Source organism: Zingiber officinale, chromosome 1B (assembly GCF_018446385.1).
Source record: "Zingiber officinale cultivar Zhangliang chromosome 1B, Zo_v1.1, whole genome shotgun sequence".
Classification (NCBI taxonomy): Eukaryota; Viridiplantae; Streptophyta; class Magnoliopsida; order Zingiberales; family Zingiberaceae; genus Zingiber; species Zingiber officinale.
The window spans coordinates 40807124-40879212 of record NC_055986.1 but is presented as its reverse complement, the minus strand read 5'-3'; the positions used below and the strand labels follow the sequence as shown (position 1 = coordinate 40879212).

General features: G+C 35.6%; 2 protein-coding genes across 4 annotated transcripts; both read left to right on the top strand.

Annotated features, from left to right (window-relative positions):
- Positions 1–19245: 19245 nt before the first annotated feature.
- LOC122055522 (alpha-L-arabinofuranosidase 1-like) lies at positions 19246–41640 on the top strand. The gene is made up of 17 exons (XM_042616997.1): positions 19246–19424; positions 20911–20965; positions 21666–21877; positions 22128–22249; positions 22352–22505; positions 34979–35048; positions 36548–36693; positions 36773–36818; positions 36894–36946; positions 37536–37680; positions 38958–39076; positions 39162–39233; positions 39378–39481; positions 40094–40150; positions 40337–40532; positions 41068–41208; positions 41292–41640. The coding sequence occupies exons 1-17, from the start codon at positions 19257–19259 to the stop codon at positions 41418–41420; spliced, it is 1989 nt and encodes a 662-aa protein (XP_042472931.1). The 5' UTR covers positions 19246–19256; the 3' UTR covers positions 41421–41640.
- A 2476-nt stretch (positions 41641–44116) lies between these two features.
- LOC122055503 (protein ROOT PRIMORDIUM DEFECTIVE 1-like) lies at positions 44117–47996 on the top strand. 3 transcript variants are annotated; one of them, XM_042616980.1, is made up of 4 exons: positions 44117–44406; positions 44484–45949; positions 46918–47085; positions 47697–47996. In XM_042616980.1, the coding sequence occupies exon 2, from the start codon at positions 44526–44528 to the stop codon at positions 45834–45836; it is 1311 nt and encodes a 436-aa protein (XP_042472914.1). In that variant the 5' UTR covers positions 44117–44406; positions 44484–44525; the 3' UTR covers positions 45837–45949; positions 46918–47085; positions 47697–47996. The 3 variants fall into 3 exon arrangements, with proteins under 3 accessions (XP_042472914.1, XP_042472922.1, XP_042472905.1); XM_042616988.1 differs by having other exon boundaries at positions 44117–44411; positions 46918–47066; XM_042616971.1 differs by having other exon boundaries at positions 44117–44411.
- The last annotated feature ends 24093 nt before the right edge of the window (positions 47997–72089 follow it).

Here is a 72089-nt window from a genome sequence, read left to right as displayed (position 1 = left end):
TGTTTGTAGGATATCCTAAAGGAACGAAGGTGGTTTATTTTATAGTCCTAAAGACCAGAAGGTCATTGTTAGCACCAATGCCCGATTTTAGAAGAAGACTATATAATGGATCACAAGCCCGATAGTAAAGTCGTTTTAGAAGAACTTAGAGAGGACATGTCTACTTGATCAACGATACAAGATGAAGTACCACAAGAGATGCAACACGTGTCACATGATACACAACAGACGATGCCTCGTCGTAGTGGGAGGTTGTGAGGCGACTGAGAGATTCATGTTTTGGGAGAGTCTTGGACTTGATCCGGGTAAACATGAACCTGATCCGTCATATAATGAAGCACTCCAAGATATGATGCAACATCTTGGCAAAAGGCGATGAATTCAAATAGAGTCTATGTACTCGAATAAGGTCCGGGAGCTTGTAGAACCACCGATGGTGTAAAAGCCGTTGGATGCAAGTGGATCTATAAAAGGAAAAGAGGGATGACGGGAAGGTAGAAACCTTCAAAGCTAGGCTTGTTGCGAAAGGGTACACTCGGAAAGAGGAATCGATTATGAGGAAACCTTTTCACGGTAGCCATGCTTAAGTCTATCCGGATACTCTTATCCATTCTTGCTCATATGGATTATGAGATTTGGCAAATGGATGTCAAGACTTTCCTTAATGGAAGTCTTGAAGAGAACATCCATATAAAGCAACGGGAGGATTCATTGAAAAGGGCAAAGAGCATCTAGTGTGCAAGCTTAATCGGTCTATTTATGGACTAAAGCAAGCTTCAAGATCTTGGAACACCCGATTTAATGAAGTGATCCAGTCATATGGATTTATTCAATGTCCGGATGAGTCTTGTGTATACAAGAAGTGTAACGGAAACGTGGTAGTATTTCTTGTACTATACGTAGATGATATTTTGTTAATTGACAACAATGTCAAGGTATTATCGGACGTAAGGGAATGGTTGTCCAAACAATTTGATATGAAGGAATTAGGAGAATGTCACACATTCTTGGGATCAAAGTTATAAGGGATCGCAAGAAAAGAATGTTGTGTCTATCCCAAGGTTTATATATAGATACAATCCTTACTCGTTTTAGCATGCAAAACTCCAAAAAAGGTTTCTTACCTTTTAGGCATGGAGTAGCCTTATCTAAAGAGATGTCTCCGAAGACATCAAAGGAGATAGAGGACATGAAAGCAGTTCCTTATGCTTCGGCTGTAGGAAGCCTTATGTATGCAATGCTGTGTACGAGACCTGATATCTGTTTTTCTGTAGGCATGGTCAGCAGATATCGAGTAACCTGGACAAGGACATTGGACTGCGGTAAAGCATATATTAAAGTACACGAGAAGGACTAGGGATTATATGCTAGTTTACCAAGCAGATGATTTGCTCCCTGTGGGATTCAGATTTTCAATCAGATAGGGACAATAGTAAGTCTACATCAGGCTATGTGTTTACTTTAGGAGGTGGAGCCATTTCATGGAGGAGTGTTAAGCAGAAATGCGTTTCGGACTCAACCATGGAAGCTGAGTATGTAGCAGCCTCTGAGGCAGCTAAAGAAGCAGTATGGCTCAGGAACTTTCTAATGGACTTAGATGTGATTCTTGGTTTGCCCAAGATCATCACAATTTATTGTGATAATAGCGGTGCAGTTGCAAACTCGAAGGAACCACGAGCTCATAAGGCGAGTAAACATATAAAGCGCAAGTACCACCTGATACGAGATATCGTGAAGCGAGGAGAAGTTGTCATCGCCAAGATTGCATCAGCGGATAACCTGGCAGATCCTTTCACTAAGGCCCTTCCGGCGAAAGCTTTCGATCGGCATGTGGAGGGAATGGGAATCAGATGTATGATAGAAGATATGGCAGCTTAGTCATTAGTATAAGTGGGAGATTGTTGGAGTGTATACTGAAAGCCTAAGCTTTGTAAACATTCATTATGAATAAAGAATCACATTTGGTCTAATTATCTACATTTGTTTGTAGTTGTTCATTTAATTTATATTGTAGATAACATAGTATGTGGTGTCACATACAGAAGATGATGTTATCAGTACCTTATAAATTATAAACAGTAGCTCACGACCAGAATGGAAAGGAACAAACCATTAGAAGGTCGTAGTGTAATTAGGTATTAGTTTATCTTGACTATATAATTACACTAGTACACTCAGAGTGTATTGAGTAGGACCATTTGAGGTCGTTCCTTTTATACTGACTTTATAAAGGAACAAAGACCTCAGTTATTATGGAAGTGTGTGCTCTTAATCCTAATATAATAACAAGCACATATGTTTGATATTTATTTCTTTAATTTATCAATGGGTGAGATTTAGTTCGATGAATCAATAAACCCGATAAATTGGGAAATGGTATCACTCATAGTGTGTGTTGTTGATTATAGAAGGAAACTGTGTCCTAGTGAAACTAGGTTGATAATGTCCTCAAGAGGAGCTCATAAAGATTGTCATGTTAAACCCTGCAGGTGGACTTAGTCCGACATGATAATAAGGTTGAGTGGTACTACTCTTGGACTTAGATATTAATTAAATGAGTTGTCGATAACTCACTTAATTAGTGGACATTCGATATCTTAAACAGGAGACTAACACACTCATAATAAGAAGGAGCCCAAAATGTAATTTGGGATTGGTGCGGTAGTTCAATGATAGTTCTCTAGTGGAATGAATTATCATTGATAAAATTAAGTTGTGTGTTAAGGCGAACATGGGATGCTTAATTTTATCGGAAGACCAAAACCAATTCCTCCTCTCGGTCCCTATCGTAGCCTCTTATTTATAGAGTACTATACCCACATATACCCACCTTCTATACCCACCTAAAGGGGCCGGCCAAGCTAGCTTGGGAACCAAGCTAGGGCCGGCCTAAGCTTGGGTTTAAGGCCCTAACTTGAACCCAAGCTAGTAGGGCCGGCCATAATTAATTAAAAAGAAAATTTAATTTTAATGTTTATTATTATGTGGAAGATTTATTTAAAAGAGAATTAAAATTAAAATATCTCTCTTGTAAAAGATTTACAAAAGATTAAAGAAAGAGATTAGATCTCTTTCCTTATTTGTAGATTGGAGAGATGTTTTATTTTCTCTTTAAAATTATTCACATGTTAATAAAATTAAAATTATAGATATTTCCTTTTATTAACCATGAAGAGATTTTAAAGAGAAATTTTATTTTTTAAAATTTCCGGAAACAAATAAGGAAAGTTTTAATTGTTGATTGAAACTTGTCCAATTTGCTTCCTATTGATTTGGCCGGCCATCATTGTTTAATTGGGGAAATATTATTTTATTTTTCTCAATTAAATCATGTCAAGGAAATTAAGGAAAATTTATTGTAATTAAATTTCCTATTTTACCTAGGCCAAGGAATATAAAAGAAGGGGTGAGGGTGCCTTCACAAGACACAACATCTATTATTCCTCTCCCTCTTTTGTTCCTTGGTGTGGCCGGCCATCATCATCTCCTTCTCTTCCTCTTGTGGTGGCCGAACCTCTCCCTCTCCCTTGGAGTTCTTGTGGTGGCCGGATACTACTCGGAGAAGAAGAAGAAGAAGGAAAGAAAGCTAGCATCTCTTGGAGCTTGGTTAGTATTTTGGTTTTTCTCCTTGGTGAAGCTTTTCTTTTGTGGCCGAACCTTGCTTGGAGGAGAAGAAGGTGGTTGGTGGTTTCTCATCTTGGAAGATCGTTGCCCACACAACGTCCGAGGTTAGAAGAGGAATACGGTAGAAGATCAAGAGGTTTTTTTCTACAAGGTATAACTAGTAATTTCTATTTCTGCATCATGCTAGTTATTTATGGAAATAATACCAAATACAAGAGGCTTACGTTCTAGTATTTCGAATATGTTTTTTCGAAGTTGTGTTCTTTTGTTTCTTTCTTTTCCTTGTGATTTGATTGTTCTCTTTGGTTAACCTAAAGTTATTTTAGGAAATTAAATATTAGCTTTCTATTAAAGGTTTTGTCTAGTCGGTGGTGGTTGCTCCCATATCCAAGAAGGCCATGTGCCTCGCCACGTCAGTACTGGGAACCTTTTATGGAAATTAATATTTAATGGAATTAATAACTTAAGGAGACTTGGGTCGAACGTGTTAAGTTCCGCAGGAGATCCAAGTCAAAACCTAAAAGAACAAATAGATTAAGTTTTGGATCAAACGTGTTAAGTTCCGCAGGAGATCCAAAATTTAATTTAAAAGAACACATGGTAGCTAGGAAAAGGTTCAGATCTTTGTACAAAATTTTTGTACAGTGGAACCTATAGGCTTTCCGAGTAGCAACCAACAGGTTCACCCTTGTATTTGATATGTGTATGTGAATATGCAGGTTTGTAGGATACACATATGACTCAACTTGATGGCTTCGGGTGCGATGAATGATAGAGCATCCGAGAGACCGTGGACAAGGCGGCAAGGACAAGGCCGAGGGAAGCGACTTCGAGGCATACGCGAAGGATGACATTTGGGGCGAGTCGCGGTCTTGGATGCATTCGAGGGACAAGAGCCAAAGGAAATAGGTTTGAAGGCAAGAGGTCAAGGATGCAACGAAGAAGAGTCAAGTGAGTCGTAAGGGTAAGGGTCCGAGTGCTAAGAAACTGTACTCGAGGTACCAGTCGACTGATGAAAATAGTAGTCGATGTTAGGACCTTTGTGCCTGCTAGAGGGGGGGGGTGAATAGCGGTTCATCATGCTTGCGTTGGTTTGCTTCTTCTTGATGATGTGCAGCGGAAAATACAAGAACGAAACACAAACAACGCTAACTCTAGGGATTTACTTGGTATCCACCTCAAGTAGAGGTGACTAGTCCAAGGATCCACACACTCACACACCCTCCACTATGAAATCACTGCTTTGCGGTAACTACCGAAGGCGGAGAAGCATTACAAGCTCACAATACAACAAGAATATAAAGAGAAGCAAATACAAGGGAAATCTTACAAGATTTGTACAATAAACCCTAACCCTAGCTTCTTCTTCTTGTTGCAACTCGCCTCTTGACTTAGACGTGCCTCCAAGAACCTTCAAGACTGGTGGAGAGAGCTGTGGAGAAGTCGCAGAAGAATCGCAGGAAAGAACACAAAGTTCTGCGGAGAAAACGCTTCGCCCAGGCTTTAAACAGTGCTCCCAATCGATCCAATTCATCTCCAATCGATTGCCACGTCAGCACCGCTTCATGGTAGCCATCCATCGCTCATTTCCTGCGTAACAGTCGAATCCCAATCGATCGATCGATCAATTGGGAACATCTGAATCGATCGATGGATCGATTCAGAAGCGTTCTGTGTTCTCGCGATCGCGCGAGAACTCCCCTGCCCAATCGATCGACCAATCGATTGGGCAGCTCCAATCGATCGCTCGATCGATTGGGAAAGCTTCTGTGCTCGCGATTTCACATCCCAATCGATCGACCAATTGATTGGACCTTCCCACAATCGCAACACACACCAATTGATCGACTGATCGATTGAACCCTGGTTCAATCGATCGACCGATCGATTGACCAACCTGGACTTGACTCAAACTCAAGTCCAAAGCTTCCAACCCAACTCCCGGTCAACCGTGATCTGTTGGGTCTCCATGCCTAGTATTTGGCCACACCCGACTAACCTCGAACTATCCTTCTAGCCTCCTCAATCAGCCTTGCGTCCCTCGGATATCTCCCATCCTTCACGCCTTGCCTTCAGGAGTTTCCTTTGACCTCATCCTAGTTGTCGGATTATACAACCACACTCGATTAACCTCAAACTAGCCTTTCAACCTCCTCCATCAGCCTTGCGTCCCTCGGATATCTCTCCATCCTTCATGTCTTGCCTTCAAGAGCTTCCTTCAACCTCATCCTAGTTATCGAGTTCTCCTTGCCAAGTCACACTAGGACTTACCTTGCCAAGACCACATGCTTGAACTTAGAACCTGTGCCAAGATCATACTTGGACTTTCCAATTGTTTGGCTCCTCACCAGGACTTTCTCACTTGCCAAGATCATACTTGGACTTTTCACCCTTTGCCAAGATTACACTTGGACTTTCCAATTGTCTGGCTTCTCACCAGGACTTTCTCCTTTGCCAAGATCACACTTGGACTTTCCAATTTGCCTAACCTCCAGTTAGGACTTCCACCACTGCCTAAACTCCAGTTAGGACTTCCACCACTGCCTAACCTCCAGTTAGGACTTCCATACGTCTAACCTCCAGTTAGGACTTCCATACGCTTAACCTCCAGTTAGGACTTTACATGCGCCTAACCTCCAGTCAGGACTTCCATACGCCTAACCTCTAGTTAGGACTTTCCCAGTCAAGTCTCCTATCAATCTTGACCTACTTGACTTGTATTCTCATCAACTTGGTCAACCCTTTGACCATCTCCATAACCGAACGATTGCCCTAGAAATCTTCATATATTGTCAAACATCAAAACTCAAACTCCGACTCAAGCTTGACTCAACTCAAGCTTAGTCAAACTGGTCAACCTTGACCAAGGAAAATTGCCCTAACAGTAAACTGGTATAGTCGACTGGATAGACGACTGGTATAGTCGACTGGGAGTGAACAGTATACTTCTGTTCGCTCGGTCAGTGTAAAGCAGTCAACTGGTACTTTCACTAGTCGACTGATATCGAGTCATTGGGTTGTAACGGTCGAATCTCCATAGAGGACAGTTGACTGACACTTTCACCAACCAACTGGTAGGCAGAGTTTTTCAACCTGTGACCTATATAACCAAGGCTTGGAAGTTTGGTTAAGATTGAAGAAATTAGTGGTGGTTAACCCTAATTAGTAGTCAACTAGTGCCCTAGCAATCTAAGTGCTCTTGGTCGAGTTATGGCGAGGTTTCTCCATCGACAAGGAGGATTGCGCTAGCTGAAATTTCTAGGGAATCCACTGATGGATTGAGGAATTGTCCACCTTATAGATAGCCGTGGAGTAGGAGCAAGTTATCTCCAAACCACGTAAACAAGCTTGTTAGCAGTTTGCATTCCTTTCTTAGTCTTTAGCTTATTTGTTTTGTATTATTCTGCTGCGCAAACTAACAAGTGTAGGAAGCTATCAATTTAGGGACACTGACTATTCAAACCCCCCCTTCTAGTCGACCATACACAAGATCTCCAACAGTAATTAGATCTTATCTCCCTGAGATCAAGATCTAGTCAAGGTCTCAATTTAAGTTTTTGAAATTGACCTAAATTGGATCGACGCCTACTGTCCTTTTGAACGAGAACACATCCTCAATTAGTCACTTTTCTCCAGTGACTTACCTCTACTTACCAGGTGTAGAGTTACCTTTTAGAATCACACATCCGGACTTCAAAAATTGAACATCTTGACTTACCAGAATCGCACATCCGGTCTTCACCCATTAGGAATCAGGCATCAACTTGCCCGAATTACACATCCGGTCTTCTCCACTCAGGAGTCGCATATCCCGACTTGCCGAACTCACACATCCGGTCTTCACCCATCAGGAATCGCACATCCTGACCCTTGTTAGAATCTCACATATGGACTTTAGCCCGTCGGGAATCGAACATCCCGACTAGAGTTAGTCAACCCTGTACATTCGGTAACAAGGTTAGATAGCAACACTTCTAATTTTAACCTATTTATCATTCATCAAAACTCAAGTTTGACCATTGGTGCTGACTCCACTAACAATCTCCCCCTTTTGATGCAATAACAACCTGAGTTAAAGTTAGAAAAATAATGCAGAAGGAATAGCAATAAAAATTAAGCAAATTATGTTCGATTCTCTTGAGCATTTTAGGGTTAAGGTTTTCAAATTTTTAGTTTTATTTTTATTTTTTCTTACTTAATCCTTACCCTCCCCCTTTGGCATTCATCAAAAAATATGCAAGTATGTATTCCAAAGTATTGAAACACACAAGTGAGTATAAACTTTTCAAAATAAGCATAAAAACTTGCAGTTTATTGTAAGGAGGAGTTTAGTGTTTTAAAAAAATCCACTTGATTTTAAAAAAGTTTTCAAAATTTATAACAGGTTTTGAAAGGTAACTTTTACAAAATAATTTCAAAGTTCAAAGTTTAAAGTTTTAAAGTAGCTTCCAAGATATTTTAAACTAACTTTTTAAAATATTTGAAGAGCAGGTTGCAAAGTACTTTTCAAAATATTTTTCAAAATAAGCTTTTTCAACCATTTTAAAATAAGCTTTTGTTAAAAAAAATTCTAAGAATTCGAAAGATTTTCAAAAGATCCTTTAACCAAGAATTTTGAACGATTTTTAATGTATTTTAAACAAGAACTTAGAAATATTTTCAAAATACATTAAATAATAGTTTTTATTTTAGAAATATTTTTAAAATACTTTAAGTTATTTTGAGTAAAAGAAAATTTCTAAGTAAAAAAATATCAAAATAATTTTTAAACATAATTTTCAAATTCAAAAATGAAAGTTTTAAAATATATTTTGAAAATTATCCTTCAAATATCCTCCCCCTGAACCTGATATTATTTAAGAAAAATATTCATTTAGAAATTGCCCTTAAATGTCTAACTGTTAGTTACTAATTAACTATCAGAAGATAGAGTGTTCACTTAGTTAGTTAAGTAAAGTAAATATATTTAGATAGTGTTTGACTAAAATGGATTACTTAACATAATCACTATCATTTTGATATTTTTTACCCAGACATATGTTGATGCACTGATATAAGCATCTAAAGTTCAGACAATAGGTCTATGTATCTCACATTGTTCTAAGTTTGTACATACACAATCAAGGTAGACCTATTGCATTTGTGAGATGTTCAATTCCTAGATCTATAGGAACATACTTTCTATGGATTTGATCTAGACTAAGGCTAAAATTAATTTTGAAATTCTAGGAAAATGAGAATTTTTCAAAAAAAAATATAAGTAAAGAATTTTCCCTAGAATTTGTAAATCATTTGAAATATTATTTTGAAAATAACAGTCCTAGTCTAAAAAAATTCTTAGATTATCCAATAAAATAGCAAAAAGTAGATAACTATATATGTTAAGTCAACCAGATATACAATATATAACAATATACTAAAAATAATTAAGTTTGATCATTGTCAATAGGTGGAGGTGGGAGTTGCTTAGATGCTCACAAAGCCTGAAGAATCTAAGGAAACCCTGTGGTCATTTACTCCCAGAGAATTCTCCGGTAGTCATCTCTCCCCGAAGAGTGCTGAATTCGTCCGAGACTGACTGTCAGATCTATGTGAAAGACTCCTCAGTTGAGCAAGTTGATCCTTGATGGATAGTGAAGTTAAGGGTTGAGTCGAGGTCGAGGGTTGGGTCGGAGTCAACGGATATCTAAAGAGCTCCTTAGCTGTAAATGATGGCATCTCCTCTCCCTCGGCTAGAATAATAGGTGAAAAATCATCCTCAGCCTCACCTGGTACGTTTGGTTGTGGTCCCACTCTCCATGATAGTCCCTCCTAAGCGGTGATGTCTATATGTACTAATGCAATATGACACTGACTAATCTCATCATATGCACTAAGGGGAGTGGATGTACCTGGGTTATATCTACTTCTATGGTCGAGAACATGTAAGTCAAAACATGACAGTAGGGCATATGAACCTGTCGCCAAGTGATGAGACTGGTTGCTTGGATGACATTCTGAAGCATGTGTAATGCAATGTCGATGTCTAGACATTGGCATAGTGCATACAGGAAGGAGTAGGACAGACACATCATCGCAACATCGCGAGATGTGATCGGCAAAATGCAGGTGTTAGTATTAACCCTAGTACCAATTATGAGATGATTGATAGGGCATTATTGTATCATATTTTATTTTATTAATAAAAAAAGGCAAAGTTGATTATTATATTTATTTCAGTTCAGTACCGAATGAATAAGTATAATAATATCCTAGGGTAGTAAGTTCTAGTCTACAGCATATCAATTGGTTGAATTAATAGTAAGAGCATATAGATACATATAGACACTACTCTTAACTATTCCTAGTCAAGCATTAATATACAAGGACAATATTAATACATTGAGCTAGCATGTAGGTCAATTAATGACTTAATCTCACAAGTCATAGATATGAGATATTACATTGACATATGGTTATATATTAGATAATATATACTGAATGACCCGTCATGAGAATATTTCATGAATCGTTATATGAGTATTATAAACATTCTCATGTGACTATTGGTATGAATAGTCCTTAGACCTGAAGTCACTACGGTTCCTTATATAAGGAGTTATGTACTTTGGTATTGTCAAACGTCACCTATAACAAGGTGAACTATAAAGTCGATCATTGGTTATGCAATGAGTTATGTAGAGGACTATGAGTGATGTAGATGGGATATGAAATACCCCATGACTCACTATCCACAACTCTACATTTCTATCACACATAAGGAAATATTCCATTGCATATGAACATTAAAATTCGACATATATCTCCTCGAATGGAAAGTTTCATTAACCCGAATAAACATGAGTAACCAGTTAATCTCCTACTATTAACCATATATCCATCAAAAGAAAAGTTATCAACATGCTCTAGTTCCCCTGGACAGTGTGTCATGCATCATGCCTCCTCATTTACTTCGTCCACAAGTACTCTACCGTATCCTTGAAAGTGTCACCCTCACCTGCATTATGCGCGTTGTGAGTCCAAAGAAACTCAACAAGAACATTCCACTATAATGTGTATGACATTCATCATGAAGCAAGGGTGGTAGCAAGGTAGCATAGAACATAAACCCCTTTTACATATTAGAAAGTAGGTACAGTATAAAGAATAGCATGGAACTCATACTTATTTGCACATTTAGGAAAAATATTACAGCATAAAGTCGCCATGGACGAAATCTTAACTGCACATTGAGGAAGTATAACACAACATAAAGAATAACATGGACAAAGGTTTAAGTTACATCACAAGGAAGAGTAACACAGCAATATGAGTAATACGGAACAAAAGCTTTAATGACATCATAAGGAAGTGTAACACAACCTTAAGAGTAATATAGAACAAAAACTTAAATGGGAGTGTAGCACAGCATTAAAATAACATAGAACAGAAACTTAATTGCCTAATAAAGACAACACAACATAGATAGAAAAACCTTCACTTAATTTTAATAGGGGAGTTTATGTCATACATACGGTAACCACCATTTGAACACATTTCATTTATATAGTCATATGGCCAAGGGCCTCATTTGATGTATCGTCGGTCATATTTGGATCCCAGGACACCCAACACATACTGTCACCACAAGTGGACTATATTACCCTACAACAATAGCATATCATATTCCTATCATAGTTATTTAGGTAGCATTGTTCCACGCATTCTATAATCCTATCAATCATGAGAAAACTAGAATCCAATCACACCTACTTCTAGATAACTTGAAGGAACTAACATATCATCAAAAGAAGCTCAAACCGTCATCTCCGAATCTGTTGTGAAGAGACAATCGACACCATCATTAGAAAACAAGAATACCACAAGTCCAATTCACTACCTTGCTGTCTGTCCATGGGGAAACAAGTCCAAAGCCACACTAAGAGCAAAAATCATATCGGATTCACACCGCAAACTGCTAGCTCGGACCACAAAGTCCCAGCTAACCCAAAAACCCAAGAACACCATCGAAGCAAACCTTCATTCGAACACAAACTGTCTAGAAATTCAAATGCACCTTGAAGAACCAAGAAGCACCATGTAACACATTAAAATCTACCAAAACAATCTCAGAAATACATAGCCATATAAGGAAACGGGACAACATCATGTTAAATCTGAACCAAATCCACAGCTAAACAGAGAACTAGAACAACCTCAACAAGAAATCCACCCGTCCAAATTTGTCTAGCATTTTAGAAGCAACAAGGAGCAGCGAGAGCATTATCAAACAAGGCGTAAGCACCAACATCCTGTCCCAAAATTTTCGGCAACACAAGGAAAAAGAAACAAAATGCCATCGAATCTAGTCATGACTACCAAGAACTTGATTTCTAACTCAAATCATCAAGAAGAAACCGAATGAAACTCTTTTCGACCACAAACGGCCAAATTCATTGTAGAAAATCGATAGAAATCACACAATGGAGCAAGAACATCACAGGAAATTGAATCACAACCCATTTAACCCTCCTGACCCCATAGACCACAACGCGGCGCATCCTAGGTGCCTAACCTTTACTTCACAGCACCCATACCATTATAAGGGAAAGTACTTGCCTTCCCTTCCATGCTCCTCCATCGGGAGTCCTCGCCCAGCCGTGGTCGTGTCGTTGACGTGGTGGTTGAAGAACTCCACATCTGATCACGATGCCCCTGGGGACTGATCCATATGTAGGTGGCGCCTGGACGGATCTTAGAGTCGGTGGTGAGCTTGGTCGAAACCTATGGGGATGTGATCAAAGGGGAGACTACGATTTTAGAGTGAACAATGAAGAAAAACTAGGAACAGCCTTTACCTACCTATTTATATGTAGGTTATTTGATCCCAACCTAGGCTAATTAAATCAATCAACTCCCAATTTACTTGGATATTAAAGTAGACTTTCATCAGGTTAATAGCCCTTTCCACTTTTAAATTATCGTACTAGTTCGTTTTAACTCCCAAAAATTTCCAAAAGAAAAATTCGTAGAAAATCTTTTATAAGTTAATTTCTTAATTAGCGCTCATGAGACCTTACAAGATCTATCCCTTTCATACAAGATCTATCCCTTTCATTAGCGCTCGTAGAAAAATTCTATTGATTTTTGGTGAGGTGAACAAGGGTGTTCATTTTGTCTTCTTCTCTTCTTCTTTCCTCCATTGAAACCTCCTTTCTTGGTTGCTAGCACAACCTTAGGCGATTTTCTTCTCCACTTCTTGAGTTCATGAGATGGACGAGAAACTTGTTCATGTAGATACCGAAAGAGGCATGGACGCTTGATCGTGCTAAGATCCTAGCTGTCAGGAGTTTGTGTGCAGATGACAAAGTTATAACTCCCTCTCATCAAACTTAGTATATGTGATTTTTCTCCTTCGCATGAATTTTCTGAAGAAGATCTAGTTTGTTTTTCGCTATATTTTTTGCCTGTTTAGTATACTAGATTTTTACAGAAGGTGGTCAAGACTCGATACAGGACATAGTCCTGAACCCTAAGAGAGAGCGACCTAAAGTCAGTCACAGTAGGTAGTCTCTCCTCTCAAAAAAGTACATGTGAATAGGATCTAATGTAACGTAGGAGTAGGGTTCGCCAAATGGCAAATCCCTACTAGGGTAACATAAAAATGGATAGGCAGACCTCCTAAGTCCTAGGCTATCATACAATAGAGTAGGGGAGAAATTAAAGTCCTTCCCACCAACTCTAGAGGAGCATGTCAAGTCATCAACTTTAACTAGATTATTATAAAATTGTGCATACAAGTCTCAGTTTACTGAATGACTATAATAAACTAGTTTATCTAATTAGTAATAGTCAATGATCTCTATAATCGGGGCATAGTATTGAATAAAAAAAAGACATACTCAAAAACCTAGATTTAAGTACAATATATGTATGCTGTAGAAAATCTAGCCTAAGTTGCTCAACTGGAAATCTAACATCGGTAGATGGAGTATTGCTAGAACAAGGATTAACATTTTGCCATTTCTTAACATAATTTATATAAGCAAATATAAATAAAAAAACTTACGAATAGCAAAAATAATTGGATAGATTGAGTTAGAGTGTACCGAGGAGGCATCGTTGAAATTTGGGAGAAAGAGAGGGAGAAAAGGGGGGGTGAAATAGAGGGTTAGAATGTGCCTTCAATGAGAAGAAAACGCGAATAGAGCTTGCCTCTATTCGCTAACGGAAGGCGTCTTCCATGTGCTATGGAGGGCTCCTTTAACCGACTGAAGGCGCCTTTAGTCGATTGGGACGGGAATTTTCCCGCCCTTCCGAGGACACCTCCGAATGTTTAGGAGGCGCCTTCAAGCCCCCTTTTTTTGGTTAAATTTATTTAAGTTTAAATCTTTTAATTTGAGTTTTAATTTTAATTTTAAGTTAAGTTTAATTTTGATTATTAAGTTTTAAAGTTAAAATTTTATTTTAAGTTATGTTTGATTTTGATTGTTAAGTTTTGAATTTAATTTTGATTTTAATTGAATTTGATTTTAATTTAATTAATTTTAATTTGATTTTAATCCTTATTCATCTCATCTGATCTATATTTTCAATTAGGAAATCCTATGATTTTGTGAGATGAGTTAGGTTGAATTTCAAGGTTTCGTTTAACTTGTATTAGATTCAAGTTTAGCTTTAGGTTCAACAAATATACATTCTTTAGATAAACTTCTAAGTTGTGGTGAGTCACTTGGATATCATTAAAGTAACCATTCCTTCAAAAAATTTTAAATAGTCCTATCTACTAAACTGAATACAAAACTTTGATGTAACCAATTAGAATTAGTAAGGGGTAGCTTCAGTTAGTTCTACTAAGCCAAATACACCAGGTCAAACTATATCTTCTTAGACATGTATAGGTCCCTAACCTACTATCATCTAAAATTTCTCTAGTACCATTTATCAAGTTAAAATTTTGTCCCTATTTATGCTAGCCTAATTACCTAGCCAGATAAATTATTTCTTTGGAGGTGCCAACTAGTTTGGAGTATCCCCTGAATTATTGAACTTTGAGTTTAGGTTTTAGATTTGTATTAATTTTCTTTATAGTAATAATATACTTGGTTATAGTTTGAGTTTACATTAATTTTATTTTTTTTTAATTTATGTTTATCTAATTTTAGGTTTGAATTTATTTTTGGAAGTTTAATTTTTAAGGTTGAGAATGATTTATTTGGTTTATTTAGATTTATATAGTGAATTTTATTTTTTGGTACATAGTATTGATTGAGCCCTACTTGCGTGATTAGACACGCTTTTAGAACCCAAACTTTAGTTCATTTTAAATTTTGAGTTAAGGTTCAAAATGATTTAATTGTAGAGTTGGGCTTGTATCTAAGTTTGATTTTATTATACATAGCTCTTTGGGACCCAAATATCATATTTAGATACTTAGATCCTGAGGTAAACTTTTCTAACTGCCCTTTGAGCTCGTTCACTTGACTTTTCAAGACAGAGTTTTCTTCCTCAAGTTTTGCAACTTGAGTTGAACCTTTGTCTTGAATTTGGCTAGTCACTGAGTTCATGTTCAGTTGTTCCTTAAGGATCTTATTTTTCTTTAGGAGCTATTTAGCGTGTTCCTCAGTTTTGATTAATCTTTTATTTAGGCAAGCAATTATTTTAAAAGAATTTACACTGATAAAGGATTTTACCTTAGGTCGGTCAGACCCGGATGAAGATTCGTGGCTCGACTCCTATTCAGACTTGTCTTCTTCATCTGATTCATCTCGAGTTGCCATCAATACGAGGTAGCTTGCTTGCTTGCTTCAGTTCATCTGCTCCCTTTTAGTGCTTTCTTTTCCTTTGTCTTCTTGACTTGGTCTTCGTTGAGGCATCCATGTTTGAAGTGCCCCTTCTTGTTATAACTGTAGCATGTAACATTTGCCTTTGAGCTGTTGGATGCAGACTTGGACATCTTCTTCATGTCGCATTTGGTGAAGCTTTTCTTACGTCTAGTGAACATCTTCCTTACCAAGTTCACTAGTTTCTCTTCTTCATCTAATTCTAATTCAGATTTAGTTTCAGCTTCGGGTTTAGTTCCCTTTGATGTGCTTGTAAGAAAAACAATTCCTTTCTCGACCTTTGGGTCGTTAGTTTGTCCATGCAGCTCTACTTCATAAAATAATTTATCTAGTTTTAATTTAGAGAGGTTCCTCGAAACCTTATAGGCATCTATGATCGATGCCCATAGTGCATTTCGAGGGAACAAGTTAAGAGTGTACCTTATTATAACCCGACTTTTGATCTGGTGTTTGATTAGGTGAAGATTCGAGCGTGGAATTGATTCGTGGTCTCACCGTCCTGCATTTTAATGTTGAATAATGAATTAATAAGTAGGTCGTATTTCGTTACCTTCGAATTGAGAGTTCTTTTGTGTAGCTTGATAAGCTTGTCTCATAACTCCTTAGAATTCTTGTGTGAGTCGACTCGATTGAGTTCTTTTTTATGAGTCCACACTGAATCATGTTTAACGCTTTGGAGTCGATATGTGCTTTCTTTTTTATCTTCTAGATTCCATCTTTCTAGATCAAGTGATACTTTTGTTGCTTCATCTACAGGTGCTTGGTACTCTCGTCGGATGGTGAACCATTACTCGATGTCCGTCTTCAAATAAACTTTCATCCTTTTCTTCTAGTATGGAAATTCATTTTTATTGAAGAAAGGAGAACAAGTGGTGCTGAATCCCTCAAGTTGAGTCATTTGATTGTTGAAAAAGAAAACTAGGAGGTACAAAGACTTGGTCTTGAATTAATAGTATTTGAGAAAAGAGATATGTCGACAACTCGAGTGAGACTCGAGTGGTGTTGCACCAATTTCGAGTAAAAACTGAGCAAGAAAGAATTATTAGAAGAGGTAAATTTTACTAATTCAAATAAGCTACGAAAAATAGAAATCCGAAAAAGAATAAAAATTGTTCCCCCAACTTGATTAGTGGTTGCACCAATTCAAAGCAAAACTTGCTCTGATACCATTTGTTGGATCGTGACACACATGAGAGGGGGGTAAATCACGTGGTTTTGAAAAACTTATTCTTTTCGATTTTGAAAACAAAGTATACAGCAGAAATATAAACAAAAATAAAAAAAAAAGAGTAAAAGTAAGTAAAAGACACGAACGTAAGTGGTTTTACTTGGTTTGGAGCATTCGGCGACTCCTACTCTAAGACTCAGGTCCTGCAGACCTATCGATGGGTAATTCTAGAACCCCCAAAAGAGGGGATCAAGTATAAAAGAATAAAAAAAGTATAACAGACTACACTTTCCATTTGTAGAAATTAAGAACAAAAATTAAATTATGTTACCAAATACTTTCGTAGACGGTCTACTTGAGCTTGGTGTTTGGACAACTTCTCGGTGGCAGTCAGGCATAGTAGAGCTTTCTTCATAGTCTTAGATTAACAACCATCTAAATTATAACCAAGTAAATTACTTTGTTTCTTTTTTATTAGTTGTTCAGTTTTATTATTCTGTTTATTTTAGTTATGTTAGTCTAATTACATCAAAAGAACGAGGAGTTTTTTTTTAGGTAATTTATCTCCTCTTGTTGGCCCTACTTGCGCCAACATATATGAGTTGCTAAAACTATTAAATTGAGAATTAAAAATATAATTTTTTCACCACATATTGAACTTGTAGTATATATCAACCTAAATCGCAAGAAACATAGATTTCATATTAGACAAATAATATATATTATCATACATTCGGTATTCAAGAAACCTATAAATCATATATATAATTTTAAACTATACTATCTTTCATGTTCAACTAAAAATAATGAATTCTAAAATTAACATAGATATAAATATACCAACACTAAAATAACAAAATTACTATATCATGTTATAGATCAAAATACTAACTTAACTTACATCTAATAAATTATACCTAAAAATAAGTAGTCCAGCCGCAAAGGAGCAGCAAATGCAATATACTATAAAATAAAATAAAAATTTAGCTAAAATTAATCACAAACAATCACAATAAAAAAGCAATTGAGCTTGCGGCAAGTCGAGTTCATAGTCATGAGTTAGTGGCCAACCAAGCTCACGACCGACTAAGTTGCTAACCACGAGACGACGGCCGACCAAGCTACTGGACTTTTGTTGGCAGTCGACCATATTGCTAGTCGTGTGCTGATAGCCGGCCAACTCACGGCCAATAGCCGGCGGCTGGCCAAGCTATTGGTCGCGTGCTCACAGTCGACAAAGCTATCAAACACATGCTATCGGCCGGCAAAGCTACCAGTCGCGTGCTCACGATCAGTAAGCTGACGATTGTGTGCTCACGGCCGGCAAAGCTTGCGGCCGCATGTTGGCGACCGGTAAAGTTAGCAGCCGCGTGTTGGCGGTCGACCAAGCACACGGTCGGCCAAATACATGGCCAAGAGGTGGCAGCCACGAGTTTGGCCAGCTAAGCTAGCGGTCGACAGTTTGGCTGGCCAAGGAGGGAGAGAGAGACTGAGGAGAACGAAGCGTACCGACAAGAGCACGTCGAAGAAGCTGGTGACGCCGAAGAGATGGAGAAGAGAATTAGGTCGAGCGCGTAGAAAAATTAGGGTTGTAACCCAATTTTACCAACAAAATTGTAATTCCATCAGTGTTTTACTGACAGAAATATTATTGTGTCGATAATCTGCATGGATTATTGATGGAATTTGGATTTCGTCGACCGTCCGCGTTCTTATCTTCTAAACGGAATCCTATGTCTGCAGGTAAAATACTGACAGAATTCCTTGTGAAAAGTTTGTCGGATTAAAATTTTTTCCGATGGAAATCATATTCCGTCGGAGGCTATTGTCGGAAATAAATTCGGCCTATAATTCCATGGTTATTTGAAATTTTTTTTAGTGAAAAAATAGTGAGATACACTAAACACGTCATCAGAGATAATTTTGATCTCGTTCCGGTTGAGATAGTTGTAGCTTAAATTAATATAATATATATTATATAGTGAATGAATTGTGCTTAGTATTTCTTTAAAATATGTATCTTTATGGGTAAATTACCCTGTAATATTGGGGTTATCCATGCTTAATTAACTTCAAAGGAAGTTAACAAAGATTATAGCACAATCAAATCAGATATTAACCAACTAACTTGAAGTTCCCATGCAAGGTTGCTTTCCAAATTTCTCCATGAAATGCAAGCCGATAAGCTCCTTCGTCAAGAGCGCGGAAAGCACACTGCGCGATGAGAGAAATTCACAAACTTTCCTTCCAATGCGTCTTGTAGTGAATCCCCTCTCAACGACCCTGACCTCCTACTCCACGCGATCCGGTTTTATTATTTTGTCCTCTGAGTCATTATTATCTCTTTTTGGGACCCACGGAGATGCACGGCCACGATGAGCGGAGGAAAACCGTGCGTGAAAGCAACGGCGACGAAGCGTGATCCACTTCCCATCCGAATGTCCGTCGGATCAAGATCCGACGGTCACATTCGAGGCCGGAGTAACTACAAATTGCCGGCGCCATCTCGGCTTCGTCACTCTCGCCAGTAGGACTCGTCGGCCGGTGCAGGTAAAGCTTTGGATCTTTTAGGGTTTTACCTGGAGTTCTTCCATTAGGGTTTGATCCTTCTTCTGTTGATTTCGGATGCAGAGGGAGAAACAATGGTGCTCCGAAGCGTGCTATGTGCTCTTCTGTGGCTGTGGGTTTCGATTTCATGTCGGAGTATTGCTTTGGGACTTGAAGATAGCCAAACGGCGACGTTGTCTGTGATTGCTTCACCGGGACAGGGGCGGCCGATACCTGAGCACATGTTCGGAATCTCATTCGAGGTGAATCGTCTGCGCTTGCTCTTATTTGTTCCTATCAATGATTCATTCTTCTTTCTCGAGAGAAAAGAAAATTTTGTTTGTTTGGATTTGGATTCTAGCTAGTAGAATGATTATTTTTTATTTATATTCTTTGAGTTGGTTGTGGTATTTCTCAGTCTGTGTGATGTCGAGAGTCAGAGCTATAAAATTATATCAAGTTAATGCTGAAACTAACTATGGTGATATCAAGTTAATGCTGAAATTATATCAATCAAACATATTGTATCCTTTCAATCATCTTCTAAATACAACAGTAGAAGGAAACTGAAGACATTTATTAGCAGTTTAATTCATACCTTTATTGAGACTAAAGAAGACTTAGTTAGTAATGATAAAATAAAATAAAATTTATTTAAATATAAATAAGGATATAATAGGGAATCAAGCCCAATAATGTAGGAGGACCTGTATGCCTTACTTAGTGGGATAAAGACTTGATTGTTGTTGTTGATATTGGTGAGTTATATGATATAATGGCTTGAATATGTTTTAGATAAATGTTTAGATCAGAACTTCAGATTGCAAGTTTCTAATTGAATCAAAACTCAAATTTGTGGTATTAAACAAGGGAGAATATGGGAAAAAGAATATTTTTTTAAGAGAGACAAGTAGTTTTTATTACATAGGATAGGCCTAAATCCCTAATGTTTTAAAGTGTCTATAATTTTTTTTTCAAATCCTATTAATGCTCTAAAAATAGTTCTGATTTTACCTTGGGCATATATGTTTGTATATATTTTTCAAAACATTGTTCATTAACAATTGTGTTTTGCAAATATCATTTCGAACTTTTCCATGAACAAATATTGTTGCACATGAACAAAACATTTCTTTAAGGTCACATGGAATTATTTTTTCATGGGCGCTTGATATGGAGCTTCTAAAAGAGGGTTTGTTTAGGTGTTTTCAAATATAAGGAGCCCTTCACATTTTTCTTCTCCTATAAAATGGAAAACTAAGCTATTTATACTAAATATTGGTCTTCCATCACATGAAACAATGGTGCATTAGGCGAACTTAACTATTTCCTAGATAAGAAATGATCAAGCTTTCAATATCATCGTCAATAAGCTCAATGGAGGCATTAGCTCCCGATTGCTCACTGCCCCCACTGTATCATACCAAGGTCGCCAAAGCTATTTTGAGACTCAATTACATGGTTGATATTCCATACACCTCAGTTTTTTTTCCTAAAAATGTATCAAACCCTCTTAGGGTTTTTTTGACTCATTATCTATCAAAAGAAACCAGATTGGCCATTATTTATTTCGTATCCTGCACTAAGTGTTTTGCTATATTTATTTCCAGCTTGATGATTTTTTTCTATTATGCTTAGTTTGAGATCCTTAATAAAGTCCAATTTAATTACTTGGTCTTTCCTTTTCTGTACATGACATTTCAAAATTTTGGAGCTATCATAGTTTGGAATATCTAAAATCATGTATAGGAGATCAACCATGCTGGAGCAGGTGGAATATGGGCAGAGCTAGTATGTAACAGAGGTAAGATAAAAAAATTTTTGATATTACCTTATTTTTGTTGAGTTATATTTTATAGTGATTGAAGTTTCCCCTATATTAAATGATAATAGAATCTTAAAAATATTCCCTCTATGCTACTTCAACATTAATTGAGTGCAGATCTTTTTAGGTAATGTTCCTAACATGACATGAATTATCCAAGACTGCAAATAATTGCATCTTCCTTGCCAATCTAGAAGAATCTGATGTTATGCTAATATTGCAAGCTTATTTTAATATGTTCTTTCTTCTTTGCATCCATGATCAGTTTTAGATTCACTTCAAACCCAAATTATTGAAACACACGGCTCATTGTTTTAAATTACATAAAGGAGGTCAAAATTCTTTCATGTTTTTATTCAGAGATTCCTTTGTACTATCTAGTAATAGTCACAAAATAATCTTTAGGTAGGCCCACATTGTATGAAGTTGTGGATTTTTGAGCATACACAATATGAGTATGGTAAGGTGTCAATTGATTTTGACATTAAGCACTGGATACTTCAGCTACCTATGCTTTCACAAACATTTCAAATATATAGAGAGAGAATATGCAAAGTTACATTTTTCAAAGTACCAACTCATAACATTTTGGAGTTTAAAACTCTGCACAATTTTAAGCATCTTTTGGTTCATAATTTTCATATACCATGATGATGAAGCCCAAACAAACATAATCCAGGTTTTGAAGATGGAGGAACCAACACGCCTTCAAACATTTATCCATGGTCCATAATTGGAAATGAAAGTTACATTATGGTATCTACTGATCGAACATCTTGTTTCAACCGCAATAAAGTTGCACTTCGAATGGAAATACTTTGTGATGATGATGGGCCTAATATTTGTCCGTCAGGAGGTGTTGGTATTCACAACCCTGGTTATTGGGGCATGGTGAGATGTTCTTGGATGTTTGATATGATACCTAAATTATCTTGTAGTTTATTTACTTTCCTAGGTTAGGATCATAAAGCCATTACAGTTGTTGTATACTTGTATCCTATATTCCACAGCTCTCCTAGTTTGATTTGCGTGGTTAATCTTCTTTTATAGTACACATTAAAATACAACAAAATGAGTAGACAGACATTTTCTGATATTTCCAATTTCTGTTGTTTACTTTATTTTTACTTTCATTTTCCAGAATATTGAGAGAGGGGAAATTTATAAGATTGCTCTTCATGTTAAGTCAAATGATTCAATTGACTTATATATATCATTGACAAGTTCAGATGGTTTGCAAAACCTGGCCACTACTGATATCAAGTGAGTCTGTTCTGTCGTTTTGACAAATTGAAATGTTTGGAGTAGAAAGGAGTATAACATGTTTGCTAATCTGTTCATACCATTTTTTTTGTTCCCTTTTAGATCCAATACATTAGATATGTCACAATGGACTAAGGTTGAGCTTCTGGTTAGAGCTAGTGGAACAAACGTAAATTCAAGGTTGCAACTGAAAACTAACAAGAAAGGTGTCATTTGGTTGGATCAAGTATCGGTTATGCCCTTGGAAACATATAAGGTAAATTTTCTGAAAACTGCTCTTTACTGATTGCTTTGTTTATTAATGCATTTGGAGATATTTCTTCATTGAGGTTTTTTTATATTTAAGAAACCATACCCATCGAATGAACTCAGGGCCTTGGAACAGATCTTAGGTGACTGATGTGGATTGGAATTTTATTCCATGTAGTGTATATAATGTTAGAAATAAATTGATGATGGAACTTCGTTTCGAGTGTGAATAACTTATGGAAATTTTGCCCCCACTATTTTGTTGCTGGGTTTAATGACAAATTCCCTCCGGGATACTCAAAACAAAACAGAATTTATAAACAGCAAATTTATAAATTCCCCCAAGACAAATTAATGAACGAAACTGATTGCACCAAGAAGATGTTAAATGAATTGGGCTTTAAAGATGTATATACAATGAATGAAACAACCTTTGGAAAAGGTTGTGGACATTCAAAACATACACCTGTTCATGAACATGCACAATTAACCATTGCACTTGTTCAAAATTGGAGTCGTATATCACTAATTATATTCAGCAATCCCCCACTTGATATTTGCAATCAAATGCAATGTTTTATGTATGTAACAAGTGTCTTTCAACTTAAACATGCTATTAGTATAAATATTTCAAAATCTTGTCGAAATCTATGGTAGTTAATTAACTTAAACTATAATTTCAATATGAAAAGATTGGAAATATCATAAACATAAAACTTTTGATTTCTCTAATATGTTCACCGTGAGCTTTAGCAACATATAGGGCCTTGTGCTACCTTGGATTCACAAACACTTACAAAGTCTTATTCTCAAACTTTTGATAGAAGTGACACCACTTCTTGTGTTTGCATAGGTAAAGGACCTTTAAAATCTCATTTGAAATTTCTTGCTCATAACTGAACATAAACCTTCATTAAGATTACTTTATGTTCAACCTCTTTTCCATAAGTACTACATTGTGTTAGGACCAAAAGGAATTTAGATATCTCCATAATAGCATGATATTGTTCACTTTGGGCCTAAGCCCTCATAGTTTTATTTTTGGGCTCTACCCAAAAGTGGGTAGGCCTCATACCAATGGAGATATCTTTCATTTATAAATCTATGATCTTTCCCATGTATTTTCAATATGGGACTTTGTTTGCAACCTTGCAACCCAACAATCTCCCCTCAAAGAAAGGACCACGGGCTTCTCATGTCCGATCCTCGGTCCATCAGGTCTTTCTGCCCCTCGGTCCACTCCACCTATTAGGACTTCCTTGTATAGCCGGAACTACGACTTCTTGCCTTGTGTCTGGTCCTCTTAAACATGGGAACCCCCACTTCGTTTGTTTGAGGTCAATATTCTATTCGCATGGCTCAGTTAGACCATAGCTCTTGTGCAGTGATTAGACCTCCTGGCAGTTCAGGCTTTGATATCAATTGTTAAGATCAAAAAGAATTTAGATATCTCCACAATAGCATGGTATTATCCACTTTGAGCTTAAGCCCTCATTGTTTTATTTTTGGGCTCTACCCAAAGAGTCTCATACCAATGGAGATATATTTCCTTTATAAATTTATGATCTTTTCCATGTATTTTCAATGTGGGACTTTGTTTGCAACCTTGCAACCCAACACATCTTAGTACTTGCTACATGACACTAATAATTTGTTGTTACCAGTTAAACCTTTTAGATTATTGTGCAATAAGAAAGGTAAGGTTCCCATTATTAATGACAAATCAGAATGATTTTAGACTCATTGCACTTATAGTGCTTTTTATCATATCTCTCGAAAGTCCTTTTATTAATGCGTCGGCTAGGTTCTTACTAGACCTAACCTAGACAACTATTATAATACCACCAGAAATTAGTTGTCTAATATATTCATGTCTCAAGGCAATATGTCTAGATTTACCGTTGTAAATCTTACTAAATACTCTAAACATAGTTGCTTGACTAGCACAGTGCAACGAAATTATTGGATTGGTTATGGCCACAACTTTATATCTATCAGCATGTTTCTTAGCCATTTGGCTTCTTTGCTGGCAGTTGTCAAAGCAATGAATTCATATTCCATTGCAGAATGAGTAATGCACGTCTGTTTCTTCGAAGCTCATGAAATAGTTCCTCCACCCAAGGTAAATATCCAACCAATTGTCAGTGATACTAGTTATCCAACTAGCATTTGTATAACCTTCTAACACCGATGGAAATTTATTATAGAACAAGGAAAGAGATTTATTTTCTTCAAATATCCAAGAACTCTTCCAATTGCTCTCCAATGTTCGGTGCTAGGATTATGTGTATATCTTGCAAACTTGCAAATAGAAAAAGCAATGTCAGGTCTTGTACGATGCATAGCATACAAAAAACTGCCAATAACATTTACATAGTCTAGTTGACTAATTTATCTACCTGAATTTTCTACCAATTTGTTCGAAACATCAAATGGAGTATTAGCTTCTTTTATTCCTAGATGACTGAACTTGGAAAGAATTTTATCTATATAGTGAGATTGACTCACAGCAAAACCCCCACCTATGTTTCGTCACTTTTATTCCTAAAATAGTATCAACTTCTCCTAATTCTTTCATCATAAACTGAGAAGATAAATAAGATTTAGTTTCATTTACTCCTTGCATATTCATTCCTATCATCAACATGTCATCAATGTAGAGACATATAATGCATGAGCAACTTTGGTAAACTTAAAGTAGATACATTTGTCTGCCCCATTATGTCTAAAGTCATGTGATAAGATCACATTGTCGAACTTTTCATGCCACTATTTACGAACTTGCTTTAATCCATACAAGGATTTAACCAATTTGTAGACTTTCTTTTCATGATCAGGAACTAGAAGTACAAAACCTTCTCGTTGTTCCATGTAAATTTCTTTATCAAGTTCACCATTTAAAAATGTTATCTTTATATCCATTTGATGAATATGTAAATCAAAAAATGATGCTAAAGAAAACAGAACTTTTATTGAAGTAATTCTTGTTACAGGAGCATATGTGTTAAAATAATCAACACCTTCCTTTTGTCTAAAGGCCTTGGCTTTAAGCCTTGCCTTGAAGGTTTGTAGAGAACCATCAGTGTTATATTTCCTCCTAAACACCCATTTACAACCAATAGGTTTTGATTTAGAAGGTGGATCAACTAGCATCCATGTTCCATTTGCTAGAAGAGAATCCATTTCATTATTTATTGCTTCTTTCCATAAAATGGAATCTCTTGTCTTCATTATATGATTTTGCATCATCTTCTAAATGGAAAACAATATGTATTTTACTCAACACCTCATCTCTAAACATCAATGATTGTGAATATATAAAATCAATACCAAAAGTCTTTTCTTTTCTTGCTCTTTGACTCCTCCTTGGTTCATTAGGATATACCGGTGAATGAAATCTCGAGCCGTGCCGCCCGAAATAGGCGGTTTTTACCGTTCCGACTCGGGACCGACACCGGCACCGCACGCACAACAATTTCGCGTGCGTCACACAGGCGCAACAGAAGGAAGAATAAGAAGGAAGAAAGAAGAAAAAACGAATCAATTTTGGGATGAAGACCTACCTTGAATCATCTGTGCGAATCGGCGGCTGCGGTGGCTACGGCGGCTGCAGTGAGACGGCGGCGGCGGCTGCGGCTGCAGTGAGGCGACGGCAAGTGCAAAAATCGCGATGGGAGAGGTTGAGAAAACATTAGGGTTTATTAAAACTTTTAAATAAAACTATTATATTTTATATATAATTTCTAATTTCTAATTAATTATTATATAAATTATAGTTTTATATTATATATATTAATAATTAATTAAAGAAACGGTTAATTAATTGATCTAATTAAAATATATAATTTTATATTTTTATTATTTTATTTAAATTATAAAAAAAATAAAGGAAAAACAGATAATTTAAAATAATTTTAAAAACAAACTTTAAATTATTTTTATAAATTTAAAATAATTTTGAAAAATTATAATAATTTTAAAATTTTATAAATAATTCTAAAAAAATTAATTGTTAAAAAAATAAAATATAAATAAATGTTTTAAAATAAATTTAATTTTATGTGCATATATATATAATATTATTTAGAATATTTATAAACTATAATTATATAATTATTATATATATATATATTATGATTTTTGTTAATTTATATAATTATTATAGATAATATTTTTTTTATCTTAGAATCAATTTGAGATTTGAAATAATAAATATTATAATACTTATCTTCTCTATTTTTAGATTCTTAGTTCCTAAGCATATAAAATACATTTTTATTGATATAAATGTCTAATCTTTATTTTAGAAGTTTTTACATATATGGTCAAGTTACTTAACATTAATACAACAACCTATATATATATATATATATATATATATATATATATATATATAATCAAGTATCGAAACCTGTATCGGCACGGCACGATACGATACCGAAACCGTATTGTTCCAATCTGAGATCGAAACCTCGGCACAGATCAAGATTTTAAACCTTGGGATATCCTACTGATGTTCATTTCTTAGTTGAAGAACCAGAATTCATAGTAGTGCTTTGTGTTGCATTTTCATGGACTTCTTTGTTTGATTGTGGATTAACTTTCGAATCTTTCAGAAAGCTTGTTTCTAAAAATTCAACGTCCCTAGATTCTATAATAGTATTAGAATCTGCATCCAACAATCTATATGATTTTGAATTTTCAGCATATCCCACAAGAACACTTTTAAGAGCTCTAGGTCCTAACTTGGTCCTCTTAGGATCTGGAACTTTATAATAAGCTATACACCCCCACACCTTCAAATAACTTAGATTTGGTTTCCTTCCTTTCCTTACTTCATATGAAGAAGTTTTAGTTTTCTTTGATGGAATTCAATTGTGTACATGACAAATTGTTAGTAATGTCTCTCCCATAGATTTGTTGGTAATTTAGCATGCATAAGCATGACATTGATCATATCTACCAACGTTCTATTTTTTCTTTCAGTCAAACCATTCTGTTGTGTTGCGGGGTGTAGGGTGCACTAGTTTAATGGATTATGCCATTATCTTCACAAAATTTTGAAAACTCAATTGGAAAATATTCACTATCTCGATCACTTCGCAAGATCTTTATTTTCTTTTCCAATTGATTCTCAAGTCTCAACCAAGACTTTATAGTTTTTAAGTATATCAAATGTTTGATCTTTTGTTATCATTAAATAAACTTGTGTAAATCTGGAATGATCATCTATAAAATAGTAGAATATCTTTTCCACTTCACATATATCAAAATGTATTAGTTCAAGCAATTCAGTTGTCCTTTCATTCCTAGGAAAAGGTTTTCTAGTCATTTTCGCTTGTATGCAAATCTCAGGGGGTGTTTGGTTGATGAGTTTGGGAATGAGGGAATGGAATGATAGTAAAAGATAGTGTTTGGATTGTGGGTTTGGGAATGATTACTAGATTTATGGGAATCAACCAAACTCATATAACTTGATGGGTTTCATTTTCATTCCTATTCCCATTCCACCCTACTATCAAACTCATACTCATAGTCATTCCCATCATTTAACCAAACGCCCCCTCACATTTTTCAGAATTTCCATTTGGGCATGAAATTAATCCATGCTTTGATATAAATTTAATTGAATTAAAATTAACATGAGATAAACAAGCATGTCATAAATTAAATGGAGACTCAAGCACATAAGAAGAAATATTATCTTTATTAATACTTAGTTTGAACATTTTGTCACATGAATATTCTTATCCTACAAATACATCATTCTTAGAAAGTATAAGTTTATTTGGCTCTATCACAACCTTCAATCCCTTCTTGCATAACAAACTTGCAGAAATTAGATTCTTCCTCACGTCGAGAATATGTAGTACATTCATCAAGATCATCTTCTTTTCATAAGTAAATTGCATCTCAATGGTTCCTTTTCCAAGTACTATAACAGTTTCATGATTTCCCTTTTCTTCCTTTGTAGCAAGTTCGTAGTTTTTGAATAAACTTTTCTCATTGCAAACATGAACTAATGCGTCGTAATCATACCACCAATCAGCAGATTTTTCATTTGTTGCCATATTGCATTCAGTTATCATGCTTATTTTAAGATCAGCAATCATAGTAACAATCAGGAGAACTTGGTGGATGTTCAAAAGCATTCACAATTTTTTTTCCAGCATTTCCCTCCACCTTTAACTTCTTGTAAAACTTGCATTCTTTCTTGAAGTGGCCTTTCCTTCCACAAAAGTAACATGTCTTGATTTTCTTTTTGTTAACAAAATTTTCAGATGAAGTTTCAGATTTCTCTTCTTTCTGGAATACTCTGCTTTCTTAGTACTAGACTTAATGTCTTAACCTTAGAATCAGACTTTAAAGCAAATTTATTCTCACTAATGTGAGTTTCTTCTTCAATTCGAATATGCTTTATGAGTTGGTCTATTGTAAAATCTTCACAAGTGTGTAACAGTTTCTTTCTGTAGCCATTTCAAGTGGTTGGCAATTTTGCAATTACAACAGCCACTTGCAATGGATGAGACACTTCTATTTTCAGATCTTTGAGTCTAGAAACTAGGACAAGCAATTCATCGACTTGATCCAAGACAGGGTTATTATCAACCAAATGAAACTCGAAAAACTTCATGCTTAGAAATTTGTCCATACCTTGTTTTTCATATGTGTATTTATTCTCCAAGGTATTCCAGATTTCTTGTGGGGATTTGATCAAACGAAAGAGATCATACAACCTGTCTAATAAGGCATTTAGGATGAATCCTCTATAGTGAACTTCATCCTCTTCTCGTTTCTTCCAAGTTGCTTTGATCTCATCAGTATCCTTCTCAGTTAGTGCAGTAATTGTGGGTAGACTTGACCACGGTTCAGAACTGATAGTTCAACGGTTCGACGGTTCAGAACTTCGAACTGTCGGTTCAGAACCGCCGGTTCGACGGTTCCAGGCAGGTCGACCCTTAACCTTAACCGCTCAAGACGGTTACGTTTTACGATTCGGAAACGTTGGTTCATGGTTCAGTTCACAGTCCGCCATGGTTCAAGATTATTATGTTAAAAAAATTTAAAAATTAAAAATTTAAAAATTATAAATTAAACATTAAACATTAAAAATTTAAAATTTAAATTTATTGCAAAAAAGGGCTTGCACTTATTTAAGTTGCCTACGTATTCGCTTAGGGTATAGGGGAATCAAAGCTCACGTAGTTCTTTTATATTTTATCCTTTTACATTGTCACTCACTTCCATTTCTCGTTCATGTCGTATTCGTTTCTTTAGTATCAAAATCTACAACTTTGTCATCTGAAAGTTGCATTCCTTGGATTTTTTTCTCCTCTCTGGTCCAATCGTCCAGTAATGCTTGGGCTTCCAATGAGTCGGGAGACAAAGTTGATCGTCGTTCATCTAATATGTTACTGTCGACACTGAACGTCCGCTCCACAGCAATAGTTAACACTAGATAAGCTAAAATTTCTTTGACGATCACGGAGAGGACGGGAAAGCTTTGAGTCTTCCCACCACTTTAAGATATCAAAATTTTCGCTATCTGTAGAGCCGTCAATTTGGGTTGGGCCTGTTGGGTTGGTCCGCCCTGTTAAACAATTTAAGCGGGTTAGGTTAGAATTTTATTAAAGGAAGCCCACCGCGGGCCGACCCGCTTAGGACCGCGACCCGCACGGGTTGGCCAGCAATATGTTGGGTTGGCCTGCAGATTGAGAAACACGTGTAAGCTAAGTTTTATGTCACTTTATTATCTTTCTTTGTTATAATTTTGAAATAAAAATAGTACTTTTCATCCCACATAAATACTCGTTTGTGTCCATTTATATTTAAAATACATGTTTATGGATATATTTGATTGATGAAATCTTTCCGAAGTAAAATGTTGAAGATATGAAATATTTTTAATTTTTTTTAAAAAAAATTGATGGGCCTGCGGGTTGGCTCGCCAAACCTGTAACTTGCCTTGAATTGGGTTGGATTAGAAATTTCCCAACCCGCCAAGTTGACAGGTCGGCCTGCCCCGCCCCGCCAAATGGTTGGCCCGCCACGGGTCGATCCGCCCCGCCACGGGTTAGCCCGTTTGGTAGCTCTAGCTATCTGCTTCATTAAAATTAAAAGAAGTAAAATAATTCTCAAGTTCCTGTGTGGAACTTGAGGATCCTTGTGAACGTTTTGTCCGTTCTTTTAATAAAAGTTGTGCTTTTGTAAGTTTTAAATTATTACTAGTAGTTTGTTGTATTTCAGAAATATTAATTTGTATTCCATATTTGCATAATATTGATTATAAATATCATATAAATAAATTCTAACATTATATATAATATTAACTGGATCAGGAGAAGAAGAATCTTTAATTGGAATTAAAGTGTGATAATATAAAGTTAACATTTCTTATAAAACTTCTAATTTAAATCTAGGATCTAAAGCAAATGTAATTAAATAAATTTCAGGAATAAAATAAAAATATTTTTCCCATTTAGTTTTCATAGCTAAGATACAAGAAGATAAAGATTCATTATTAATATGTTCATTTAAAACTAATATTATATTAGAAAAATTTGATAAAACTAATTCAGTTGCATCATTAAATATTTTTAAAATTTCACAAATACTACTACAAATATTCCATTGTTGTGAAAATAAATATATATTAGTATTAGTATTTTGTGCAAAAAATAAACATAATAATCTTTATATTGAAATGAATCTTGTAATAATTGGTATGTTGAATTCCAACGTGTTGGTACATCACGTGGGAATTTTTTAGGTCTCATTCCATTAGTTTTACAAAACCTACCCCCATTGTTTCATTATAAATAGATGAGACCATAAATAAGAAATTGCAATTCTAATTGATTTAATATAACTTTCTAAAATTTTTAATTCATCTTGAACACATAAATTTAAAGCATGACATACACAACGAATATGAAAAAATAAACCACCAATAATAGGTTGACAAACAAATTTTAGATCATTTATAGAACGTATTGGAACTAATATTATCTAATGATATTGAAAATATTTTATGAGTTAAGTCATATTTTTTTAAAATTAAACATAATAATTGTGCGATGTTATGAGCATTATGTGATTCATCAAAAACCCTAGAAGCTAACAATATTTTTTTGGAGGTTCCAAGAGTTATCGATTCAACGGCAAGTCACACCCATATACGAATATGTTTGCCAATGATCACTCCAAATATCATAACATAAAGAAATTTTATTATCTAATTTACTAAATTCATCAATTAAATTCCTTTTTTCTTATTTTACTAATTTTTTAATTGTACGAGTAAGTGTAGTCCTAGAACACGTTTAGCACATGGATTAAGAGATTCTTTACAAAAATCTTCAAATGTGCATTTAGATCCAAAACTAAAAGAAAGATGTTCTACGGAAACAAATTTAGCTAATGATTCTCTTAATTTATTATCTGAATATAAAAATAAATCGGAATCAGTACTACTACTAGTTAAAGAAAATTTTGATAATTGTGTTTAAGAACAGTCGAGTCCATATTCCGTCGGGTGCTTTGTTTCTACATGTCGTTTCAACGACCCATAGCCGCCGCCGACTTGGAATTTGTAGGAAGCATTGCAGTGCTTATATTTTGCACGCATTTCTTCTGACAGAAAAGTGACCTTCTCAAAATGTTTAGTGACAATAGAAGACTTTAGAGGAGGAAGTTCTCGAACCTTAAAAGTAATTGCATCACGTACTTCCTTGTATTTCGAGTGTCGAATTCGGAACATGCTCGATCTCATCATCGATTGAATGTTGGGGTCCTCCTCCTACAAATTCATTATTTCCTTTTCTCTCCGACCTCGAGATGATGCACCTCCACGACCTCCATCCATTGTAATTGAAAATTGGAATTGAAAGCGTATAGAGAATATGAAATTGAGATTAAGAGTAGAGAAGATGTGTATGAAAATGATAAAATGAGCTCTCTATTTATAGAGTTTGGATAGTAACGGACACTAAATCATAGTGATCAAAAAACGGTCAAATGATCCTAACCGTTGAAAAAATATTCAAAAAAAACCCCCACCCTCCCCCAACGACTAGGAACCGCCCATTAATCAGCGGTTCCAACGTCTAAGAACTGCCGATTAACCGGCGATTCCAACAAGCAAAAATTTATATATATATATATATATATATATATATCTTGTTAAACCGGCGGTACCGGGTTTGCATTTAAGGAACCAAAATTGGCCCGGCAAGCTGCCGGGCCGGTTCCAATTCGACCCGGCGAACCAGATCAATGGGCAACCGGCCCGTTGACTCGGTTACGGGCCCAGGCCGGATTCGGGCCAGACCCCGCCCGATCTCGGGTCTAATTGCGGGCAGATTGTGCAGTAGTAGATATGTGACACCCAATTCAGTGAGGAGGAAGAACAATTTGTCATTCCAGCGAGTGAAGTTTGTCCTATCAAACAGTCCAACTTGAATGCATCGAAAATAGACTTTGAATGCTTCCATTGGATGGGCAAAATTTTCCTTAAGATTGTTAGAAATAAATTGATAATAGAACTTCGTTTTGAGCGTGAATCGTTTTCCTCAAGGAAATTTTGTACCCACTATGTTGCTGTTGGTTTAATGACAAATTCCCTCCGGGATATTCAAAATAAAACAGAATTTATAAATTCCCCCAAGACAAATTAGAGAACGAAATTGATTGCACCAAGAAGATGTTAAATGAATTGGGCTTTAAGGATGTATATATAATGAATGAAACAACCTTTGGGAAAGGTTGTGGACATTCAAAACATACACATGTTATGAACAGGCACAATTAACCATTGCACTTGTTCAAAATTGGAGTCCTATATCACTAATTATATTCAACATATAAGATGATGGTAGAAGTCTAATTCTTTAAAAGGACATGCAGCCAAAGACAATCCTGTTATGTAGATGCCATAAACACCAAGTGAGGGATGTAGCATTCCTGGTTCTCCAGAAGGCACTCCAGCCTTCATAAGTCATTGCCGCCCACATAACTATAATAGGATTACATGGAGGTCCTTTGATTCTTTGTGAGGTTAAGCTGCTGGTTGTGTTGTCTTGTAAACATGGGATGAACATATGGATATCAATCCTGATTTGTTCTTCAGAATAGCACACTAGGTGGAGTGCAAGAAATTCCTCCGTCTTATGTGTTGGTTTTGATTTGTAGACACTATCTAAATTCATAATTCAAGTTCACTGTACAATCACAAAGCACTTTATCTCCAAAAAAATAATCTTCTAATTCAAAACTTTGGTATATGGCATACCTAAATCAATTAGGAGTTCCTGATAATGGGAGAAAGGAAAAACACATCTAAACAGAAGTATTGCCATCTCATATAATAACCATATCCTGGATTGTGGAATTTAGTTCTGAAGAAATATAATCATTTTTCTTTATAGGAAACCACCAATGTCATCTATATCAAAGATTCCTTCTGTAATCTGATCGGGCAGTTATTTCCTGCACATTGCTTTGTATTAATAATCATCCAGTCCTTAAAATAACATTCACTTTCCAATTTGGCAAAATCATAAATTATGAGATTGGAAATGTCGACCATTTGTTTATGGAGAACTATCATTTAATATTTGACAATACCTGTCCCAGGCCAGTCCCAATTATGTTATGACTTATGATCAACTGTCACACCACTTGCCCAATCTAGCCATACTATGATCAACAATATTTGACAAGCCAAGATGGCTATTGTCTCTGTGGGAGCTACTTGCTTCTGCATACTAGGTGATTTATGCATCAGTGGTGACATTCCTCAATTTGAGACGTTACCATTCTTCTTAGCCATGGAGTGCTCAATTATCTGCCTCTTAGTTTGTCATGCCCTAAGTTGACAAAGTAAGCCCAATAAATTTATCTCTAGATGACTGCATGTTTTATCATTAAGGTTCCTTCTACTTAGCATACTTCCACTGCATAGTTGTAACATTTTACTAGCATACCTACATTGTGAATGTCACCATCCCATGATCTTAAGTAACGGATTATTATTGTCATATACATGCACATATAAGGGAACCCATTTTTATCTTGGAAAGATATGTTAAGATAATCATATATCTGTTGGGTTAGTCCTAAATAGTAGTTCTACATTCTTTTTAAATTTTCTTTTACATTGCCTTCAACAATCATGTGACACCCTACGTTTCTCTTGCATGGTATCTTGTGTGCTAATAGAAAGGCTTTATAAACTTAGATGAGTGAACTATCATTAACTTATGCTCAAGTATTTTGGGATATTGGTTAGGCCTCACAAGACGATACATCAATTGTCTCATTTAAATTTAAGCAAATTATGGAAGATAAATGCAATTAAAATATTGTTCGGTAATTTAAGTTTCCACTGTTTGATCCCCAAAGCATTATATGTGTAGAATAGTGAGAAGGGATATATTTTGTTTTAACATAAATTTTAGTTATTTGGTTTATGCACTGCAGGGACATGGTTTCAGGAAGGATCTTGCTTCAATGTTGGCAGACCTGAAACCTCAATTCCTCAGATTTCCAGGTAAGCTTTGGGTTTTCATTATCCATGGTTTCATTTGTGTTAGGAAGAACAAGGTTATGATTCAGTGTAGTAATATGAAAGTTAAAACTGCAGTGGATAACATAGATAAACTGCATGTTAAAAGTAAAACTGAGTTTACAGTGGTAATGTTCCTAGAGGACAGGAAATAAAGATTGGTTTGTAGATGCATAACCTAAAAACCATAAGCATCATTGCAATTGTCATTACATGATGCAATGATAGAACAAATTGTTGTCTTTCTTTTCATAATGCATGATTAAAAGAAAAGAAAACACTATCGTCTTCTCAATGTTATATGTATAGCCAAAGACATTATGCTTCTATGAATATTCAAAGGCATTGTGCTGCTTTATTCATATGTGTATCACACAATATTTCACTTTAGGATTTCACAATATAATAGGAGCTAGGAACCCTAGTCATTTGATTTCTGGGGGCACTAGAGGTAAGATAACATTGGAAGTATACATTTTCCAGTGGATCTCAATATAGAAATTTTGTTGGATAATGCAAAAGAATTAATAAAGGAAAAAAATTGAGGAAACCATGATAAATACTGAATCGAGTCACTTACATTTCAAATATTAATATTAAGAAGAGACTAGAAAAAACTCAAATGAATGAATCAATTTCCTTTTACCAGTACCACATGCATGAAAGATACAAGTAATGAAAAAATATATGCCAAACACATAACCGAGATGCAAAAGAAATTGATTCACAATCTATTACCCAAATTGGCATATTAACAAACCATGCTCCACTCCAATTGCCATGCTTATAAATATTGGTTTCTTGAGAATACATCTTAACAACAAACAATGATTAACAGTAGCTTTGATGGGTGGTTTAGGTAGAAGTGATAATAATGAAACCACCAGTTTAGGAAATGATGTCATTGATCCGCAAGAAGCTCAACAAGCTTTTGAAATAGTTGAAGCTAACTTGGGTGGAGCCAAAGGTAAAAGACAAGCAATTGAAGCAAATCTGGCTCTTAAACAAGCTAGGGTACAAGTGGAGGTTGCTAATGTTAATTCCTACTAGTTAAGTCATTAGACCAAAACAAAAAATTTTTTTAGAAGTTATTTATATATACGCCACATGGTTATTTTTCTAATTGAGCACAATCAAATCTAATTTGATAAAAGAACATACAAAAGAAATAATAAAGAAAAAAAGTAATTAAACCAAGATAAATAGTGAATCAAGGCACTTACATTTACAAACATTATGATTGTGAAGAGACTAACAAATACCCAAGTGAATAAATTTCCTTTTATCTTTACCACATGCATGAAAAAATACAAGTAATGAGAAAAAATAGGCATCAATCACATAAGTAAATTGGCTTGAGTTATTTTTAAGTGTACCAATTTGGTTTTATATCTACTTAAATGCATCTTAATTTGGGGAAAACAAGCCCATTTTTGGTTATTAATGTGGTCAGTAGAATCCCTTGTGCTACTGTTTTGTTTTAGGTGGTTCTTATGCTGAAGGCGGATGGTTAAATAATGCATTCCGGTGGAGAGACACAATTGGTCCATGGGAAGAGAGACCTGGTCATTTCAATGATATTTGGAAGTATTGGGTAGATGATGGACTTGGGTTTTATGAATTCCTTCAAGTAGGTTTCTCATTTTAAACAGTTTTTGATCTCTATTTGTAGTCTTCAAAGGCTTTTATTTGATGCTGGATTGCTGCAGCTAGCAGAGGACATTGGTGCCGATCCATTATGGGTGATTAATGCTGGTATGCTATTTCATCTGTCAAAAGAGTTTTGTTGTAACTTCTGATTAATCTGTCTGATGCGTATTGCTATTACAGGAATCAGCCATAATGATCAAGTTAATCCCGCAAATATATTACCTTTTGTACAGGCATGTCCATAGACTCCCTTTGGTCTTCTTCAACTTGCAGATAGAAATTTTCAATCTCTAATCACATCACACATTGTTTTTTCATATGTTTTTTCTTGGGGAGAGAGAAACTAACTAGTGAACTAAATATGATAACTAGAAACTTAAGTATTTTGCCTTTTTCTGCATCTAAGAGTTTCTTTCTGATGTGATCTACATAACAATTTAATTGAGTTGAATTTTTTGAATGTGTGAAAACTACGGTTTTTATGACTAGTGGATTTAGAGAATATCTGTTTTGTAGATTTTTAGAATATATTATGTACCAACACACTAGTCACCAATATGTTGGAACTATTTAAATTGTATCTTGAAGTCACCTAGAGTTGGTCTATTGAATGGGTAGACGGGGTATATCCCTAATTAAACATAATAATGTCTGTCTTTATTTTTTGGGCTAGTTGCCTTTTTGCTCTTAAAGTGTAACTAGAAAATTAAATCTGTATGTTACTTTATGGCTCCAAAGTTTCATTGTAAATAAAAAAATAAATTAAAAATAAATAACAAAGAAAGGAAATTGAGTTTGCTAACATCTGTCAAGAATGTATAGGATACTCTTGATGGAATTGAGTTTGCTCGAGGTGACTCTGGGTCTAAATGGGGCTGCATTCGAGCAGCAATGGGGCATTCGGATCCTTTTCTACTGAACTACATTGCCATTGGGAATCAGGATTGTTCAATGAGAAATTATAGAGGTATTTTTTTTTTGTATTTGAAACACTGGATTATGTACAATAGCAACCAATTGTCAAGTATATTCACCTTGGTATGCAAGCAAGGACTATTTCACAAGTCAACAGTTCAAACAATTCATGTACTTTAAAATGAACATACAGATATAGGCTCATTTCTTGTTTGTCTCATCAATGTAGGTTGGATAAAGTGTGGAAGTGGATATGTAATTTATGATAATAATACTCATCCAATTATAGTTTTTATTGATCAGATTAATTTGCTACAAGCCTGCAGCAGGTTAAAGAACCTAAAATACATATGAAATCAGCTTGGACATGTAGAGTGTACTAATAATCACTTTCCTTTGTACAACATAACAACAAATAAGCCACAAAAACTAAGGCTTTATCCTTTGCTACACTTGCAAGGAGAACTTTGGCACAAACGGTTAATCAATAATTGACCCTTATGATTCAGGTAAATCTTGTGTTGTCATTTTACTGCTTGATTTTTCAGACTTTCAAATTAGGACTTCTGACTGATTTTATTCAAGGTCAAGTTACCTTATGGTGGAAAACACAATAGACTTCATTGATTCTAATCACATGAACAGATGCCAAATGTACCATTGTCATCGTGGAACTGTGTTTGTCTGTTATTTTGGATCAGCTACATGAAGCTTATCCCTCCATGAAGTTTATTCCTCCGTTGGCTCTGTGCAATGGCTATTTAACTACCAAATTAATAAATTGTATTTTTTAAAGCCACTAATCTCTTTAGCATTGTACCAGTTCATTCATTCGGGTACCAAGAACTCCTTTAGTAAGCCCAGATAGAAGAGAATTAGAATTTCTTAGAAAATGAACATTTATGCCCTGGGACTATAACCAACATCCAAACTATCTATTTTAACAGGGAACACCAGGCCAGGCAAACCATTTTTAGACAAAACCATTTATTCTAACAGGGAACATCAAGAAAATTGATTTATAATGTTTTAAATGTGGAATCAGGAAATTCAGAAGCACATAGTTGGGTGACAATCATCAGAAGTTTATTGCCTTTAGTTTATGGAAATAAAACTAGTTAAATATAAATAAGCAGTCTTAAGAACTATTGCATTCTTTATTATTATGTCAATAACTCTTTTGCCAAAATTAAAGAAATATATGGACTGCCATTGTAGTTTATTTCCCAAGACTAAGAGCAATGTTCTAGATTGTAAGTTTCTCTTAGTTTCAGTTTGAAGAAAAATAAGTGTTATATCAGACACTCGTCTTGACTTACCATGTGACAGGAAACTACTTTAGATTCCACTCAGCCATAAAGAAGGCTTATCCAGATATCAAAGTTATATCAAACTGTGATGGCTCCTCTGGTTATTTAGATCACCCTGCTGACATGTATGATGTTCATGTAAGAGCTTTCTTTAAAACATTTTCAATGTATGTATGTTTAATTGTATCAATAATAGCTGAATGAAACTATCACTTCTATATAGGTTTATGCCTCTGCAGATAGCATGTTTTCCATGAGTCATTATTTTGATTGGACACCACGTGTTGGCCCCAAGGTCAGGATTATTTCAGCTATAGGCACTAACTCAAGAATGTAGATAGAACCTTATGTTGCAATGCTGATTTAACAAATAGTTTTTAGATGGTTTGAATAAGGGTACATTGTCTCTGGGAAGTCAATCATGATTGTATGCTTCCAGGCTCTTGTTAGTGAATATGCTGTAACTGGGAGTGGTGCTGGAAAAGGAAGCTTTTTGGCAGCTTTGGCTCAGGCTGGTTTTCTGATTGGACTGGAGAGAAATAGGTATTTGTTCCTTATTTCCATTCATTTTAACTGAACTGATGCACCGAAATTCATTACTGTGCTTACAAATGTAGATGATATTTATTTAGAAGAACATTGTATTTTGAGTACCATCTCGGGTTTACATGATCCTTTGACATATCTAATGCAAATATGGATCTACTTATTCTGCTTTAACCTACTTGCCTATATGATCAGTATCATTACCACAACAGTTCACCACCCTTAACTACTCTGATCTTCTTCCCCGTTCTTTACCAATCCAGCCACCATCAGTAATACCATTCGGCAAATAATTCTGCAAATAAAGATGCCAAATTTTTACAGATAAGCTTTTATTTCCATCTACTTAATTGTACCACCACGGTGACCAAATCATGATTTTGTATGCTTCTTTTGGATATGCCAAACCTGAACAATAAGCAGTATTTTCTCATTTTTTTCTCCTACATTTGTGCATCTGTTGTTAGAAGCTGCATTTCTTATTCTATTCTATCTCTTGGAAAAGAAAAATGAAAAATTCTATTTAATTTTGGTGTGATGTGTTCAAGCTATTTTTTTCTTGCTTGTGCTGTTAGTCCCTACTCATGGTTTTGCTTGATGTCCTTGCAGTGATGTTGTTGAGATGGCAAGCAATGCACCACTTTTTGTCAATGATAATGATCGTAGGTAACTCTTTATTTGATGTTTCGCATCTTGACCGATGAGAATGGAAAATAATATAGCTAGCTGCAAGACAGTAGGAACTTCGGATCATGATCTCTTGTACTCTTTAAATTTATTATTGATCTCTGAACAAATTCAAAACAATCTTTCTTTCACTTACTTTTGAATTCCTTTTCTTTTGGAGTCAAGATGGAATCCAGATGCCATTGTCTTTGACTCATGGCGGCACTATGGGACACCAAGTTATTGGATGCAACACTTCTTCAAGGAATCAAGTGGTGCAATTTTTCAACCATCGAACCTACAATCTACTTCCTCCAAATTGGTGGCATCTGCAATTAGATGGACCAATTCTGATAATGGCAACGATTACCTTAAGATCAAGGTGATCTTCTCAAAAAGTCTGCAAATCAATTACCTTAAGATCAATTGCTTCATGTATCAATGTAGTTCTGCTAGTTTTCTTTTTCTTTTATGCTATCACCCCTTTCAAGGACAAATCTACCTTTCATGTCATTTTTTTACTCAATCACAAGACTTGATGCTTTTAGGTGATAATTAACAGTCAATATTTTTATTAGACCTTGTTATTTAGGTTCTTTTCCAATCACTACAAATTAAATCTCTACATGCTGCTACCGTAACATACTCTTTTGGTCTATGCATAGTTTTTTTCAAAGTATTGTTCGAATCTGTTAATTTATCCAGATTACTGTCATTTAAGATGGCTAAGCCAACAAATTCTAGAAACATTTTCTCTATCAGATCAGTTATTCTGAACATTACTGATGATATAGACAGATAGGATCCATTTAGCCAATCCTAAATATTAGGTACTAATAGGATTTACCCATGATGATTGCATTAGATTTATTCTACTCACTGTTCTATTAATCAAACAATTGAACTTCTTTATCCAGATAGTCAATTACGGGGGCGATCTTGTGAATCTGAAGATCTCTGTGACTGGATTAGCAAACCATGTGAGAGCATTAGGATCTACGAACACTATACTTACCGGAAAATTGACAGATGAGAATTCATTCAGCAATCCAGAAAAGGTGAAGTGGCTCTATTAAACACATTCCCCATTGTTTGATAAATTAAGCTCCCTGACACTTTTTTTGCTACTTTAATGTAATAGGTGGTGCCAATTGTGTACATGCTACCAAATGCTGGAAAGCAGATGAATGTTTCGGTTTCTCCATACTCGATCAATGCATTAGACCTGCTTCTTGCACCAGAAAGTAGCACAGCAGTGACTGATATCTAAACACGTGAGGTAATAATCAAACAATAATGAGAAGAACCTATTCATGAAATAATTGGTTAATTTGTGTGTTCGGGTTGTGAATTTGTCAAGTGATGAAATGAATGTTTATTGATTGTTGTGTTAGATTATAATAAGTATCTTTGTGATGATTTGTACAGTGAGATTGTAGATTTGATGTGTATAGATGAAGAATGACAATTTGCTACTTCCTCTTTGCCTCTATTATTTTGTGATTTTTACTATTTCCAATATTTAATTCGCAAGCAAGTTATTGAGTAAAAGGGTTAGTTAAGGGTAATTAGCAATAACTGAAATTACTAAAGGCTCTTTATTAAATATCATAACAAGAGTTACTTAAGGAGTGATTTATTAATTTTAAATTTTCGGAGTATTTTAGAAAAGGATAAAGTGGGGGTAAAAATGGAATTACAAAAAGGAGCTAAAATAACATCTCTAATTATTAAAATGTGTTTTCCTCTTTAATTTGTTAGGTCTTTCAATAGATAATTAAGAAATGAGCAATGATATGTTCAAGAAAAAAATTTAAGAAAAAGTTCAAGGATAGACACATAAAGTTATAGTTCATCATTTTATTTTTTGTGGGTCTCATCATTTTATGTGTTTATTTTTAATTTTTTTTTAAAATTTTTTTTCCTTGAGCATATCATTTTTCTTAAGAAATATAAAATTTGCTCATCTAGGATGCATTAGATGAGAAACGGATCTAAGAATATTAGTTATTTAAATAGATATTCATGAGCACTTTATGATTTAATGGTTTGATGGAAAATTTACGTAGAGTCAAACACTTTCAAGTTTAGTCAGTTCTATTAGCTTGATATATGGATTCTAAAAAAAATACAATTTAACTAGTGAATGTTTAAATTATTGATATATAGTTAATTTAGTAAAAATAAATAACTTAACCAATCTCATTCATACGAAAAATTCTAATTCATATAAAATAATTTATAAACTTTATAAATATTTTTTTAAAAAATAAAACTATAAAAAAATTATAAAGAATTATAATATTTATTGATCATTAGTGAATAACTTTTTATTATATATATATATAAGGAAATAAATTTAAATTCATAAAGAATAACTTTAATAAAGTATATAATAAAAAGGTAATTATGTATATTCACATAAGGATAATTTAGAGAAAATTTTAAGTTCTTTTAATAAAAAAATGTCTCGTATGTTTTTATATAAAATTTAGATATCGCTTTTTATGATTCAATTAATTTAAAAAAATCATTGATCATCACAATAAATCAGAAGACTACAATAATTTGAACTTATAATGTATAATATATATGGCCCTCGTTATCAAAAGAGCCCGTCCTATCACTTAGGTGACGTTTGGTTTAGAAGTTTGGAAATGAGAAAATAAATTCATTCCCAAATTTTGTGTTTAGTTGATGAGAATAAAATTAAAATTTTAGAATAAAATTCAAAAGTTTGAATATTAATGAAACACATCTCCTTAGGTTTTGATGAAAATGAAAATGAGAATTAAGTTTTGAATGAAGATACTTTTAATATATTTGTTTAAATTTTCTTTTATATTACTTTTTCTCTTCTTATTCTTTTCATCATACTGTTTATCCTCATTCTATCAGTATCTTGTCTCGTTTATCATATTTTCTCTCTCCTCAATTCCTTTCATCTTATCCTCTTTCTTCTTATTTTTTCTCATCACACTTTCTCTCTCTTTATTTTCTCTCATCGTACTTTCTCTTTCATCACACTCTCTTTCTTTATTTTTTTCGATCATGCTTTCTCTCTCTTTATCCTCTCTCATCACACTTTCTCTCTCTTTATCCTCTCTTATCATACTTTCTCTCCCATCACACTCTCTTTCCTTATTTTTCTCATTACACTTTCTTTCTGATTGTATTTTCTCTCTCCTCAATCTCTTCCATCACACACTCTCTCATTATTTTTCTCATCACACTTTCTCTCTCTCTCTTCATTCTTTTCCATCACACTTTTTATTTCATCATATTTTCTCTCTCCTCATCATCTCTCATCATGCTCTCTCCCATCACGACCCCACGGGTCATCCAAAAAGGTAAGTGGTGGTATGCTTGCCACATGAGGTCGTGGGGTCGAATCGCGGGGATGTCGGGGCATAAATCTCTAGACTCTGTGTAACTCACCTACCACTACTTGCCTTCTCGGCTGTCGTGATTTACCTCCCTCATGATGGACTGGGGTCGGGTGCGGCGGGGGCACTGGGGACGAGCGATTTCGCCTTTTGCCACATGCTCTCTCCTATCACACTCTCTTTCCTCATTTTCATTCACACTTTCTCTATCTTTATTCTTTTCCATTATATTTTATATGTTATCATACATTCTCTCTCATCATATTTTTCTCTCTCATCTAATTTTTTCTCTTATTTTCTTTGATTTATTTTGCTAAAAAATATTCATGTAACTAAATATTATTTTTAAAAATAATATTCATACTCATACTCATTTTTATTCCATAATATTATGAATTTATTTTAATTCTTAGGAAAAATCAAACGTAACCTAAGAATTTGAAGCTAATGGATTTCGGATGATTATTTTTTACATGGGTTAATTATGGGTACAAGATTTTGAAAATTTGAAAGTTTCGGGGTAACAGTGAAAATCTTCTCTGCGTTAAACCTACTACCCATCTTTTCGCCCATTCCTTTTCTGCGCCGGGCGCAGTCTTCTCCGTCACTGACGAGGGACACTCCACCCACAGCCGCTGGGACCTTCCCTTTCGCCTTCGCGAGCGCCTGCTGCCGTCGCGAGGACTTCCTCCTACGCGCAACCCTCTTTCTTGCGATCTTCGAAGCGACTGAACGCTCCTAGCCGCCCACGCTTATCCATAAAACCCCTAGAAAGTAGTCTTCATCCGTAATCCTTGAAGCTTCACCTGTCGATCGCCGTGCAAATGGAGGAAATTTGTTGCTGACGACTTGAATCGAAATCGTTCTAGGGTGAGGTAAATTGCTCCCCATTTCTTCAACAATTCGAGATTTAGTGTCGTTATATATGTTTTTTTTTGCTGAATTAGGCCGATTCTGAACGCGGTCATAATTCCCTTAACGCAAAAACAATGAGAATGCTTCGAGGTATTGTACTTCAGACATTATCTTCGCCTTCTTTAAGTGAGATCTACAGCTTTGGCCCGTTTAACTACAACATACAAAAACGATGGAAGAAACCAGTAGATTCTGCACAAACCCGTCTGGAGAGCAGAACAATAGATTTTACGTTAGACAAGCTGATGAACCACTTAAAGAAGCTAAGGCAAGCACTGGGAGTTCATGAGTTAATGTCTAAACGTAGGGGTCACTACACGTCTGTCCAGCTGCTCTCGAAATGGAGACATATGAGTGGCTTGAACACGAGTATAGGTGCCTTTCTAAGGAAGTACCCTCACATTTTTGAGGTGTACGTTCACCCAGTTAAGCGAAATCTTTGCTGTAAAACAACACAAAAGATGGTTGACTTGATCACTCAGGAAAGTGTTGTCATCAAAGAAACTGAACAGGATGCTGTTCGGAGATTGAAAAAACTTCTAATGCTGTCCACAAATGGGACTTTACACCTCCATGCATTATGGCTTATACGAGAGGAGTTGGGTTTGCCCGATGATTTCAGGAACTCAGTTATTCCAAACTATCCAGATGATTTTAGAGTTGAAGAACCAGATACCTTGGTACTGATATCCTGGGACTCAAGTTTGGCAGAAGCATCAATTGAGAGATGGAGGGAGAATGAGTATAGGGAAAAATGGTTGAGTGAACATGAAACTAAGTTTGCTTTCCCAATTCAGTTTCCCACAGGCTATAAGATTGAAAAAGGGATGAGAGAAAAGCTAAAGAATTGGCAGATGCTCCCTTACTTGAAACCTTATGAGAAGAAGGATAACCTCAGGGTTGGCAGTGCTACGCGATTTGAAAAGCGTGTTGTCAGTATTCTTCATGAATTTTTAAGCTTGTTGGTGGAGAAACGGCTGGCGGTTGAAAGGCTGGCTCACTTCAGAAGAGACCTTAGTATGGAAGTAAATGTGAGAGAGCTAATTCTTAAACACCCTGGCATATTTTACATCTCCACAAAAGGGAACGCCCAAACCATGTTTCTTAGAGAAGCTTACTGCAAAGGTTCTCTTGTTGACCCCAACCCTATTTATGTAGTAAGAAAGAAAATGCTAGATTTGGTATTGATGGGAAGCAGAAACACTGGACAGGTGCAACAGATGGAGCAGCTTGAAGAAAGACATAACTTGTTAAGCAATGATTCTCTTATAAATGATTGTAATGATGATTGGTTTCTTCCAACCACTGAAGATACTGTCGAAGGACAAATTATTGATAGTCTTGACAGCATTGGCGAGCATTATACTGAGGTAGAGCAGGAGTAATTTAAGGACAAATTATTGATAGTCTTGACAGCATTGGCGAGCATTATACTGAGGTAGAGCAGGAGTAATTTTCCTTTTCAGGAAGTTCCTATGAGTCATACAAAGACCAGAAGGTTTGTTAATTGTCAAGTTTTGAAGGCTCATCTTACCCACACACTATTAATTCATTTTTCTCAAAGCAAGCTTTAACTGTTGGCCTCAGATTATACTTTGCCATTTTATAAGCTAAACCAGCAAATATCTTTTCATTTCTATTGCTTTGTGAATTAGATAGTTTCAGGGTAGAGTTTATGGATACCATGCCCAAGTAGATAAAGTATACTAAAAGTGCATTATCTTCGCCTTAGTTCATTATTTCTATAGATGGTCATCATTTTTTATACAAGTGATCCTTTCATGAAAGCCTAAACAAGTTCTGACAAAACTCATTAAACTTTTTCTTTTTGAATATTGATTGAAAAGTGCAACTAACCAAATGTATTCTCATTGGTTATTTTCTCACATTGTATGGTCTTGAGAATGTAATAGGCAACTCGTTGGGCGATAATTTGCCAGACCCTGGAAAATCCTTGTGTGGACACATGTTCCTTGAGGAATTGGGTGCCACTCTGAACTAACAGTTTCTTGGTTATGCCTTTAATTACCCTTTTAATTGATTTAAATTTAGCTCACTAATCATCAACAAAGATATTTTATCTTTCCGTGAACAGAAGAAATTGATATTGATATAATGATTTTATCAGATGTGAATTTGAGGCTTCTTATAATTGCAAGAATTTATTGCTGGATAGAAGTATTTTTTGTCCAAAGACTCCACTCTTGTGCTTAGTATAAAGAACTATAGCAATTTAGCTTGTATTACACTAAAGTTTAATTTTATGACTTAATAAAAAGCTTACTTTTGATCTGCAAAGTGTAGAATGTATTAAATTAGTCAGCTTTCCCAAGTAGAATTATCATCATATATACAAGAAATGCGGTAGAGAAGATTGTTATTCTTCATTAGTCTGCCTTCCTAAGTAGAATTAGTATCATATAAATAAACAATGAGGCAAGAAAGATTGTTTTCTATATCTAACAGTGGAGGGATAGCATGCACCATCGAGGAACACCCAACAACTCAGCTGCAAGAAGAGGTACAATGTGGAAGTAGAGGGAGAGAGCTCAAAGACAGTCAACACAAGACAGCAACAGTAGCTCACTGATAACTCCTGGAGCAGGAACTAGTTGGTACTCATCTTTTACTGAGGTAGTCCAGCAATCTCCACCCATTTCTTTGAAATCGTCTAGCTCTTATTTGCTAAAATCTTCTGATATTAGAAATATAGAAAAGAAAAATTCTGTTCTGAGAGCTGGGTGCATAGCATGTTTAAGTAGATGTCATCATGCTAGAAAATGTCCTAAGCCCATGAGATGCTACCTCTGCTTGACGTCTGGTCAGAAATATAACGAATGCTATCTCCATGAGTTCCTGAATCAAGCAACATGCTTGCCTGAACAAATGGAAGTTCAGAACCATAGGTAGTTCCTCGAACAAGATTTTTTTGTAATCATGAGTTAGTAGAATTCCAGTATATTACCCCTTGCTCATATGGGCTCTTCAGTGTGCGTTCATGGAATTGGTATGACGAGTGTCTTCATCAATTTGATAAATTCTATGCTATAGTGAGACTGCTGGTAGTTTTTTTTTTCCTGCCTTTAATACTTTTAAACTACTTACAAGTTCTTGGGGTGTTTGTATTGATTGGAATAATAATCTGGATGATTCACTCTCATTCCAGAAACTTATCATTCAATGTAATGAAGATGAGGCTATTCCAAGCACAATCAACTTACAAGTAAATGATTTTAATTTTACAGACAGGATGGAATTCCTTGCTACAGATCACAAGCCTTCAGAGAACCAGCTGTGCTAATTGGAAAAGATCAAACTGACAAGAAGTCTTTCTTGGGGCAGATGTTTTCCTTGGCAAAATTGATAATCAACCTAGATGGCATTCCGAGAACAGTGAGACTAAAATGAACGTTGGGCAAAAGTTAAAAGTGCTCCCTTATTATTTTTTTTAAAAGGTTTTTTTTTCTGTGGTAGTTTTTTATAATGTGTTAAAATAAATTTTTATTGGGTTAATTCTCAATCTAGTTCCTCGTTATTTAACGTGATGCTGATTTCGTCCCTAATTTTTCAATTGACCAATTTTAATCCTCCAATTTTCAAACGTTTTCTCAAATTGATCTTTCCGTCTAAATCCCCGTTAAAATAAACAGGAAGACTTGTTTAACCGGTGGAAGTGACCTATGTCTTGCTGGACAATTCCTAATTTAGTCCCTCATTATTTGACGTAGTCTCGATTTCGTCCAAGGATAGTTTTAAAATGGAGGTCGTCTGCTACTCGGCGCAGCTCCAGCTATCGGACTTTATGTCGACGCTTGCGAAGCGGGCGAGGGTGGAGGTGACGATGAGGGAGATGGGATTGGCAGTCGCCATGGACACTAGAATCGGCGGGTGGCACGTCAAAGGCATCAGCGGCGACTCGTCAGCATCTGCGTCAAGCTTCTCACCCGGCCGCCGCTCCTCTTCCTCGACGAGCCCACCAGCGGCCTCGACAGCGTCGCCGCCTATCATGTCGTCCACTGGACCACGCGCCTCACCCGCCGCGAGAGGATGACGGTTGTCGTCGCCGTCCACCAGCTCGACAGCGAGGTGTTCGACCTCTTCGATCGCCTCTTCCTCCTCGCCTATGGCAGCACCGTTTTCTTCAGCCCTGCTTCGGTGGCTGCCCAGGTACCAACTCAATCTCAAAGCTCAATTAAGACTTGAATTCTCTCTTTCGACCTATGGAAATTCAGCCTTGCTCAAACTTTTCTCCAGTTCTTTGCTTCCAACGGTTTCGCCTGCCCTTCTCTATGCAATCCTTCTGATCATTTTCTCATAACAATCAACAAAGACTTCGATACGGTCAGTGCTTCTTCTTCGCAGCTTATAAACCAACAAAGGAAACAAGTTTCTAAATCTCGAACTCAATCAATGTAAGGATTAGGGAAATAGCGTAAGAATAAAAGCAACTGATCATTTCCACCGGTTAAATAAGTCTTCCCGTCTATTTTAACAGGAATTTGAACGGAAGGATTGATTTGGGAAAACGTTCAAAAATTGGAGGATTAAATTTGAATAATTGAAAAATTAGGGACGAAATCGGTACTACGTCAAATAATGAGGGACTAAATTAGGAATTATCCAGGTCACTTCCACCGGTTAAACAAGTCTTCCCGTTTATTTTAACGGGGATTTAGACGGAAGGATCAATTTGGGAAAACGTTCGAAAATTGGAGGATTAAATTTGGTCAATTGAAAAATTAGGGACGAAATCAACACCATGTTAAATAACGAGGGACTAAATTGAGAATTAACCCAATTTTTATTTATAATTAAAAACATAGAGAGCTTTTTCATATAAAGATTTCTTTACTAATTTGGTTAAAGTTATTAAAATTATTTTAAAATGGTTAAAATATTTTAAAATTATTATAATAGCTATTAAGTTTGATCATTTTGAAGTAATTTTAATTTTTAAAGAATTTTTTTATATATAAAAGTGGTTTATAGTATGTTTGATTAAATTGAAACAGTAGTTTTAATATATTATAGATAGAATAAAAATATTTCCGAGATGAGATGTGATTTTTGCATTATGAATTTTGTAGATGAGGAAGACAATTGAGTCAACCATTGAAGTTGCTTGGCGTTCCGCCGTGTGGACGAACCAAAACTATCACATTGGTAGAGAACACAGCCATTGCCGGGGTGAGGAAGGTTATATGTATAGATGTGTACAGTTAGGGATGATAATTTTCTCGGTAGGATATGATATTCAACGAGAATGAAAAAACAATATGGAGAGACTTTTTTTAATCTGATTAAATAAAATAATGACTATGGGTAATTAGGTATAGAGGCGGATTAAGTAGAGTCTTATTCATATCCTATTTGAATACCTGATTAAATATAATTGATATGTATTTTTTTTCTTTTTTTTCAGTTTTGTAAACTTTGGGTTTAGCCCTTTACCCTCTGTTTGGATGGGGTGAGGTAAGATTCATTAATGGAAGGGGATGGAAGGGGAAGGGAGGGAAAGTAATATATTTATCTTGTCCTTGTTTGAAAGGGAGGGAAAGTTCAAAGGGATGGAAATGAAGGTTAAATATATAAATTTATAAAAATATCCTCTTATTTTTTTAATAAATCTGCATGTGAAAATATAAATAAGGATAAAATTGGAATAATTTTTCCTTACCCTTCCTTACACCCCAATTTGGGGTGTAAGGAATTTCGCTGATTCCCGAGCATGCAAGGGGAAGCTTTACCCTTCTCTCCTCTTCCCTTTCATGGCTCACTCTCTCCCAAACAAGTGTAAAAACTTTTTTTACCCATGTTTATCTTTCCCTTCTTTTTACTCACCTCCTCCCAAACAGAGGGTTAGGATTATGGGTTTAGGAATTAGGAGGATTATGGGTTTAGGAATTAGGAGTTAGGTTATAATATTTAAGTAAAAAAAAAACATTAAATGCCAAACACAGGAATAAGAAGCAAGCTCACCTTCCTTTTTGATCATTTTGTTAGAGGGGGATGTATAAAGTGGACAAAGAAAGGAGACGGATTCCAATCGAAAAGATGGGTTCTCGTCTCGAAAAAGAAAGCAGAATCTTGAAAACACTCATATTAACCCCTTCGTAGAGCCAGCCATGTGTATTGTAAGTGATCCAAACTTGCCCGGAGCGAGCCCCCCGACTAGGAGAGGAGATCCTCTAGACATTTTTTGTGATCCAAATAATATTCCCTTTGCCTATATTGGTGGGGATGCATGATCCTCATTTGTACTTGCCCAACTAGAGGTAAGTTCAGTTGATGAGCCGTATGATGGGTATATATATATATATATATTTATTTTTGTTGAATCATAATAATTGAACGATTGTTAAATGAAATAAAGGCAATTATTAGTATAAAAAATATATGATGATTGATATATGTATGTGGATGAATATCTAATTTCTGATAGGTATGAGCATGAAATTTGAAAGTTGGATGGAGATGAGAATGAATTTAATAATGAATATAATAAATAAAGATGGAAATATAAAATCCAACCTATTGTCATTCATATATACAATCATAAAAACATCAATTTTCTCTACGGACATGTGTCTTTGGAAAAAAATTACTTTCATTTGACAGACGATTATAAACTGACCTTATGATTTATCTCTTTATTAGTATTCAAAAATGCACCATAGGTGGTTGCCTAGGCATTGCCTAAGCGCTCGGCGGCCAACACTCGCACGAAAAGGTGCTAGGCGTCAAACCTAGGCGGCCTAGCCGCCTAGGCAACGTTGGGCATCGCTGGACATCGTCATGGTATTTAAGAATTTTTTTATATTTTTTTTCAATTTAAAGCCCTAAATGGCTAAACTCTGTTTGATCTCACAGTTTCGATTGCCGCGGCTGCCTCTCGTCTCCTCCGGAAGAGCTGTAAGTTTTTAAATTTATTTTATATTTTTAAGCAATTTTTTTCACCTCCTGCGACCTTTTGGCGTCGCGAGACTCATCTGGGGTTGTTGGACGAGTCGTCGAAAGTTTCCCGCGATATCGGACGCTTCGCCGAAGGCTCCAGAAGCATCGGGGATGCGTCCAGCGCAGTGTCATGTTGGCGCTGAACGTGTCCCTGACGCTTCTGTATCTGTCGGAAGCCTCCGGCGAAGCGTCCGGTGCCATCGGAAGCTTCCGGCAACTCGTCCGACAACGCCAGATGCATCTAGGAATGCACTGTGCGACCCGTTGCCACCACCATGTCGCGTCACATTCAGCACTTGATTTTTTTAAAATTTATTTATTATTTGTTTAATTTATATATTATTTATTTAATTCAACAATTTCTCACTCAAATAGGATAATTTGAATAGACTTGTATACCCTCTAATCAAATTTTCCCAATAAATTATATATAAAAAATATTTAAAATTAAAATCTTTTTTAAACTTTATTAAGTTATTTATATTCTAATAATATTATATTTTAAATTTAAAATTTTTAATAAATATTATTAATTGATTTATATTCTGATATTTTAAAAAAAAAATAAAAAATTCTAATTAATCTTATTAATTCATATAAATTATATTTATATTCATTATTTTATATTTAAAATGTTAAAAAATTAATAAATTTTATTAATTATTTAATTCATATAAATTACATTTATATACTAATAATATTTTTTACTGATTTATATTAATAATTTTTACTGATTTATATCCTATAAATTTATTTTTAAATTACTTTTCAAGTTATCACAATTACAATAGCGAGCAATCCATCTTCGACGGCATCTATCACTCAACCTAAATCTGGGATTCTTAGGAGAAAATCAAATGACATTGAATGAGTGTTTGGGATATTGATTGATCCAAGAAGCTCGATAAAATTAAAACTAAGTTGTGTAAAAAAAGGATGTCGGGGGTAGTGTATAGGATCCTTTGTGCCCGCTAGAGGGGAGTGAATAGCGGTTCATCGCGCTTGCGTCAGTTTGCTTCATCTTGATGATGATATGCAGTGGAAATAATGTACAAGATTCACACAACGCTAACAAGTAGATTCATTTAGTATCCGCCTCAAGAAGAAGTGACTAATCCAAGGATCCACACATGACACACTATCTCCGCTATGAAAACCTCCTTCTCAGTCGCAGCCGGAGGTGGAGAGAAGCCTCGTACAAACCCACACTACAACACAACACTCACACAAGAAAGAGAAATACAAATACAAATGAATTCACTCTCTTCTTGCTTATTTGTGCTTGTTGTTGCCTCTTGAACCTTGAGAGAATACTCTCAAGAGCCTTCAAGAACTAGCGGTGAAGATCGGAGAAAGTCGCTGAAGATCACAGCAAAATCGTAGGAAGAAAGTTCACAAAGAACTAGCGAATAAAACGCTTCCCCCAGGCTTTAAACAGTGTTCCCAATAGATCCAATTCATCCCCAATCGATTGCCACGTCAGTACCGCAACATCCCAGCCGTCTATCGCTCGTTTCCTGCCCAACAGTCACTTCCCAATCAATCGACCGATCGATTGGGACTTCCTGAATCGATCGCCCGATCGATTCAGAGCCTTTTTGTGCTCTCGCGATCGCACGAGAGCTTCTGTTGTCCAATCAATCGATCGATCCATTGGCAGCTCCCAATCGATCGGGCGATCGATTGGGAACGCTTCTGTGCTCGCAATTTCACATCCCAATCGATCGACCGATCAATTGAGACTTCCCTCAATCGCAGCACACTCCAATCGATCCACTGATCGATTGGACTCTGGTTCAATCAATCGCCTGATCGATTGACCAGTCTGAACTTGACTCAAACTCAAGTCCAAATTCTCAAACCCAACTCCCGGTCAACCGTGACCTGTTGGGTCTCCATGCCTAGCACTTGGCCACTCCCGACCAACCTCGAACTAGCCTTCTAGTTGTTAGGACCAAAAGTAGCTAGAGGGGGGGGGGGGGGGGGAATAGCTCGTCGAGTGCCCGGTGTTCGGTGTTGCTTGTTTCTTCAAAGATGTGTAGCAGAAAATACAGAAACAAATCACACAACGCTAACACGGTTGGTTTACTTGGTATCCACCTCACAAAAGGTGACTAGTCCAAGGATCCACACCTACACACACACCCTCCACTAATAAAACTCTCCTTTATGGTAACTACCAAGGGCGGAGAAGCCCTACAAGACTCAATACAAGAAGAAAGGGAAAGGTAATGAAATACAAGCTTACAATGAGTGCAAAAGCCCTAACCCTAGTTTCTTTTCCTTGCTTTGATCCGCCTCTTGACTTGGAAGAACCTCCAAGAACCTTCAAGAACTGGCGATCTCGAGCTTGAGAAGAGCTGTGGAGGAGCTGGTGAAGATCTGAAATGAATCGGTGAAGAACTGCTGAAGGAGACGCCCGCCTGCAGCTCAAATACGACGCAACGGTCGGATCCCGATCGATTCGAAAACTCCCAATCGATCGGGGAGGCTTTGGATCGATCCAGAGCGCCTCTGTGCTCTGGAAAAACGCCTGGATCGATCCACGGATCGATCCAGCGCTTATCGTGCGAAGTAGCAGCCTCCCAATCGATCGGCTGATCGATTGGGACCTCTGGATCGATCGACTGATCGATTCAGAGGCTCTCTGTTCTCTAGGAAAGGCCTGGATCGATCCACTGATCGATCCAGCTCTTGGTTTTTTGCCCAAAACCAAGTCTCAAGCCTCTCAAACCAACATCCGGTCAACCTTGACCTGTTGGTCCATCATGCCTAGCATCTGGTCACTCCCTTGACCTGCCAGAACTTCCCAACACCAGATATCCGATCATCCTTGATCCATCTGGATTTTCCCTTGCCTGGCTTCACTCACCAGGGCTTTCACCTAGCTTCACTTACTAGGACTTTCACCTGGCTTCACTCACCAGGATTTCCATCTGCCTAGCTTCACTCACTAAGACTTTCACCTGGCTTCACTCACCAGGATTTCCATCTGCCTAGCTGTAACGACCTGCCTTCTACTGACTAGGCTGTAAGGTCGATCGCTACATTATGCTGTGCTAAATTACTATTGCGGAAATCTGGATTGATTAAAATTTTGCTAAACTGATTACTGTAGAATCTGAACTTAACATTCTAGGTGTACCTAGGAGTTGTACACATGCTAGGGAAGATAATCTATGCCTCTCGGATGTCCTGCTAACTGTAATTAGGCATTTCAATCGATCCATGAATCGATTGGGCTGTCGGATCGATCCAGTAATCGATCCAGCTTGACACTGACACTGAGAGAAACCCTGGATCGGTCGGCTGACCGATCCACAAGCTTCATCGCTACTGTACGCGGCTGGATCGGTCCACCGACCGATCCAGGAGTGCACTGATCGGTCGGTAGACCGATCCAGTGGCTCACTGATCGGTCGGCTGACCGATCAGTGAGTTGCTGCGCCCTCTGTTCGCATTTGGATCGGTCGGCTGACCGATCCATAAACTCTCTGTTCGCACCTGGATCGGTCAACTGACCGATCCAGTCGCACAACTCAACTCTGATCGATCCGTAGATCGATCGGAGTTTCTAATTTTGCACTGGAACTCTGATTTCAGCACTAGTTCGTGCCAAAATCTCATATAAGAGTTCTAAAATCAATTGAAATAAGTTCTAACATCTATTAACTAGCATTCCAACATAAATACTAACAACTTAAACAAATCTTCCATGGTTTAAACATTCTAAGGTCTAAAAGTGCATAAAGGTACTCGAGAAAAGAAACTAAGTTCTTATTTTGCTAAACTCCCTAAGGATCTTCATTCCAGGTTCCTGCCACACACACCATCACTGCATTAACCTTCAGCTTTCTCTGCTAATCCATTTTCCCTTTACCTTTATCTGCAGTATAAGGAAAAAGTATCTGTAAGCTTTAAGCTTAGTAAGAAACCATCTACCTCACAAAAACATGCAACGATGCAAACATATTTTTAAAGAATGCTATTTAAAAACATGTACTGAATTTATTAAAGCATGGCATACTGAAGTTACATGGCATAAACACTGAAACATGGCATGCATAATAAAATCTAAGCATGGAGCTATCTCATGGTATCAACTAGGAGAAACTAAACTGAAACTGAAACTAAAACTGAGCTAAAACTATATTCACATAACTAGATTACAAGTTTGAAAGCTATTATCATAATAAGTGAAAATAGTAATCATGCTGCTGTTTGGGCCCGGCAACTGTACTTGCTGTGCGCGCATCCCTAGCTAGACCCGGGTTTGCAAGTCCCGCATTTAGTAGGGTTACTAGGTTATCTAAACCTAGGGACCGACTATGGGAGCCCAGCCCAATGGATATCTAATCATGTACAGTGCCACTAAAAATAAAATACTGAATATAGCTACTAATTATTTATTTTGCTATTTCTAGGTTATCTGAACCTAGAGCTAGGTTATCTAAACCTAGAGGCGACTGTGGGAGCCCACCCATTGGACCGTAGTCCCATGTTAGCTGAAACTAGACTAATATACTGATTTAAATGCTACTAATGCATTTAACTGAGCTGTTAAAAATATCTGAGGTAGTAGTTAGCTACACTAATCATTTTGTCGAACACTTGGTGTGCTCCAACTCTCCCCTCTAATAGGGAGACCACCTCTAGGCACCTGACAACGTCTAGAGCCTCCAACTGAAGGAGAACAACGTGTCTGGCCCATCTAGAGGTGCTCAACTAGATCCCTAATCTGCGAGGAGGGTTTAAACACACCCTGAGTGCCGAAAAATCTGCATATAACTAAACTAAAGGCATGCAATCAAACGAAAGCTACTTATACTACAGGTGAGGGGTTTCTTACCTCGTGCTAGGATTTTCTTACGATTCTAATCGCTGGATTTCCGGAGGAGACGATCCTTTCGGCAATCTTCTCGCGTCTATGCGTTCCTCTCGCGGAGGGGAGCGTCCTCGTGTCGAAGTCGTCGCCGGAAAGTGCCCTTGGAGCCCTAGGCCCTCTTGTGGTTGGCGCCGAGAGAAGGAGGAGAAGAGATCGGCGGAATTAGGGTGAGGGAGGAGAAAAGTCACGTTAACCAAATAACTCTTCACCTATTAATTCCCTATTTATATTAAGTGGGTAATTCGCCAAACTCTAATATAAATTTAATTGCCTCCCTTTCCTTTCAGCACGGCCCTGCTGAGTTCAACTGGTTACTAACATTATCCGTAAACCATAGGTCTCGGGTTCAATTCCCGCTTAGGCCGTTTTCGTTTTCTATTTGTTTTTGCTATTTCCGCTACTCTAAAAATTCCGGAAAAATATCTAAAAATTCCAGAAAAATCATAGAATATTTCTAAAATAGTTTTGAGAATTTTCGGGCGTTACACTAGCTTCACTCACTAGGACTTTCACCTGGCTTCACTCACCAGGATTTCCATCTGCCTAGCTTCACTCACTAGGACTTTCACCTGGCTTCACTCACCAGGGTTTCCTTCCAGTCAGGTATACCTACTTGACTCTTCTTCATTCACACTAATCAGTCCCTGATCAGAATCTCCCCATATGAACAGCTGCACCTGCATTGTCCATGTGTCTACATGTATTGTCAAACATCGAAATTATGACCAAGACTCAAGCTTGGTCAAACCAGTCAACCTTGACCTAAGGGATATTGCACCAACACTAGTCTCCTCCATCAACCTTGTGTCTCTCGAATATCTCCCATCCTTCACGCCTTACCTTCAGGAGCTTCTTTCGGTCTCATCCTAGTTATCGAGTTCTCCTTGCCAAGTCACACTAGGATTATCCTTGCCAAGACCACATGCCTAGACTTACAACCTTTGCCAAGATCACACTTGGACTTTCCGTTGCCTGACTCCTCACCAAGACTTCCCAATTGCCTGGCTCCTCACCAGGACTTCCTCCTTTGTCAAGATCACACTTGGACTTTCAGTTGCCTGGCTCCTCACCAGGACTTCCCAAATGTCTGGCTCCTCACCAGGACTTTCTCCTTTGCCAAGATCACACTTGGGCTTTCAAATTTGCCTAACCTCCAATTAGGACTTCCACCACTGCCTAAACTCCAGTTAGGACTTCCAATTTACCTAACCTCCAGTTAGGACTTCCACCACTGCCTAAACTCCAGTTAGGACTTCTATACGCCTAACCTCCAGTTAGGACTTCCATACGCCTAACCTCAAGTTAGGACTTCCATACGTCTAACCTCCAGTTAGGACTTTCCCAGTCAAGTCTCCTGTTAACCTTGACTTACTTGACTTGTATTCTCATTAACCTGGTCAACCCTTTGACCATCTCCATTACCGGATGATTGCTCCAACAATCTTCTTATATTGTCAAACATCATAACTCAAATCTCGACTCAAGCTTGATTCAACTCAAACTTAGTCAACTTGTCAAACTTGACCTAGGGAAATTGCCCCAACAATCTCCTCCTTTTTTATGTTTGACACTACCTCTGAGTTAGACTAAATCTCATATCCTTAATCCTTTTCATGACAAGGCATGAATGAAGGTTTCCTTCATTCTCTCCCTTTCCTAGAGGGCAAACTCCCCCTACTTGGGATGAAGGCCTAACTTAACCTTCCATTCTCCCCCTTTGTCATACATCAAAAACTGAAAACAAACTCTTCTCCATAAGAGTTAACTTTTCGTTGTTTACAACCTCATATGTTGTTAACAACCCCACAATGAAGATCTCATAATCTTCATTGCCACCAAAGCTCCCCCTTGAGCTCTATTTCACTTCATAATGCTCATCCTAGAGCATGCCTCAACTTCGCAATGAAACTCTCATTCATTGTATTCAATGCTCCCCCTTGAGCAATAATCTTCTTCTCCATGCTCATCCGAGAGCATTTTCCACTTTACCAATGAAGGTCCGATCCCCTTCATTAATCCAATGCTCCCCCTTGAGCAGTATTCTATTCCACAATGCTCATCCGAGAGCATTTATCATCCTAGCAATGAAGATAACCAATCATCCATTGCTCCCCAATACTCGACCTTGAATATTAATTCATCACGAAGGTTTAACCCCCTTCCAAGGTCTTTGAAAATATTTTTATGTTTTCAAAGAGTAACTCCCCCTAAAAACATGGTCAAACTTCTATCATTGCACCAATAATGACTTGAAGTTCCTAAACAGTTAGAAAAAATCAAAACTTGAAGTTTTGAGGTTCAAAATTCAATAATGAAACTAAACCTCAACCTAAACTTAACATAAATCTACCTTAACCAATCCATACTTGCTTTCAACATGAAAACTCCCCCTAAATGGATACAAGTGTATGCCAAAGGATTAAGAATGGTTAATGACCCTTGAAAACCAAAACTTAATATTTTAAGGTTTCAGAATTGAAACTAAACCTTATCTTAAACTTCACTTTAGTTTCTCTTAACCAATTCATACTTGTTTTCATCATAAAAACTCCCTCTAAATGTATAAAAATGTATTTCAATGAATTTGGAGTGATTAACGGGACTCGAAGTGACTTGAAGTGCTGAAATCAGGCTTTTCAGCCCAAAATCAGATTTCTCAATCGATTAAAGTTGGGACTCAATCGATTGAAATCACTTCAATCGATCCATTGATCAATTCCGCAAGCTACTGCTCGCAGAAATTTCCTTTGAATCGATCGACTGATCGATCCAGCCTGGGTCAATCGATCCGTTGATCGATTCACTACCCTTCTGTTCACGGGAATTGGCTTCCCAATCGATCGGCTGATTGATCGAACACATCCTAATCGATCAGCTGGTCGATTGAGTTCCTGATTTCCTGAAATTCAATTTCAGCGAAATTCAGAAACTCCCCAAAAATTCTACAAAATTCTAAAAATCATGAAAATTCATGTAGAAATTATTTAGGGTATACTTTATCAAGGAAAAATAGTTTTCTATGAAAATACTTCTTATTTTCAAAGATTGACACAAATTTGAAAACTTATAAAAACTTTAGTGTTTTCTTCAAGTTTGTATCTAACTATTCAATGATTATCACTATCAAAAGATAGTCTTCACCAAGGTTTTCCAAAGGCATTTAAAATCATTTTCAAACCAATATCCAACCATGTTCTTTGGGCTCAATACACATGACTTGTACATTAGCTTTCCCAATGATTGGAAGTCACATGACTATGTGCTTTGATGAACCTAAAACTCAACAAGATGCACTAAATGAACATCTTGAGTTTTGTTCTCCATCCTAACATCTCACTTGTATCTAATATGTGTTAAAATATATATAAGTCACCTTATGATTCTTTGTGAGATGTATATTTGGATTTGCCCTAAACTAAGGGATCATGCATATCTATCTAGGCATTAAGAGATTTATGATCATCCACCTAGGATGTCATTTGGTATAATCCCGCTTGTTGGGATATTTACCATTCTTAATAAATGTCTTTTGTCCTTAATTACAAGGAAATTAACATAATCCATGATGTTACATTGCATACATCAAAATAAACAATTTTTAAAAGAAAAACATGCTATAGCTACATGATGTATGTATGATATGATATGATATTTTTGTGTTTTTCATAATAAAAATAAATGCAACACATGATGTCATGACATATGATAGGCAATCAATCATGGTACTTTAGCATAAATAAAATATACCTAGATAATCTATCTAAGTATCCTTAAACCTTAGCTAAAACCTTAAAAAATTAAGCCTAGATTGCTTATCTCTTGAAGGAATGTCAAAACCTAACCTGGCATTTCTTTTACCCCTTTTCTATTTGTGCCAATTGAAATTAAGAATTTAATCCTCAAATATTTGTTTGGCACATATACTCTCTTTAATGATCAAACATTTAGATTAAGACTTAATTTTGCTCTTAATCCCTTAAGAACATACTAATATCTTAACTAGACATTTCTTATCCTTTCTCAAGTGTGCCAACTTACCTTTGATGTGATTCCTCAAGGTTTGACACAACTTACTCTTCCAAAGAGTAATTAATTTGATTAAGGTTTAAATTTTCCCTTAACCCCTTAATAGAATACCAAATTTCCAACTTGGTATTTCTTTTTCTTTTTTTTGCATTTGTGCCAAATTAAATTTTAGTCCAATTCCTCAAGACTTGGCACATTTTACTCTTTCAAAGAGTAAATGAAATCAAATTAAGGCTTAGATTCGCCTTTAACCTTCTAAGAAAATGTCAAAACCCCAACTTGACATTTCTTATCCTCTTCTAAATGTGTCCATTTAACCTAAGTTCAAATCCTCAAAGTTTGACACATTTTACTCTTCCAAAGAGTAAATATCTTACATTAGAACCTAGATTTTCCTTTAATTACCCTAAGAAAGTATCAACCCCCCAATTTGATATTTCTTATGTTTTCTCAATTGTGTCAAGTTAAATTAAATCCAATTTTCTTAGGTTTTGGCACATGTTACTCTTTCCAAGAGTGATAATTTAGATTAAAGTTTACATTTCCCTGAATTCCATAAGAAAATGTTGAATTCTAAATTTGGCATTACTTTTGCTTCTCTCAAGTGTGTCAATTTAAATTAGATTGAACTCCTCAAATTTTGACACATTTTACTCTTTCAAAGAGTAACACTTATAATCCTTTTCATTTCCAAAGGTTAACAATAACCTTGAAAATGCTCTCAAGTGTCAACTTTAACAAGGTTGGATTAACTACCCTTCCAATTGGAGTTGACACTCTCTAAACCCATCTAGGGTGTAAAGAATATGCTCCTAGAAACCCAAAACCTATTGGTGCTCCTTGGATGCTCTAGATATTCACTAGGGATGACTTCCCTAGATACCTTCCTAAGGACCTTTCTAGGCTTCTTAGAAGCCTTGGTCACTTCCACTAGGTCACTTCTAGGGCTAACTCCCCTTGTAAACTTATTTGTGACTTTTTTTGACTTTTTTGGAGCCTTAGTCACCTTTACTAGGTCAGCTCTAGGGATGGTCTCTCTTGTGACCTTCTTTGTGACTTTGTTAGATTTCTTAGAAGTCTTAGTTACATTGGTCTTGCCAAAAGTACTTTTGGGGATTCCTTCCCTAGTATCTTTGACTTGACCTCTAATCCTAGGGTTGGTTCCATAACTATATGGAACCCTATGAAAGGAAGTCACATCCTTCTTGGCTTTAGGTTTGTATCCCAAAGCCCTATAGCCATTGGATGACTTTTGTCTAGCTTTTCCTAGGTTATGCTTATTAGTGCGGTTAGCACTAACGGTCGAACCCAGGTTTTGATGAATGAAAAAATATGTTAAGTTAATTTTGTTGTTAATCTAACAGTCTGACCGAGTGTGCAGGAGAAGCCTAGACAGGTCGACGGGTTGATCGGACGTTTGGCACGAAGTCCAGCTAGGTCGACGAGCTGACCGGATAACTAGCAAGAAGTCCAGACGGGTCGAAGGGCTGATTGGATGTCTGGAAGGTAAGTGGAGGTAAGTCATTGGAGGGGAGTGACTGTGAGAACACGTTCCCGAGAAGGGAACTTAGGCGGCGATCCGACTTAGAACCATTTCGGAACTCTAAGTCGAGATCGTGACTAGATTCCGGTCTCGAAAAGACGAAATCTAAGTCATACTCTTTTTCTGTTAAACTATGAATTGTACTAATAATCTGTTTTGCAGGGTATAATTGCCTTGGACTAACGTGTTTCTTGCAAGAATGAGTCTACTGGAAAACTTGGGTCCAGGCACTCGGGAGGTACCCAGGCGTCCGGAGGTCCGGGCGCCCGGGAGGTACCCAGGCGTCCGGAGGTCCGGGCGCCCGAGAGGTACCCAGTAGCCCGGAGGCAAAGTGTTATCCCCTTCGCGTCAACGCCACATGGAGGCTCCTGGTTGGGTTAGCTACGTCACACTAGGGCGCCTTGAAGGTTCCAAGCGCCCCCGAACCTCCTATATAAGGAGGGTCAAGGCTGAAGCTCCAACAGAACTCAGAATTCGTTCTCCTGTGCTCCTGCGACGCTACGAAACTCTCTGACGACGCGCTTTTCTTTTCAGTTCTTACTTTTTGCCGGTATTCTTTTTTAATAATTCCTGTACTCAATTCTTGTAATCATTTTCCGAATTATTAGTGAATTGCCCATCGAAAGCACCCTTGTGTGCGGGCCTTGGAGTAGGAGTCGTTAAAGGCTCCGAACCAAGTAAAAAGAACTTGTGTTAGCCTTGTAATTCTTTTCTTTATTCTTTTTCCGCTGCTTAACTCGCTTCGAAATTTTTTATTATCGATATTCACCCCCCCCCCCCCTCTATCGATTCTTCACGGTCCAACAAGTTGTATCAGAGCAGGTACCGCTCTGATTTGGTGCAACCACCAATCAAATAAGGGGGTGATCTGTTTTAAATTCTTTTTCTTTCGGCTTTCAGTTTTTCGTACAATTCCAAACTGATATTATTACCTTTTTGAAAATTTCTTTCCGTTGTAATTAAATCTAAATTGGTGCAACACCAATTTAATTATTTTATTTCTTCCCGCACTACTAATCCAAGACCAAGTCTTGGAACCTCTCTTGTTTGTTTTCCTATGTGCAGATTAAAATGTCGCAACTTGAGGGCTTCAGCACAGTGCGACCTCCCCTGTTCAATGGGGATGATTTCCCGTACTGGAAGAAGCAAATGGAGGTGTATCTCAAGACGGATTTCGACCAGTGGCTCAGCGTCACAAAAGCCTACAAAACACCCGTTGACAACTCCGGGATTCCACTAGACCCGAAACAGTGGACTTCGGACTTGAAGAAGAAAGCATCGACGAAAAACAAGGCGATCAACACGTTACAATGAGGATTGATAAGGGAAGAGCTGAACCGGGTCGGACCGCATCAGAATGCGAAAGGGCTATGGGATAAATTGATCGAGCTGCACGAAGGAACTAGCGACGCTAAGGTAATAAAAAGGGATTTGTTGTTAAATAAAATATTTAATATAAAAATGCAGGAAGGAGAAACGGCGAGTCAGCTGCACGCGAGGATCAAGGATATCCTCAATGGGCTTCATGCGATAGGCCACCAGATGGAAAACAGAGATCTAATCAGGTATGCATTAAATGTGTTTCCACGCAACAATTTGTGGGCATCTATCGTGGATGGCTACAAAATTTCTAAGAATTTATCTAAACTTAAATTAGATGAATTATTTTGTGAATTAGAGTTACACGGACAAACTAATGCTAGATCCGAGAAAGGTATAGCTTTGTTTGCAGGTTCCTCCAAGGAAAAGAAGAACAAGCCTGAACCTGAAGAAGATTCTGACCAGAACTCTAAAGATGAAGAGCACCTGGTGAACCTGGTAAGGAAGATGTTCACTAGGAAGAAAAGGAGCTTCAGTAAGAAGAATCTTCAGAAGATCAACACTCCAACCTAATCGAGGAACGTGACGTGCTTCGGATGCCACAAAAAGGGGCACTACAAGAATGAGTGTCCGAGATCGAAGAACGACAAAACGAAGCCGACTAAAAAGAAGACCCTTAAAGCAACGTGGGATGACTCGTCTTCGGAAGAATCGGAGAACGAAGATCAGAAGAACCAGAGCTACCTCGCGCTGATGGCTCACAAAGTAGAGTCGGAGGACGAATCGGAAGACGGGTCTGAACCTGAATCTAGCCACGAGTCCGTACTCGTTTCCGAAGGTTCCGAAGAGGTATACTTTAATTTGAACAAAAAGTTTTTTAAAATTATTTCGTGTTTAAATAATAAATTAATGAAAATTGAAAAAAAAAAAATTGCTCCTTGAGGAAAATCAAAACCTCAAGGAACAAATCACAAATAACAAACCAACTCAAGATCTAACACTTGAGAAGGAGAATTCATCATTAAAATTAGAAATTGACAATTTAAAAAGTATGTTAGAAAAATTTACTACAAGATCAAAAAATTTAGACTTAATCTTAAATAATCAAAAAGCAAGTTACAACAAAACCGGACTTGGCTATAAGTCAAGTTCAAATAAAACATTTAATTCATTAAAAACCAACACAAACCAACAAGAAAAGCTTGGGTTCCGAAAGCGTGCTTAACCACGCAAGTAGGACTTAACCAATATTACATACCTAAAGATAAAATATATTACGTAAAGTCAAATAAACCAAATCAAAAAACAGAATACAAACCTAAACAAAAAAACTCAAAATCTAAATATTTTAAAACTCACCAAAACTCGACCTATCATCAAGTAAATTATAACTATAAAAGAAATAGACATAAACCCAAAACGAAAAATTAAATTAAAGGTCAATAATTGAGGGGGAGACTCCAGAGTAGCTAGCACCTCCAAAACTAACATACCCGGAAGGGTAATTCAAACTAATCTACCCGACAGGGTTCTTAGGATTAATTAGAGAAGGGGACTCAAGTTTAACTTGAAAAATGGTACTGGTGAAATTTTGAATGATAGTATATTAGGGAAGCTTAGTCTATGCATGTCTAGGAAGATATGGCTTCGACCTGGTGCATTTGGCTAAGTGGAATTGACCGGAGCTACCCTTTATGGATCCTAACCAGTTAGACCAAGGTTTTGTACTAAGTCCAGTGAATAGAACTATTTGGAAAACCTCGAAAGCATGGTTACTCTAATGATGTCCAAGTGACTCATCATAGCCCAGAAGTTTATCTAGAGAATGTCTATCTGTTGAACCCAAAGCTAAACTTAAATCTAACACAAGTTCAAATCAAACCCTAAAATTGAACCTAATTCATCTCACAAAATTATAGGATTCCCTGATTAAAAACATAGATCGGGTGAGATGACTAAGGACTTAAATTAAATTAAAATTACAATCAATTAAATTAAATTTAAATTTAAAAAATTAAACTAAAATTTAATTTTAAAAATAATAATAATAATAATAATAATAATTTTAAAATTAAATTTTTTTTACTTAAAAACTTATTTTAAAAATTAACTTAAAATTTTTTTAAAATTAAAAATTTATTAAAATTTTTTTAACTTAAAAATTTATTTAATTTTTTTTAACTTAAAATTTTATTTTTAAAATTAATTTAATTTTTTTTTAATTTAAAAAATTTTATTTTAAATTTAAATTTTTTTACTTAAAAATTTATTTTAAAAAAAATTAACTTAAATTTTTCTTAACTTAAAAATTTATTTTAAAAATTAACTTAAATTTTTCTTAACTTAAAAATTTATTTTAAAAATTAACTTAAAATTTTTTTTACCTTAAAAATTTATTTTAAAAAAAATTAAACTTAAAATTTTATTTTTAAAAAATTAAACTTAAAATTTTATTTTAAAAATTAAACTTTAAATTTAAACTTAAAAAATATATTTTACAAATTAAACTTAAAATTTTATTTTAAAAATTAAACCTAAAAATGTATTGTAAACTTAAATATATTTTAAAAATTAAACTTAAAATTTTATTTCAAAATAACCTAATCAACTATGAATTGTCCTTAACTGTCTAACCATTAGTTATTAACTAACTATCAGAAGATAGCAATATTCACGTGGTTAGTCAGGTTAAGTCTTTTTATTCAGTTAGTGTTTGACTAAACTAGATTACTTAACCTAATCACTATAAATTTGGTATTTAACACCCAGACTTATGTTAATGTACTGATATAAGTATCTTAAGTTCAAACAATCTGCCTATGCATCTCCAGGGCCGTCTCAAGGTTTCACGAGGCCCTAGGCAATTTTTTTTTTAAACCTTTAATAATTTTTTTTACTAAATAATTTAAAGTAAAATACTTTACCTAATTCTTTTAAATATATTAACTATTTTCTATCATATTTTTTTGATAATTTTTTAATATAATAAATTATAGAAAAATATCTAGAAGTTTCATCATTTAGAAAAGAAATATTGATTTTCTCTGGTTGGAACTTTTTCAACAAATAAATATATTCAATTATATATATATATATATATATATATATTAGATTTACTATTATTAGAAAGTTTTAACAGATTTTTTTTCCTAAATACTATCTTCCAGTGAAAATTTAATTAGTTTTCCATTTAAATTTTTAATTATATTATTTTTGAGTTTTAATTTTGATTATTAATAATAAATCTATAATGAGATTGAATAAATTCTTTTATTTTTCTTTTTTCATATATGTTTTGTATATTAGAATCAGATTATTTTTTTAACATAGATATTTATATTAAAATAATAATAGAAAGAAAAATAAATCCCTACTATTTTATCAAAATACAATATAATTACTTAGAATTAAATGAACAATAAAACCTAATTTACGCCATATAGCTTTAATTTGATGATATTATAATAAAATAAATAAATATTAAGTAAAGATTTAAAAAAAAAAACTGAGTTATGCATTTAAAAACTTTATTTATGCATTTAAAAACCTGATTTATGTACTTAAAAAGTATATAATAAACCGTGCACTTTAAGTATTAAAAATCTATGACTATATTCATATTTTATGATTTTTTTAAGTGCATAAATCAGATTTGTGGTGAATTATGATGGTAACAATTTGATATTTTGCTTGCACGGGAAAAAAGAAAAAAATGGAGAAAAAAATTTCATGTAATTGTTAATATTCTATTTTTTTTCAAAAATATTTGGATCTATTTCATCTATAATTTATCATTTATACATAAAATAAAAAACATTTTGAGAAAAAAATATATTACTAAGTTAGGAAGGAGAAGGATGCCCTTTGAGAATCAAAGGAACACATGAGAGAGAAAAAATATATAGCACATTCATGAGCGAATAAGATGATCTAATGGATTATCTTATTATAAAATTGATTGGAAAAAAATTTAGATAGAATTTTAGGAGAATGTAATTAATATGGAATTAATTGATCGATATAATGGGTTAATAAGGAGCGGAAATTGAAGCATCATTGTTGCAAAATTGAAGCGTCACATGCATGCGCGTGTTGCAACTTTGGTGTAGTATCTCGATCCATTATTATGATATTTAGCCATTAAAAATTTAATGAAAATACTATACATTTAAAAAATAAAAATAATGGGCCCTCATTGTATTTGGGCCCTAGGCATAGGCCTTAATAGCCTATGCCTTAAGTCGGGCCTGTGCATCTCACCCCTTTCTAAGTTTGGCAATATACAAACAAGGTATCCCTAATGTGTTGGTCAGATGCTCAAGTCCTAAATCTATAGGAACATGCTTTCTATGGATTTGATCTAGACTAGGGCTAAAATTGATTTTGAAATTTCTAAAAATAAGAGAATTTTGAGAAAAATGTAAGAAAAAAATTTTACTCTAGAATTTACAAATTATTTGAAAAAATAATTTTAAAAATAGTAGTCCTAGTCTATTAAACATGTTCCTAATTATCGACGTAAGTTGCTAAATTCACTTTCAAGGAGGGGTTTGGTGAATATGTTAGCTAAGTTTGACTTGAACTCAATGTTCTTGAGTTCAATGTCACCTTTAGTGACATGATCCCTGATAAAGTGGTGTCTAATTTCGATGTGTTTGGTTCTTTAATGATGCATGGAATTTTTTATTAAATTAATTGAGCTAACATTGTCAATTAGTACTTTTGTATTTGTAAAGTTTAAATTAAAATCTTTTAGAGTGTGCATCATCCATAACAATTGTGCAACATATTCTCCTATTCCTATATATTCTGCCTCAGTAGTAGATAAGGCAACACAATGTTACTTTCTACTAAACCAGTTGACAAGTGATGGTCCAAATTATTGGTATCCACCACTTGTACTCTTACGGTCTAGTTTACAGCCAACATAGTCTAAGTCAGAGTAACCTATGAGTTCAAAGTTGAGTGTTCTAGAATACTAAATTCTTACATTTGATGTTCCTTATAGATATCTAAAAATTCTTTTTACATTAGTTAAGTGAGATTCTTTAGCACAAGTTTAGTATCTAGCACACATACTAACCATAAATAAAATATCAGGTCGACTTGCAGTTAAGTATAAAAGACTACCTATCGCACTTCTATAGTATTTTAGGTCTACGGGTTTTCCATTTGAGTCATTATCTAAGCTTATGTTAGTTGCCATTGGTGTTTTTATTTCCTTGGTTTTTTCCATTCCAAATTTTTTTAAGTAATTCCTTGATATACTTTTGTTGGTAAACATAATTTCCTTCATTAGTTTGTTTAATTTGTAAACCTAAAAAGTAAGTTAGTTTACCTACTAAGCTCATTTCAAATTCTTGTTCTATTAAGGTTATAAATTCTTGTAAAAATTCTGAATTAGTTGAACCAAAGATTATGTTGTCTACATATACTTCGGCTATAAAAATATCTTGGTTGATTGATTTTACAAATAAAGTTGGATCAATTTATCCTTGGTTGAATCCTTTGGAAATTAGGTAGGAGGTCAACCTTTCATATCAGGCCATAGGTGCTTGTTTAAGATCATACAAGGTTTTCTTAAGTTTAAAGACATAGTCAGGATGATCTAGACTTTCAAACTCAAGTAGTTGACCCACAAACTTCTTCTTTTATTGGCTCATTTAAAAAGGCAAATTTAACATCCATTTGATAAGGCTTAAATCCTTTATAGACTGCATAGTTAAGTAGCATTCTAATAGACTCAAGTCTAGCTACTGGGGCATATGTTTCATCATAGTTAAGCCCTTCTACTTGACTAAACCCTTTAGCTAGAGCCGTCAATTTGAGTTGGGTCCGTTGAGTTGGTTCGCCCCACCAAACCAATTAAGCGGGTTGGATTGGAATTTTATCAACTCATACCCATTACGGGCCGGCCCGCCTAGACCCATGATCTGTGCGGGTCGGCCCGCAATGGGCTTGGATTGACCCACGGATTGAGAAATATATATTTGTGGATGTGATGAAGGACACAATACTATAGTATTTAAGATATAAAGTTTTTCTATAGGGTACAAAAATTAATATTTCATGAATATAATCATAAATTAATTAAAATTGGTATTTAAAGATATAATGTGCTAAAACTGATAATAAACTAATATTATTAACTAATAGTCTAATACATGCAGCAAACGTAGAATATACATTCTACCGTAAGACCTTAGCCTTGTAAATAACCAAATGCTTTAAGATTTGAAAGCTAATTGGTTACTGCAATTGTAGAGTAATACACAACGTTGAACACGACCCGATTGAGCATAATCTTACAACTCCACAATTGAGCATGAACAAGTGAGTTGCTACTGATCCTCGGCAAAACTGTTCAACATTACTAGTTTACAGGGTAGAAGATTATCGAGTAACCAATGGCTCAGCGGCTAATCTAGAGTAGAGGGCAATGTTGAGCTGCTCCTATGTGTAAACCTGGCTCAACATCTTCACTGTAACTTGTTGGATTAGCCCACAATCCATCTATCTCCCTTCGTTGCTTTGATTTTTTTAATTGTCTCTCGTAAACAATCAATCTCTTTTTCAAGTAATTTCTTATGAATTTATCTCAAGCTACAATTTTTCGAAGCTACAATTTTCCTTTCTCCTTTAAAGGTTGCATCTCAAGCTAAAGCTGTAGAAGTTTGCCGAAGATATGAAAGTTTTTTATTTTTTTCTAAAATTTTTATGGGTCCGCAGGTTGGCCAGCCTAACCCACAACACACCTTCAATTGGGTTGGATTGGAGATTTTCTAATCCGCCAAGTTGACGGATCGGTCCGCCCCACCCATCAAATGGTTGGCTCGCCAGAAATCGACCCGTCCCGCCACAGGTCAGCCCATTTGACAGCTCTACCTTTAGCTACTAGTCTAGCCTTGTTTCTAATAATTTCTCTATTTTCACTTAGTTTATTTCTGAATACCCATTTTGTTTCTATTACATTTTTATTGTTAGGTGGTGGTACTAAGTCCTAGACTTCGTTTCTTTCAAATTAGGTTCATTCTTCCTGCATGGCTATGATCCAGTATGAGTCAAGTAAGGATTCTTCTATCGTTTTAGGTTCAATTTTTTAGATCAAAGATATTTGACTTAAATTTCTAAAGGATGATCTGGTCTGAACTCTTAGGTCTGGGTCACCAATTATTTGGTCAATTGGATGGTTTGGTTTAACTCTTACAGTTCTAGTAGGTTCATGTACTTAAGGTTCTTCTTCTTCTTCGTATTTGTGACTTAGGTTTTCACTGGCTCCCCCTTGACTATTGTTACCTCGAACAAAATCAATTGTTTGAATCTGGGTTTGTTCTAAGTTTTGGTTGGTCTCTTTAAATTTTACATTTGAGGTTTCTTCAATTCTTAGTGTAACTTTGTTATATACTCTGTATCCTCTACTGTTTAATGAGTGGCCAACAAAGATTCTATTTTCTACTTTTGAGGTAAATTTTCTTAAGTATTCTCTTGTGTTTAGTATATAGGCTGGGCATCCAAATATTTTAAAATATTTAATATTAGGTTGTTTATTATAATAGAGTTCAAATGAGGTTTTATTATAAGTTTTATTTATTGTGATTCTATTTTTACATAGCAGGCTGTGCTAACAGCTTCTGCCCAAAAATATTTTAGTAGTTTATACTAATTTAACATTGTCCTAGAGGCTTCAAGTAGAGTTCTGTTCTTTTTTTCTACTATTCTATTTTGTTGGGGTGTTTTAGGGCATGCAAATTCGTGATGATAACCATTTTCAAGGCAGAATTGATTAAAATTATGATTTCTAAATTCACCTCCGTTATCACTTCTGATTCTTTTAATTTATTTTTTATTTTATTTTCAATTTGTTTGCAAAAATTACTAAAGACTTCAAATGTTTTATCCTTATTTTTTAAGAATTTTACCCAGTGAATCTAGAGTAATATCTATTATTACTAGGCAATAAAGACTCTCAATTATTGATTTGATTCCATGGGAGTCAAATAGGTTCAAGTGCAACAGTTCTAGTATAGAATTTGTTTAAAGTTGATTATTTGATCTGTGAGTTGACTTTGTTTGTTTTCCTTGTTGACAAGCATTACAAATTGTTGAGTTTAAATTAGGTAATTTTGGTAAACCTCTAAATAATCCATTTAATTTACTTAAATTTCTAAAGTTTGTATGTGACATTCTTCTATGTCATAACCAGATTTCTTCTTTTTATGTCAAGTGACACTTAAGTGAGGAAGTAGTTAGGTTGATTGCATAGATATTTTCCTTTCTAAACCCTTTTAGTTTTATGGTATGGTTATCTATGTGCTGAGTTAAGCATTCAGAGGATAGGAACCTAACCTTATATCCAGAATCACACAATTAACTAATGCTAAGAAGATTGTATTTGAGATTTTCAACAAGTAACACTTTCTTAACAATAAAATCATTTTTGAGTTCAATATTACCTATCCTAATTACCTTGAGTTTGTCGTTGTTTCCAAAGACAACTATTCCTAAGCTTTTGTATGTTAATTGAGTGAATATGGTGTGATCCCCAGTCATATGTTTAGAACAACCACTATCCAATATCCACTTGGTTTCTTACAACAGGTAGGAGTTAAAATCAATTTAGATTAAGCTTGATTTGAAATTTGATTAGGGTGAATAGTTTAAGTTTAAATTTAACTTTAAATTTTTAAATTTAAGTTTTAATTTTAGTTTAAGTTTAATTTTTTATTTAAAGTCCTTAATCATCTCACCCGATCTATATTTTTAATCAGGGAATCCTATAATTTTATGAGATGAGTTAAGTTTAATTTCAGGGTTTGGTTTAACTTTGTATTAGATTCAGGTTTTGCTTTGGGTTCAACAAATAGGTATTTTTTGGATAAACTTCTGGGCTATGGTGAGTCACTTGGACAT

Bases quoted from the DNA above. Each gene is read 5' to 3' on its own strand.
- LOC122055503 (XM_042616980.1), top strand. From the start codon at position 44,526: ATGAGAATGCTTCGAGGTATTGTACTTCAGACATTATCTTCGCCTTCT.
- LOC122055522 (XM_042616997.1), top strand. From the start codon at position 19,257: ATGGTGCTCCGAAGCGTGCTATGTGCTCTTCTGTGGCTGTGGGTTTCG. The intron at 20,966-21,665 runs GTAAGATAAAAA...AACATAATCCAG, and splicing joins AGAGCTAGTATGTAACAGAG to GTTTTGAAGATGGAGGAACC. The intron at 36,819-36,893 runs GTATGCTATTTC...TTGCTATTACAG, and splicing joins ATTATGGGTGATTAATGCTG to GAATCAGCCATAATGATCAA.